The sequence below is a fragment of the Durio zibethinus genome, chromosome 10 (genome assembly GCF_047325235.1).
Source record: "Durio zibethinus cultivar Kanyao isolate XHJ-2024 chromosome 10, ASM4732523v1, whole genome shotgun sequence".
Lineage (NCBI taxonomy): Eukaryota > Viridiplantae > Streptophyta > Magnoliopsida > Malvales > Malvaceae > Durio > Durio zibethinus.
Genome location: NC_143171.1, coordinates 1,294,384 through 1,351,206, shown reverse-complemented (window position 1 = coordinate 1,351,206; position 56,823 = coordinate 1,294,384). Strand labels below are relative to the sequence as shown.

The following is a 56,823-nucleotide window of genomic DNA, read 5'->3' as shown; positions in this document are numbered from 1 at the left end:
TGAGCCTATACTGACGGTGTATAACATATTTATATTGACGGATAATTATATATCATAAAAAAAAATTATTTATATTGACGATTAAATAAAGTATTTGTATAAGTATTGTATATTCTGACGATATTAAAAATCCATCAGTAAAAATCTCTTTTACTAACGAAATTTGACCGTCAGTATAACTAAAAATCAATATATGAAATTTGTTTTTGTAGTGTATACAACAAAAATGCATGTGCGTGAAACTTTAGGAACAATAACCATAGAACAAATATATGTATTTTCTTTTTGGAGTAGTTAAGTAGAAAAGGATTCAAATTATTTAGGTTTTCTTCATTCTTAAAATGGAAATTAAAAAAAAAGAAAGAAATAACTGAACACCTAGAATTTAAGAATTTTAATTTAGATAATTTCATAGCTTGGTAATTACATTTATTATCTAATTTTGTTATCCAAAACAAAATATAACTACATTACCATACAAAAGAAAAAAACTATAGTCGTCATAGTAGTAGTATTAGTGGTTTCAAAGATTATAAAAATTTCGCTGCCATAGATAAACAATATATATACATGCAATTAATTACTTTCATATAAAAACAAAAATCATATTTTAATTTAAATATAAGAAAGGTAATATATAATTTAAATAGACAACCTCATGGTCAAGTCTGAATTATATTCAATCAAATTACAGACTTGCTCCATCCCAAATTGTTAGTCTTCATTGATTTTTAGGGAGTTTAAGAAAAAAAAATTATTTTGGTGTATATAATATTAAAATTTTGATATTTCATAATTTCAAATGCTAAAAAGTAAAAAAAAAAAAAAAAGAAAAGAAGTGAAACATAATTATGTAATATTAAAAATATAGGAGATTTTAATATTAAAAAAACATAATTTTGAAAAAAAAGAAGGACGAAAGGTGTAATAAAACATTAAAAAGTAACTATATATATATATATATATATATATGTCCATGTGATTGGTTTATAATTCTTTATTTCCGAGTGTTTAATTAGTTTAAACCAATAACGCCTTGTTAACAATATTAACAGCTTAATAAGATTAGGGTGTGGAATTAAGGAGTGGAGGCACTGCCATTGCCATTAGCATTAATTAGTTGGGTAATCGATCAATCCATTGCCAAATTAATTATGATATATAAAAGGGGTTGAGTAATTAAGATAACCTAATTAATTAATTTGTTTTCAATGCCTTTATTATTTCGTGGGCTTAAAAAAAGATATGGTGCAATGTCGCAATTATGACATGGTCTTAATTTGCATGAGTTAGTACTAAGATATATAGTTAGGCGCTCAAGTCGCCGCCGCCCCGCAATCATCAACAATTCTATGTGCTCCATTATTCTACTCAATGCTACTTTACATTTTTATATATATATATATGTATGTAGTAATCCCTTTGCTATGAACATTTATTTCTTTAAAATATATATTTTTTAATTTCTTTTTTTAATAATAATAAAAAATTGAACTCAACTCTTTGAATAAAAAGATACATGCATCGTCTTTGAGTGAAAAACTTGAATAGCATGATTATAATTTCACAATTCATTTTAGGTAAAAACTAAATTCAGATTTATTTTCTCTGTTTTATCAAGTGTGTATACGTAATAGAAATAATTAAAAGATACCAAATATATTTTTTCTTAGAAAATCTAAACTATTCTCAAGCTTTATATATTAAAAATTTTACTATAAATAGTTAAAGTAAGTATGTCAAAAATATTTGAGCAACTAAAAGAATTAATACGAGTAACTTACGAAAATATATGGTCTTATTCTAACCAATTTTCCTTATATATATATATATATATATATATATATTCTCAAAACCATTGCCAATGACATCCGACCTCTATCAAAGCTTTGACATATTGTATATAGGCTGCATAGTTTGGTTTGATCCAACCTATGCTATAATAGAACAATTCGGAAGAATTACATGTTTGGTCAATTATCTATTGTGCTACTTTAATTAAAAATGTTTACCAAGAAAAGCAAGGAAACAAACCATGCATGCTCCTTCCAGAAAAGCACTAGTGCATCTCCTTTGATCTGATCTGTTTTAGCTATTTACGGACAGCCTTTCACAATCTTCCCATCACAGTTCCATTCATCACTACCAGCCTAAAATATTTACATTACATGTTTAACAAACCAATTATGCAATGAAAGGTTGGTATAACCTCTAATAATTGTCAAAGAATTATATATTATTTGTAAATGGATTAATATCATTAACAATCCTTAAATTATAATAAAATATTTAATATGATATTTAAATTTAAAATTTTTTTAATATAATATTTAAACTATAAATTTATTAATTAATATGACAATTGAAAATTTATTTATTTGACACATTTCATCATTTGAAATTAAGTACATCAAAAGTAAAATCACATTAATTAATGTATTTATAATTTAAATATCACATTAAAAATTTAAAAATTAAATATTATATTAAATATTTTACAATAATTTAAAAATATTCAAGATATTACTCATTTTTAAATATTCATGACATGGATGAAGCAAATCATTGATTTAAATAAATCATCCTACCGGATCAAGGTGGAGGAAACTCGTTAGGTATGGATTGCTTTTCCTTTCCCAAGTACAGAAGACATTGCCAAAATCCAGTTAAGGCGAGGCCATGAAGATGTACACTAAAGACCTGTACTTAACTCTCACATGATTATTACTTTAAAATAAAAAAAAATGCAAGCAATAAACAAAATAAAAAATATTATCCATAAATACCAAATCCAAATCTAGGTTTAAAAATGACAAAATAATTCTATCATACTTATTCTGCTTCAAAATATATATATATATATATATATTTGAAAGATCAATTCGGATTGGCTTCTTTGTTAATGTTGAGTTTGGATGAAATTGAGTTTTAAGTTATGTTGCTCTAATATGATATGGATATATATAAAAATATTTTTTTTATTATTTAATTAATTATATAAATATGTATTATATTAATAAAATTATTATTTAACATTTTAATTTAAAATATTAACTTTATAAACATATTATATTTATATGTAATTAAGATATAATTTATACTAATAATATTTTATAAATATTAGATTAAATTAAAATTATTAAATTAATTTTAAATCAAATCAAAATTAGACCGAATGAAAATTCATCCGACTCTAATCCAATGCCATCATCTATAGGCTCTAAGGTACCAACCCACATGCTTAGTATATCTGGGAAGCCGCCCTCCAACGTTTTATCTTTGAAATTATTATTTAGGAAGGGTATTGTAAGTTTTGTGATTTTACTCAATTTTGTATAATTATTAATTATTATTGACAAAAGCAAACAAAGAAAAGCACAAGAAGCCATGTAGATTCTCTCCTTTTTCTACAACTGCACGTTCTCTTTCATCTCTTACCCTTTGTCAACAGTGTTTGGGAATATTGATTAAGGTATCATTCAGGACATGTCCGAGGATGGAGTCGGTATAATGGAACTCTTTTTTCAATTAATTCAAGTTTATATTCGGTTGATATAGTAATATTAGAGATAATACGATAATATAATATAAAATAATATAAAAAAGTTAAAATATTAAAAAAATTTTGAATTATTTTACTTTTTTTAAAAAACTTTGATAATTTTATTATATTTAAATAAATTTTTATACTTTAATTTATATTTAAATAAATTTTAATTTTAAATAAAAATGATTAATGTATAAATTAAATATTAATTATTTATTTGTACGTAATTAAAAATTAGAAAATTTATTTGAATATAATAAAAGTATAAAAATTTGTTTAAATAAAATTATGAAGTTTAAAAACTTTTTAATTATTTTAATCATATAAAAATATAAAAATGATAAAATTTTAATTTTACTAAAAATTATATATAAATTTAATAAAAATATAAAAATATATTTCATATGTGATACATCAATTTAATTTATAATATAATAATTTTTCTATTTTTTTTGTATTCAATACAAAATAAATATAAACCAAATATATGAACTATTAAATCTTAAATTTAGATATAAGTTTACCCATTTAACATTTATATATTTTTTTATTATATCAAAAAAATAAAACTTTAATATAAATAAAAAAATAATTTAAAATTAAATTTTTAATATCTCTTCAAATACTTTTAATCGTTTGACCAAAGGCTTGAGGATCATTTAGCATCATCTACAAGTCGCAGGTGAATATATATACATTAGATTTCAAGTTGCCACATCGTCAACTTTAGTTGAGCAAATATGTTATACACGTGCCCACAGCAAATATATTGGCGCGTGCCTTGCACGCTCCACGATCACTCTCTTAGTGCACGCGCACTAGGGCCTACTTTTTACTCGATTTTGGTTATTTGGATTTTTAGATCTGACCCATTTTGCCCAAAAACTCAATATTTAGGCGCCATTTCTGAGTAAAAAAAATTCATATCTCAAACTCCTACAAAGCTCCATAATAATAAAATTATAATTTGGAGCCAAAAAATACAAAAAAAAAAAATTAAAAAACCCAAAATTTTAACAGTTCAAAACGAGCTTAAAACGACAATACCCACATGATTGTAAGTGGTTAGTGACCTTTACAATGGATTTTATTTTGATATCAATTATCAGATTTATTTAAATGTTTGTCAAGTCATTAACAAATTTTATATCTGAAATAAAATTGACTTTGAATGTGAGTAAAAGCTCAATTCAACAAAATCTAAGCTCACAAAATTAAAGTTATTGTCACAAACTCTTTAATGTTATCTTCTGAGCTTCAAACGAGGATTTACATTAAAGAAAAAAAAAATTGTTTTTTTCATCAAATTATAAAATATAATAATTAATTATATATATATGTGTATGAATAAAAATCTCTCGTAATATATAAATCAAATAATTTATCTCTTCACGCGTCAAAATATAAAATTAAATTGATATTACATTTAATAATAATTATAATATGTATTTAAATGTATTATAATATAATATTACAATAATTACTCATTAATTAATATTAATAAATAAAACTTAATATATAATAATTTTATTAGTTCATCGATACGAGATAAATATAATAATATTTATTTTTTTATTTGTAAAAAATATTGGTTTGAAGTTATAAACGTGGTTTGGATATATTATATGTAAAATTAGGATTAATTGTGTGAAGCAAGAAAAGACGTTAGTACTTAGTACTATGTTTAACCCCTAATAATTAGTTGTGAGCTAAGCATATACGTTACAACTGAGAACGAGTAAGTGAACTGATGGTTACTTCGTTATTACTTCACTCGCTTAGATACTTACACGCACACACACTTGCCTTATAGTACTCCTTTTTTCCCCCCAAATTTAGTACTCTGTTATTATTTGTTTATTAAAATCATATCAATAAATAAAAAAATAAAACCACGTCACCCTTTTATCCAACAACCTCCAGCCGTCTCCCTCCCTCCTCCCCCTCGTCCTCCTCCTGCTCCTCCTCTGCCCTCTCCGTTAGCTGTTTCCCACTGCAGCCCTGGCCCACTCCATAAAATAAAATAAAAAACCCTTCTTTCTCTTTCTCTCCATTTCCTCTCGGTTTCCTCTTCTCCATATAAAATCTAAACTTCTTTTCCAAATCAAGACTTTTCTTTTCTTCATTTCCTTCCACCAGTCTTTCTTCTTCTTCTTCTTCTTCTTCTTCTCCTTCTTCTTCTTCTTCTTCATCTTATAGAGGAGAAACATAAATTATTTTTTAAAAAATGCCTGCTTGGTGGGGCAAAAAGTCCAGTAAGAACAAAGAAGAGAGTCCTCAAAATCAAAGCCCACGTGGCACCACCATCGGATTAATCAAGTCTTCAACTAATAAAACAGATGTTGTTACCGTTGCCGCCGGCGTGGTCGCTGCTTGCAAAAAGAAAGCAGCAGCCGCCGATGACAAGAACAACAACAACTACCCAAAGAGCTTTGATGACGGAGGAGAGCATGCTTTAACCACCCGTAATTCGCCACGTGCCACCAAGGACTTTGGCGTTGTTGTTGTTGGTGGTGGTGGTGGGTCATCAGGGTTTTCTGGTTTGGATTCGGATTCAGGGGAAAGAAGAGGGATTCCTTTGCCTAGACCATCTATCTCGTCGATGCAAAGTGATCATGTTGTTGGGTTGGGATCTGGGTCGCCTTCGGTTTCTAGTTTTGGCTCTTCTGCCTCTTCTGAAGATAATCAGATTGCAAATGATCCGGTTCTATTCCATGCCTACAGGTTTTTTTTTTTCTTTATATATTCATGTATTTGGTTTTGAATTTGATAGATTTAAAATTTTTATTAAAATTTCTAAATTAATGGTAGCAGTAGAAAGCAGATATTGGTTAATTATTAAAAAATACTTTTTTTCTCTCTCTTATATTGGGTGTCAGAGTTTGATTGCTTATGTTTTATAATAATATTTATCAGAATATCCAATTGCGTCTGCCATCTGCTGATATTTTTTCAGCTTTGTGGAACTGAAATTCTCTGTCTAATTTTTGGCTGTCAGAGTTTTTTTTTTTTTTTTTTGTTACTTTGGGTTTGGGAAGTTTTTCCTCTTTTCGCTGAAATTTAGGACAATTAAAAACATTTTTCAAAAGGCCAGGCTTTTTTTACACTTAAAACTAATTTCTGTAAATTAATCACTATTGCGTTTTAGATTGAAGGTAATTCTTCATTGATAGTGTTGGATTCTTACATCTACAAGTAACATATCATATGTTTGTAATGAGCCAAAAATTCAATAATGTCATATGGTTTGGTTATTCACACACAAATTAAGCATTTCTTTAATGATTTTCAGAGAGCTGACATTATCTGAAATCCAGGTCATATATTGATCCCAGAGGTCAAGGTGAAATTAGAATGAACATGAGGTCGAGAAGCCCCGGGCCAGGGTCGAGAGGGGCAACCAGCCCGACATCACCTCTTCATAATCGATTCTCTGTTGTGAGTCTCGAGTCTCCTACAGGGAAAAAGGAAGAAGGGAAGTCTGTGTGTCATAAGTTGCCTCTTCCTCCAGGTTCTCCTACTAGTCCTTCTGCCTTGCCTAGCACAAGAACTTGTGGAGTGAGTGAAAATACACCTTATACTCTGTCGAAATGGCGTAGAGGGAGACTCTTAGGAAGGGGAACTTTTGGACATGTTTACCTTGGATTTAATAGGTAGAACTTGCTATCTATATGGGTTAATTTTCACTCGCTGCAAGAGTCATAAATGCTTAAAGAGTTTAGATTTATCAGTTACCAAAAATAGCTGTTGTCATGCATTCACGTTACCGTTCCAAATAATTAGCAGAAGTTGTTTATGGTTTTTTCCTATTATGCTTCTCTTAATATTGTGTATCCTTTTTGGACAGTGAAAGTGGGCAGATGTGTGCGATAAAAGAAGTCAGGGTTGTTTCTGATGATCAGAAATCAAAAGAATGCCTCAAGCAACTTAGCCAGGTAATAGTTTTGTCTGATTCTCTCTGAATGCATCATTATACATATCTCTGGTAGATTTCACTTTCTGGTATCTTTTTACCAGTTGATATTGAAATCATTTACAAGTTGCCACATTTGGGTATCTGGTTTTCTAATCCTTTTTAATATCAACAGGAGATAAATTTGCTGAATCAGTTATCTCATCCAAACATTGTTCGATACTATGGAAGTGAACTGGTATGGTTTTATATACTGCTTTAGAAGACAATACATGCAAATGATTCACTTGCATTATGAAGTGAAAAGAAATGTGCATGGAGAATGATCATTGGAATCCTTCTCCTGATACCAGTTAATTGGAACTTGCTTCATAGTAATCTAATTGCCGTTTTTCCAGGGTGAAGAAACACTCTCGGTTTACTTGGAATATGTCTCTGGTGGTTCAATCCACAAATTGCTTCAAGAATATGGTGCCTTCAAGGAACCTGTTATTCAAAACTATAGTAGACAAATTCTTTCTGGTCTTGCTTACTTACATGGAAGAAATACAGTGCACAGGTACTTGGATGTACTTCTAGTTATTGGTGCTGTAGTGTGGAAATTCAGCATCAACTGTGTCTTATGTTTAAAAGCTGTGGTTTTAACATTGCAGAGACATAAAAGGGGCAAATATATTAGTAGATCCTACTGGTGAAATCAAGTTGGCAGATTTTGGCATGGCAAAACATGTATGATACCTTGTCTCATCTTGGGGATGATGGGCTTAATTCTAGAATACTGAAGCTTCAATATCTCTAAAAACTAGTTAGGGCTAAGAATAATAAGTGTCTACTAAACGACATTGATATGATGATAATTTTGGTTTTAAAGAAAACAGAGGTTAGAAAGTACATTGTCTTTTAGACAATCACTTGAACCCCAATTTATCTGCGAGGTTAGCATTTTCTTCTTTCTTCTCATCTGCCTTTTGCAGAACTGACTGTAGTCTTGAGACAGAAAATCTAAGACTTTGACTTAAATCTAACAAATTAGAAACCTGTAGTTAAAACTGAAAATGGCCAGTGACCTTTTTTCCCTACTTCCTCTCTTTCTTTATTTTCTGTCTTTTGGCAGAAAACGTAAAGATTGATGTAAATCTAACAAATTGGAAACCTGTAAATAAAAATGGCAAATGGCCTGTGATCTTGTCTCCCTATTCCCTATCTTTTTTTCCCAGTTAATGATCAAGATAGGCCACTTATTTATTTTCTTTCTGATCCAGATAACAGCTTGTGGTACAATGCTTTCGTTCAAGGGAAGTCCTTATTGGATGGCACCTGAGGTATAGCTTTTCCTCTCTCTCTCTCTCTACTATATGATCCCAGAATCACCCCCTTTTTCTTATGTTGGAAACTTTTTAACTGCTATTTTAGTGCTAATTATTTTTCCCATTCAGCATCTCTAGTTCTCCAGGGTATGGCCACTTATCTGTGTATTTTTCTGATATCAGGTTGTAATGAATACAAATGGCTACAACCTTGCAGTGGATATCTGGAGTTTGGGCTGTACTATACTTGAAATGGCAACATCAAAACCACCATGGAATCAGTATGAAGGGGTGTGGCATATTAATTCTAAACACCTCTCAGATAATGTCTTTTTCTGGCTGGCTCTAAACTGTTTTCTGGATTCAACAGGTGGCTGCAATATTTAAAATCGGAAACAGTAGAGATATTCCAGAGATTCCTGATCACCTTTCTAATGAAGCAAAAAGTTTCATAAGGCTTTGCTTGCAACGAGAACCATCAGCGCGTCCTACAGCCTTGAAACTGCTAGATCACCCTTTCATTCGTGACCAAGCAACAACAAGAGTTGTTAACATCAGCATAACCAAGGATGCATTTCCTTACACTTCTGATGGAAGCCACACTCCGGTATATATTCTCAAGATGCTTGTTTCCCTTTCTTCTTTTTCTAATATTTTTATTACTCTAATTGCATAGACTTTATCTTTTATACATATAGTGAAGACCCTATTATCCATCCTGAACTGGTTGATTAAGAAAACGCTTGGAACAGCTTCAGTTACTTGGTTTTAATATAAAATAATGGCCTTTGGTCATCATGTCATTATGTTTTGGAAACAGAAACCTACTATGTATCGTACAAGGCTTGATGCTACTGAACTGATAGTGCCTTCAAGAAAACCTTATGTACTAGAATCTATAATTGGGTGAAAGTTATTACTCTTGTCTCATAGAAATGTGCTGGTTTTACGGGTGACAATAATTTGATCCAGAATTCCAGATTGGTGTGTAAATAAATGTTTCTTTGTGATGGAATGATAAACATAGGTTGTCAACTATAAGTGCTGAACTGTAACAGCATATCTGGACATCATGCTATCTACCATGGTTTTTTAAGTAATGGTTCGGTAACATAAGTAATTTTTTTAGTGCAATTTCTTTGCAAATTATTATTTCTTCTATGTTTATGATGCTTTTCAAAATTTTTATTATACTCTTGAAATGATATTTTGGACCATATTTTGCAATCACAGTGAGCCATCATACCAGATTTAATGTGAAATTGATTTTACTTTGTTTTCATTCTTTCCAAACAGCAGCTATACCATTATCTTGTTTAGCACTATTTAAGCTTGTATACATGAATGAGGATATGTACTTGAAGCTTGCTTATCAGTAACTAGAGCTGGATTTAAGCTAATCTCTGTTGTTGTCTTAACTTTCTGAGCAGCCCATAGTAGAACTGCAGTCGAATAGAAATAATATCCTCTCATTAGATGGAGGAGATTATGGGACAAGGGGAGTGGCTACAACTTCAAGAGCTTTGAGGAGTCCAAGGTGCTAATGATATTGTCTTTCATTTCTGCACTCTAAATATATGTGCATGAAGTTCTAAAGTAATATCATGTATTCATGCACAGAGATAATGCAAGAGCAATCACATCTTTGCCTGTATCGCCCTGTTCAAGTCCATTAAGAAACGGTCCAGCACACAAGAGTTGTTTTCTTTCTCCTCCTCATCCAGCTTATCAGTTTGTAGGACAGAGTGGTCACAACTTGGGTGATTTCTCTGGGAGTGCATTGAGACCAAATCCAAGATGCACTCAGGATCCTTGGCTTGAAACTCCACAACTAAAGGTCCTAACACCGGGCACCTCTCCAAGAACGAGACCTATTTGAGATATTGTAAATAGCGATAGAATTAAATATCTTTTTCCACTCCACATCCCAAATGCCAAAGGAATCTCAAGTATATTTCTTGGATGAAAGGATCCTTTCTACTCTTGGTAAATTTGGCAATCTCATTTTCCTACCCAACTAGAAAAAGTGATTGCATTTTTTTTTCAACATAAGGCTACTCGAAGTGGGAAAATTTGGGGACAGCTAGACTTTTGTTGCACGAGAAAGGTAAAAATGCTCCCATACCTGAGATAGTGTAACAATCTCTTCTTGATATTTGTATATGGAAGTGGAAGGTGAGAACTTTGTCTGTAACATTCTCGTTGTTGTATACTAGTCATCAAGTAAGCAATACCTTCACTTGTTTGTCACCCAACAGATTGAATAGGTGGTGTCATACCATTGCATTTTAGCTGCAGATTGAGGCTTCATTTCAAATGAAGCCTGAGGTGGTTCGTGTTTTGAGCCTTTGTTCAAATTAAAAAGACGCTTCTTAAAATATGTTTTGCTATCAAAATCTTATTAAGTGTACATTGTAAAAACGGGATGTGATCATGTCTGCATATACCAAATTGCCTAACAAAAAAATCTAACCAAGTATACATCGGAAAAGAAGGGATCATGATGTCTGCAAATACCACATTGCGGACCGTACATGGTGCACCTGTTGGTCATCGGCGTTTGGCCAATGTCATTGAATCAGGATATGAATCCCCGGATCATCCATTCCATTCCAAGCTAAACTAACTAGAACGAGACAAAATTATTAGCAATGTACCCGATAAGAAAGGCGGCTCGATAATTAAAGAGCCGTGAAATGCTCATTAGGTGTAAGAATATTGAAGACTTGTTTTTAATGGTGTACTATTGGCTTCGGGCCTTTCCAGTTCTTTACGAGAGCTGGTGTTTGTGTTAGATCCCACAAGTAAATATTGTGTTGTGGACTGGATACGTCTCATATTCAGTGTTTGAATTATATAAAGGAAGATAATTTATTTATTGAGTTCGAGAAAATTTCAATTAGATATCAATCTTCTTAAACCTCTTTAAAATTGTTTAAATCAAGTTTATATATATATATATATATATATGTTTGGCAAGTAAATCACTGATTTCTTCTGTCACTCACCGATGTTTAAACTAGAATAAAATTGTAGTTGTCATCTTGACGAGAAAGGAAACTCATAACAAGTGTTCTTACTCCATAGGATCTTCAAAGAGCTATTGTGATGTACAGCTTTCGAAAGTTGAACAGGTCAATCAATGTGAATGTGCCTGTGCCAATGCCATTGCCATTGCCATTGCCTAGACCTCTTCCCTCTTTGGTTGTTAGGATTGTTATGTCAAAGTTGGTACAAAGATTGTGGCGGATGGGAAACCATGACTATGAATGCCAATGCCAATGTCATCAACAGCTGCAGTACCTGGTTTCTGAATATCTACTAATTGGCTAATATAAATTCTTGAAGCCTTTTGTGGTATACATTGAATTTGGATGATACATGCTCTAGTAGATTTCATTTTACACCAGTTCCTTTTACGTGGACATCAACCAAAGTAATGAATGAATGATGCAAGTCTATTACATTGATACACTACGACTTTCTTGCTGTCATACAATATATTTTTAACTCATGGTGAATTACAACCATGTTATATCATGGATATGGAAAATCAATGGTATATATATGCATCATTGAAAGTGTGGGATTCCACTTTTGAAGACTGGTTCACAATCTCTCATAGTCGAGCTTCTCAGACTGCAAACAAGAAACAAGCAACCGTGGTTAATATAAATGCTTCCAATTAAAAAGAAATGTTCAACAACCGTTTAATTTGACAAGTTTCGTTGAGTGACAGTCAAAAGAAATAACAGGGTCTGACTAACTTAGCCAAGCTCGTATTGTAACAAGCGTTTTTTGAGTCTAGGCAGGCATCAAGGTTAATTCGAATAATAATTGTCTATGGTTTTGAACCCAAGTTGTTAAACAGGTATTTTAAATGCACTGGGTTAGTTTATTTTTGCAGTGAATGATGCAGAATGAATACAAAACTTCCTTTTTAGAATTTGAAATAAAGCTCAACTCTTTTGCCAAACTAATAACCTGATTGACTTTGGTTCATTGTGTATGAAGGAGCTCAAGACCCAACCGTTGCCCGAGCAGGCTTAGAACTAGCAAATGGTATCGTTTTTCATATTGATATGCTGTATATTTGGAGTGATCAATGAAAAAATCTGTTAACATTACCTTGATAAGCATGTCTGTGGGAAGCCAAGCAGGTGCTGTTGGGATGCCAACCCATGCAACCTGTAAAATAGTCATGCTTAGTTAGATTTAGCTTTAACTGCCCTAACTGAGAATTAGTTCAGAATGTATAAGCATCCAGCAAAAGGGATTGAAAAGAGCCCAATTTTCAAAACTGACAAAAACTGTAAGATGTCAATTTCCTTCTTCATTATTATATTTTTAACTGGAAAATGTATAACAGATTAACATAAAAAGTTTGGAAAATTTTCGCAAGTATAACACTAAATAAAACAGTTCATAACTTCATGGACCAGTAGAAAACTTAATATTACATGATTTCTGGTAGAGAACTAGCCCTAGGTCTTCTATAATCATTATAGTCTAAACATAAATAAAAATGCACCAAAGTAAAAAGGCAAAGGTATGAGTGAAAAATTCTTACAAGTGCATATTCTCCAGTCTCAAAAATACGTAGATCCAGGACCTAAAGTCATCAAGCAGGTTGCAAAAGATTTAATGGCCTCTAAAATGTCCTATAGAAAACAAAAGGAGGGAAAATTTTGGTACTCAAGTTGAAAGTAGCACCTCACCACGGTCTTCATATATGTAGTCCAAGCCTTTGTAATAGGGGGGATGCCCTACAGATAGATACTTAAATGAAACCAAACGTGTCAGTATATATCCCTGTAATGTTATGCTGATGCTAAGCAAAATTCGATACTTGTTCTAGGCGCAAAAAGCTGTGGTGTACGTAGCTGATATAGATTCGTTTTCTGAGTATCGTTACTCTCTTGTAATCCCTCCTTTCTTTCTTCTCTGTTGAATGGAGCCTTATATAATATTGTCATAGTTCTTTTTTTTTTTTTTCTTTTTTGGCACCAGTTGCCATTTTGATTCACAGTGTCCTTACTAGCTTGGACATGAAGTTGTCAAGCGGCAGAAATTCATGTCTATAGGTACTGATAAATTGGTTATTGAATATGGTGTCTTATGGTTAAAACCGTTTCCTAGGAATGAATTTTTCTTCTAATTCAAAAAATTGTCTAATTTTTAAAGAGTTATGTCTTGAGTCACATATATGTAATCCCAAAGCAAAATTTCATCCCTCAAAAAGATCCTTCCCTATAAAGTTGGCTAGCAAACCTATTACGGATTCTTCATTATTTTCACCACACGTCTTGATAAACGGTGTCTGCTTTTTGTGATATATACAGTAACAGTGAAAAGAGGATTCCCTCAATTTGGATTCAGGTTTCCTGGAAATCTACAGGGTGGAAAAAGTTTGCTTGAGGGAACATGTAATATGATCTCAGATTGGACTTGAGGCACATGAAATTGAAATAAATAGTTTGGCCCAATTGATTGAAGAAGCCATCGGCCTATATAGATTGAATTGGAGAGAAATATCATTCAGGAAACTCAATTAATAGATGACAAACAAGGAATTATATTGTCTGCATCCAATTTCTTGTACTCTCAGCCAACTGTCCTCTACCCTTAGTATTAATTGTCAATGCAAAGTTGCAACATAACTTTGAGAAGATATTGCAACAACAAGAGGAAGAAGACACACACATATTTCACTTACATTAATACTATTGAGATACTTGTCTTTATCCACCCTCACAATCTGGCCTTTCTTCACTGCCCAAAAAACCACTAGCATCTTTTCAAATCCAAGCAACTTCTTAAATAACCTTAAATTGAAGGAAATTTCAGGGAAACTCACTAGAATAAACAGGCTTCTTGGGAAGTGGCTTGGCAACTGTGCTTTGAGGTTGATCATTGCTAGACCCTTTAGCATTTTTGGTCTGAGTAGTAGTAGTAGTAGTAGTAGTAGTAGCAGCCGCCTTTTCTTTTTCAGGTTCAGCAGCAGCTTTTATGAGTCTAATTGATGGACAACCAAGATGGTTTCCTCTTCTTAAGGATTGTGGGAATGAATTAGAGAGGGATGGGAAAGAACCGTGAGAGAGAGCTGCAGCAGATAATGCCATGGAAAAGAAACTATGCTTCAAACTAAAGCTGTGACTGCCCTCCTTTCAAGTGGTTTATAGACAGATAGATAGACAAGAGGCGATGATCCTTTCTCTTCATTTATTTCTAACGGCCAGATTTCCAACACAAAAATCTAATGGTTCATGGTAAAGGTGCAAGTAATGTTAAGGAGGTTTTTTTTGTTTTTTAAATAAACAATTGATATTTAATTTTTTAATTATTTTTTTATCGTTTTAATAAATTAAAAAAATTCGTCTAAACATTCTTTAAACAATTAAAATTTAATTATTCATGTAAATAAAAATAATTTAAAGTTTTACCACCAAAAATTGGGCTAAACCCAACGAATAGCCCAAAGAAAGCAAGTTAGTGTGCTCGTTAGTCCTGGCCCGAGTGCTCCCTCTCCCTCAGAGACCAGAGTCAGAGACAAGCGCCGCGCTACCAAAGATTTGGCTTGGCTGGCTGTTAAACTAACTTTTGAAATTATAATACTTAAGAACAGCATGAATCTGTATACTCTTGTCCGTACCTGTCCGCCTCATCTACCCCATCTTCACTCAACTTCTTCCACCAGGTTCAAAATCCTCACTTAACGACCATCAAGATAAAATTTCTTTCAGTTACGCATTTTCTCAAACAGATTATGCTTTCTCTCTTTCAGATTTTTTTCTTCTCGTAGGTGTTTCATTTTTTGTTGTTTGGTTGCAGGGATAATGCAACTGAAAATTTTGCTGTTGAGGGTCGTAATATTAACTTCTCGGTTAATACGAGGCAGGGCAAAATGGTCCCAATTCTCAAGGATTGTTCAATTCGGATTCCTTCGGGACAGTTGTGGATGCTTCTTGGTCCTAATGGTTGTGGGAAATCTACCCTTTTAAAGGTTCATTCAGTCTCAAATTTTCTTTTTCCCTATTACAAAATCAATATGGGTATTAATAATCTAAAAAACAAAATGCTACTTGCCCCACCTGATGCCAGAATGGTTCAACTTCAATTTCCCTAAGAATTTGTAGACTTCACCATTGTAATTTTCAGATAACCATGTGCCACGTTATGAGGTACAAATAGCTAGGAGAAAAGTGGCTTTTAAGTAGCATTGCTCATCTAAGAAATTGTATGCTGCCATTATGTGTTTGATAAACTATTGGTTTCCTTTTAGTTTTGAAAATATAGCCTGAATTATTATGAGTTTACTATATTGTGAATCATGCAGATCTTGGCAGGTCTTTTGACCCCATCAAATGGAACTTTATTCGTTAGCAGGCCAAAGAGTTATGTATTCCAAAATCCAGACCATCAGGTTGGTTATTTTCCTTGGGAAAAACTTTTTTATATTACTATATCTTTTGGATTTTGTTCTTGGATTAGTTTTGTTACCTCTAAACTTATGATGGTTTTAGTTTTTGGGGTGCTTATGACGGGGGTCTTATAATTATTGCAGCCTAGACTTGACCATGGCATTGCAAAAATCAGATTGGTGCTTTTAGATGGTTAAACATGAATCTTGTCATTCATATTTGGTGATTAAAACAAGAAGAAATATGTTTATTTACCTTTTTAAGACAACTGAACCTAAACTATATCAGAATTCTAGTTTAAGCTTGAAGTGGTTTTGGACTTCTAAGGATTAACTTAATTTCACTTGTAAGGAGCTTCTGTGCTGAGGCTGCATTTACTTACAACTATTATAGAAGGGGAATAGGTGTTTTGAGAAATTTAAGGACTAGGAAGATATATTTTCTATAATTTCTTCCACTATTCTAGAATCTACTTAATCTGAAGAATTTGGGCTCAGTATTTTATGGCATTTCTGTCTATTGTACTTCCTTGGATTTCAGCAGATACAAGAAGCATGGCATCCTATTCAGCTATTCTATACCACCTATTGAAGCTCTTGTACCAACTCTTGTCTGATTTATTACATTGATAGCGTCAATTGTTCATGGAATTTTTTTGAGTTTCCTTTCTAGTATTTCCAGACTTAATAATAATTTTACTTGGTTTGCCTTCTTTTCCAGTCCAGGCTTCTCTTTTTAAGTTTTTGGTCATATTGCTGCCGTAGTCTTGTAGGTGGGCTAATATTTCTGCGTAGTCTTTCTAATACTGATGCCTTCGTAATGGTCAATTTGGTTTAGCATTTCTTACCAATGTAGGAAGAGCATTTAACAAGTATTTTGCTGGTTGAAGGTGCCTCTTCTCTCTACTCCTAGACATAGGATAGCAGGTAACCCTGAATACATGGTACCTCTGCATCATTTGCTTCACTTCTTTTACGGAGTACAATATAACTTCAGTGGACTTTTCAAAACTTAAGAATTGATGAATGATGATCATTAGAAAATATAATTTGTTTTCCACAATCCTAGTTTTTTTGTGCATCTGACATGAGCTCTAAAGGTTGTTGAATGTCCATCTAAAATGAGAACTTGAGAAGTGGGGAAGAAAATATTAGATACCCCTATAGTGCTTTTACTTTCTTAAAGTTTATATGCGATTTTAAAAGAAATTTTCAATCCTTAGCTTGGTGATAAATTTGGTCTTTGAAATAGTCTATCACTGGTTTCTTCTTCATTTAGCTTCCATTTTTTCTCACTGTAATTGTTGCAGTGACCAACAATATACTCTTCTAACTGTAAGGAAGGTGTCTGGTTTCTTGTATATAATATTATAAGATATGATAGGTGTAAAAGGCTTCACTGTTTTCACTAGAATTATGATATTTTCATCCTTTTGTCATCACTAAATGAGCCATCCCCAGGCCTGCATTGCTTTTCTGTGCTGCCATCACCATCACCACTGTTACTTCCAGAGCCACAACTTGTGCTTTGTTGTATAGCGTGCCAATAGTTATGTCCTGGGTTTTTATCTTCAGAATCAAATGTAAAACAGTGACTGTGATTCATTTTCCCTTTAAAGAGAAATAACTTTTAATAAGTACTGCCTTTTCTTTAAAGTTATGCTTCCCTGCTGCAGCCTTTAATGAGTATGTGCGATCTTAATAGCTGCATTTTGTTCCATGTCTGGTTGTGGGCCTTTCGGCTTTTGAAACGTGTCAATGTGTGTGAAAAAAATTTATGCCTCCAATGAATTTGGTGAGCTACAATACTGATATGACCAGACTTTTATATGGCTAGTAGATTTCTAAAGAAACCTAAGTTTACACCAGTAGCATCTCTCATCATGCAGGTCGTGATGCCTACAGTTGAAGCTGATGTGGCATTTGGCCTTGGGAGGTTAAACTTAACAAATGCTGAAGTCAGATCCAGGGTGTCAAAAGCTTTGGATGCTGTTGCCATGTCTGAGTACCTACAGGTAAGATTTTGTATTCAACAGCTCTTGGACTATACAATATGTTAAATATTGTATGTTTACTCATGGTTTATCACCTTGCTCTTTTTCAGAGGCCAGTTCAAACTCTTAGTGGTGGTCAGAAACAAAGGGTTGCCATTGCTGGTGCTTTAGCGGAAGCATGTAAAGTTTTGCTGCTGGATGAGCTTACAACTTTTTTGGATGAAAGTGATCAGGTGAATAATAGTAGACACAAGATAGAGCATGTATCAATATTTTCTGATGCAAGTTTTGGGATATGTGTGCAACATGTTGAAATGCACAAGGAAGAAATAAAATGTATGATTAGAGGAGCCTCTTAACGATTATGATGGTTAGCATTACAAATTTCTTTTTTCTTAAAGTTTTTCTTTTTAGCATTACAGAGTTAAACAATTTTTTCCTACATGGGAGAAATAGCATTTTTGCATTATATATTTCTTTTCTTTTCAACTAACTTAGTGGCCTACCATTGTAATTATTTGAGGAAACAAAAAGGGAAATAACTAGAAATCTATAGTCTTCTTATGGTCCATACAGTTGTAGTTTTGCTTTGATACCTGTATGTACCATATGGTGATTACATATATTCTTCAATTAGATATTCCGACAAAACTAAATATGTCAATGAGCATGACTTTTGAAACAGTTTCTGCTTTTGCATAATTTGAGCTTTTTCTGAATCAAAACTCTTTGCTATGACCTGATTAGATTGGGGTGATAAAAGCTGTTCAGAATCTGTTGGATATATCTGGAGAAGTCACAGCATTGTGGGTCACCCATCGTTTGGAAGAACTTGAGTATGCAGATGGTGCAGTATACATGGAAGATGGGAGAGTGATTATGCATGGTGATGCAGCAAGCATAAGTAAATTCATCAAGGCCAAGCAATCGTCGTATATTAATAGTCTAAATTCTTGAATATATTAGACTTTTTTTATTCTCTTTTGTATAATAAGTTGACAATGTTCGCCATATGTTCTTCTGGTAAAACAAATCTTTTGACCTATTTCCCATATCTTCTAAGTTTGTGAAGGAATATGGTTTTGGACCTTGAACATACCCAGCCTTAGTTTTACAAAATGTAAGATTTCCTCATAGAGGACAAAAGTATAAGATATACATAGGCATTACTTCAGCAGTTAAGCGTGGAAAATGCCTAGACACGACGTCTAAACTCTAGATTTGATTTTAAGTGCTCAAATGCATACTCAGTTTCAGTTTGGCAAAGATTGATTAATATTTTGATTTTAACTTTGTCTCAAGCGTGCAGAATGTAGTCGTTTTCCTTTGTGCACTTTGTTTTGACAATGCATCCCATCACCCAAGTGTTGTAGTAAATGGGAGTGTATCTAAATGTAATGATTTTCCACTCACTCGCTCACTCACAATGGCATTCCCCAAACTTCCCAAATGCTTATATGCCTAGCTTTAGTCATCTGACTAAAAGACCTGAGTTCTGATATTTTAGCTGAAGGCTGTATATTAGGTTTGGTGAACAACAACATTTTTTATTTTTTGAGGAATTAGGACTGCCAATGTGATATCACTTTTCATGCCACTGACCATTTTGCTTTTTGATTTCGCCAATAAACAAACAAATACTATAATGTCATTAGCCATTATTTTAGTATAAGCATTTAATCAGCCAATGACGACAACATTAATGTTGATTCATTCATATAGGCAAGTGGCTCAGCAAAGCATTTAATTCCGGAGGGAGAAGCATAGCATAAGGGATGCATGATCCAACTTTTTTCTTTTTTTAAGCAATCCAACTAAATTTGTAGTATATAATATATCCCCAATTTCCATAAAGAAGTGCAGATTTCGGTTAATCATTGAACAGAAACGTAATAATAATAAGCATGGAATAAAAGGAGTAGCACATTTCCTGAAAGAGTGAGATTGACAAACACCAGTTCTTGGGGACTTCTTTCTAAACGCTAAACAGGAATGAAGCAGTGCAAATTTGATGATACTACCTTTTTTTTTTTGGACCAAAAATTTTACTCACCTCAGTTCCCGAGTTGAATGATTGCCCGTTTGCCCTGCAAAACAAGGAATAAAAAAGAGAAAGAAAATAAATTAAGTTACATGCAGGATTTATTTTGTGAAAAAAACAAAACAAAACTATACTAAGTGATATACTTTCTTTAATAAATCTTTTTACTAGCATATAAGGAAATTACAATAATTAGCATCAATGTAGTTGCTTATTTTATTGTGAAAAGGCAATAAATCAATTTTATCAAGCAAGGGTCTATATCGAAGCTTGCAACAAGGTGCTTGGAAGGAGCATTGGTGAAAACTTCTTGTTTAACACTGAGCAGTGTCAGCAGGGTTCCATTGAAGCAATAAAGCAAGTTAAGGCATTCAACCACCTAACGACAAAGCAAAGAAAATTTGAAACCCCTCAAAAAAAAAAAAAATCCCATCTTTTTCTAATCTAATAAAATAAAATGGAAGTTTGCGAGTTGAGAAGAAGGGTCGGTCGTTTGTATACGTTATCAAACTCTTTGAAATCTTAGCCCTTTCAACTTCCGTTTATATTCTTCCTTTTCGTTCTTTGCTTTTCTCGCTCAAATCTCAGAAGGGTCTCTCCTTTTTTCTCTCTGAGTTTCTCAAATATTCACTCTCTTTTTTTGGCTTCTCACTGCATTTAACTTTGGTGGGTTCTTTCTTGATTATTCTAAGTTTAAGTTTTTATATTATAATTTGAATGCTCTTTATGCATTCAAATTTCAAAGCTAACAACTTCTGAGCTTTGATGGGTTCAAGGTATTTTCTCTTTTCTCTTTCTGGTTTTCCTTTTTCTTTGTTTTTGTTTTTGCTGTTTCATATAAAGTTTGATTCTTTGCTTATGAACATCAAGTGGGTAATTATCTAGCTTTGGGTTTTACCCAGTTGCTGTTGAATTATAAATTTTGGATATGGATAATAGATTTATCTGTAGTTTTTCTTTTCATAGAAATAAGGTGCTGATCAATAGTTACGTTGTATGTTACATTTAATGCTAGTATTAATATGTAATTCTTAACTTGGTAAATTACCATTTGGGCTTGATAACGAACTGCACCAGCTGATCTAGTTGTTTATATCATATAAGGCTTTAGTTTTTTGATGAGTTATATCGACTCAGAACTGAAACAGAGAAGATCAAGTATTGGGAAACTTGGTATGGTAATTATTTCATTCTACACGTAAATAAAAATTACTTGTTTTAATCTGGTTGCTTAGGTCTGTTTGTAGGTCGTATAAAGTTAGTTGTACCATTTTTTAAAAAATTTTGTTGCTTATCTGATTATGCATATCTTATTTTTGATAATGTGGGCTATCATATTTTTCAAAATTGTGTAACAGAAGAACATGGATTGAGCTCAATTGGGTGTGGAGATGTTGTTTAGGTCTTGTTGGATGACAGATGTAAGGTTTAGAAAGCAATGGCCATTTTACCATGATTATGGATTAGGAAACAAGGACCTTTTTACTGGTCTATGTATATGCTTTTTAAGGAACCTCTAGTTCCATTGCATGCATAGCACCATAATCATGTACATCCATTTTATGCAAATTTCTCCAATGTGCCGATGCTGAAACTCGATTTAAGTATCAATTTGAGGCAGGAATAGTTCTCCTTGAAAGCATTAGAAGAACATGAAATTGTAGAATCATCTAAAAATAAGTCAAAATGATGAAAAGAAAGTATTGCAGATATTATTAATAATTTTGGAGTTATTGTAGTCAAACTCAAAAGTGAAAGTGAATGTAACTTAGAAGATAATTTTCAACTCCAAGAGCAACAAGGAGATTGGAACTGAAAGTTTAGTAATGATTCCCAAGTTCGACAAATACAGTTGTCCATATGCTACTTTATTTTCCATCAGAATTTTTATAGCAATCTGAAGTACTTTTTATCATTTAAAATTTCCCCCATTCCTGTTGTCTGGGTTTCTAGGTCTTTAGTTTCCCTGATTTATCTTTCCTTTGAGTTTTGAGTTGTTGAATTTATATCTGCTAGGAACAAACTCTTAGTATTGGAGTTTGTATAATATGAATCATTAAAATATGACTACTTAACCATTCTTTCTGCTACTGTTACTGTCTGTACTTGATTCTGTTATTTACCGCTTCTGTTTTGCGGCTCAAATCTGATGCTTGAATACTCTTTTTGTTTGGAAGAACTTTGTCAATTGGTGCATCTCTAGATTCTCCTGATGCTCTTTGTGAAAGGAATCACACTGAAAATGTAAGTATGGTTTCCCTTAAATTTCATGAGTCAAATGCAGTGCTAGATCAGGGCCATCAAGCCTCTAGTCCAGTAAGAAGAGATGTAGTTTACAGGTATTATTTAGTTATTTAAGGATTACATTGAATTGTGGTGCACTTCAGTGGTTTATTTTACTTCTGAATTTCTAATAAAGTTTCTCATAGTATTCATTTCTCCTTTACGGTTCTCCAAATTTAAGTTTGAATGTTAGATTATATGTGGTTTTGTCAGAAACTCTTTTCCCTTGTGAGCAGCTACTGTGATTCCACACCGTATACTGCTTCCCATAAAACACTTCTAGTGCATGAAAACAACCCAGAGATCTTTTCTTTTCTTGTTTTTATAAGCTTTACAGATTTGTTATTTGAATTTTTTTACCTTTTGGTGCTTGTTGTATCTTTGGATAGTTCTCTGATTAATATGTGACTGGAAAGTAAAGTGGGAGTATAGTTACTGTAATTCTGAAAGTGATATAGATCTTATCCTTCTCCAAAGGTTCCAATGGTCCCCCTCCCCCATTTCTTTTCTCTTATTTTAACTGGTATGCGAGCTTCAGAGGGTTCAACACATTTGTAGCTTGGATATCTTGCATTTCTTTTCAATGATTGTCTATTTACCTTAGCAAATAAAACGAAGTGAGATCTCTAATAGTGGTTATTGATCAATATTTTCCTGTTGATATAGGTCATTATCTGCAGTAAAGTTTCTTCAAAATGATGATATGGACTTGGAGGGTGGTAAGTTGGAAAAGGACAGAGATAAAACGATACATAGTAACAAGATAGTTAAAATACAAAATCAGGCCTTGTTATCTGGCCCGACATATTGCATTTCTTCCTGTGGTATGATACTGGTAAACAAGTTTGTGCTCTCTAGCTATGATTTCAATGCTGCGATATCCTTGATGCTGTACCAGGTATTTTACTATAACTGATATTCATAGTTATGCTAGGATTTTTTGTTTTTGTATCATAGTAGCTGAATTTTTATGTGCAATCTCTTTACAAGGTCTTGACTCTCTCTGCCTGCAGAATTTTATATCCGTTGTTATTGTGTCTATACTGAGTTCTCTGGGCCTAATATCGGCAGAACCACTAATGTGGAGGTTGATCAAAGTTTGGTTACCTGTGAATGTCATATTTGTGTGGATGCTAGTTACAAGCATGTTCAGGTATGAAGCTTATTGGGGTGTGTTTCTCTTGGTGAATACTTGTTTGATTCTTCTTTTATATATATCCATCTGCCGAAAGAATATTTAAAATTTCTATTTCATAATTTTAATGCTTGTGAATCAGTAACCTGCTACCATTTGAAGAAATTAGTCCCCTTTTTTGCTTAACTTCATCAAGGCCATTTTATACTTTCGTCTTTTGAGAGGTTTTCGGTTTTCAGGTTTTATTTTTGTTATATGTTTATTTCTAAAGACAGGGCTACCATGATAATTATCCATCTTTATAGTTGAATAGTAGCTTTTGTTTGTTATTTACCAAAGCACACTTAGATATTGCGACCTCTGCATTGAGGTTTCTGTTTGAAAGAACTTCTACCTCTAGTTAATTAACCAAAAGGAAAAATGAAAAGACTTTTGTATCCCACATTGATTTCTCATCTTTAATTAACTCTAACTAAAATCAACATAGGCATAACAATACTCAATACGGTATAAATTGGTTATTTAAGAAGCCTAAATTATGTATCAGTTGGACTTTGCATATAGTTTGATGAAGGCTGTGGGTTGGGGAAAGACAAAGAGAGAAAAGGAAGAAAGAAGGAGAGATTTTATCTACATGATGAATTTCAGTATTACTAGCCTTGTGGTCCAAAGGACGTACTGGATCTACTGATGTCAAAGACTCTTTCTCTCAATCTGATTCTTGCTGATGGCTCTGCATTATGGAACCTTTACATATGGAAAGGAACCATGTTTCTTGAGTTCATCTTTTTCTGTTTCTTCCCAAATCTTTTAAGACCTAGCAGCTTGAAAATGTCTCATATATTTTTGTCTCATATACGTGAAGGTTATCGTGTATTTATGGCTTTTTTCTGGTTCTTTTAATGTGTTTTTCACTTTTATTAAAAATATTGTTTCTAGTGATTACAAAATTTTGCTTTAGCCTATCATCTAATGGGACATAGATTTTTGAATTGTATGTTAGATTCAGTTAAAAGAAATTGGCACATGACAGAAGCATTTGGTGCCATTCACTTATGGTTCATTTTTCTGGACGTAAGTGGAATGCCACTTGATTGCTATGCCTGACTCTGCATTATATGACTTGAGTAAGTTGAATTTCGGCATCTAGACACATTTGTGCCCGATACTCTTGCGCAGAGTTGGGTAAAATATGGTTCATTCAAAAAGGGAAAGAAGTGTAAAGTTCTTCACTATTAATAGAAATTTTAGGTTGGAATTATTTACTATAATATTGAATCATTAAAATGTTATTTTCCATATTGAATCATTAAAATGTCATTTTCCTGGATTCATGATGCCTTAAACTATGAAGTTCTTAATTTATTTTTAACAATTACTGTTTTGGTTGGTGATTATCTGTGCTTTGGCTAGGATGCGATGCGTCCACCAAAGAAATCAATTTTGTGGTGGTGACTGGTGGTGTCAACCAAAGGTTTTACATGTTCAAGTTAGATATTCAATTTTGGAATTTCTTGGAGAACTCCAGAAATCATATGGTTTATAGCATTTGATTTTGATTATTATTTTTCCATAGATTATCTTAAGTGTGGAAGTAGTTGGAAAATTCAGTTGTTAGTGTTTAGCCACTATTAGTTTTGTTATTTTAAAAGGATATTTCTGTGAAACACATACTGTCATGAATAATTGGTGAAAGGTTCAAATTAGTAAATTCATCTTTTATTCTAGCTTAACTACAATTTTTGCTTTCTGCAGTTTGAAATATATTAATGTAGCCATGGTCACAGTCTTGAAGAATGTTGCTAATGTAATGACTGCAGTTGGTGAAATGTACTTGTTCAAGAAGCATCATGATAGCAGGGTGTGGGCTGCATTGCTCTTAATGGTATGTCTATTTAATCAGCTTATTTGAGCTATGTGAATGTGGGATTGAGAATAATTTAATCAACATGTTGCTCTGCTTATATTAGCCTAATGCAGCATCTCATACTTTATCTCCTTTTTCTTTAATAAATTTTATTTTCCATCAATATTCCTTTTCAATTCAAGACAGGTTTTTAAAATAAAGAAATAGTTTTAAATGATTCATATCATTTACACTGTTACGTTCTAGGTATACAATATCAAGGTGCTTTGGGGGTTTGTCCATTTATGGAAACTTAAAAAGGATTTTTCCACGAGACTGGAGTGTGTGTCTATTAAAATCCTGGTTTTTGATGAGGATGGTCTTATTTAACAGATAGAGATGTTTTAAAGCATAATCATTCTGGAAAGTAATCAAATTAGCATGATTTTACCATAGCACTTGGTCTATTATCACTTCTAGAGTACATATCAGGTTGTTTCCATAAGCAATAAGGTTATTTTTGAAGATGGTCCTATCGAACAGAAATATCTTATTAAATGCTCATTTAGAGGAGTGATCATCTTAACAGGATTTTGCTTTGGTATTGTGCAGATCATTTCAGCAGTTTCTGGAGGGATAACTGATCTGTCATTTCATGTCATTGGATATGCATGACAGATTATGAACTGCATCTTAACTGCATCATATTCTGTGAGTATATAAAATGATCTTGAGGCTTTCAATTTTTAATGTATCATTTTCTGTGAGTATACAATGGTGTTGTGGCTTTCAATTTTTACCTTTTAGGATTTTTTTTGTTTAATAAAAAGTCATTAGTCATGGTTTTGTGGGCTTGTCCTATCAGCTTGAGCTATTTTTTCATATGATTTTGGAAAATATAAGTCATTATAAATACTTTAATTAAGCAACTTGAATTTGGGGGTGCAAACAGTTTCTGTTTCAGAAATACAATTCAAGGAATGCCTTAATTAAACCTACGTGAGTTAATCTGGCAAAAAAACACCTAGGTGTGTTAAGTTTTTTGGATGCTAGAAGATGTTTTATGCTTTATTTAATGCATCTCTGTTGGCCAACATTTTCTTTCATAAATCTATTGCTGATGTTTCAAGCTTCATTTGGAGTCTGCAATAGTATTGTAAAAGCTGCCTCCTTGTACAATGAAAATAAATTAAAGCATCTAGTTGCAGCAATAGGATTAAATATCTATATGCAGAAATAAAGTATGTTAATAATGGATTAGCCTTTCTGCCTCAAATTATAGTTCTTATGATTTTTATTTTTTATATATCTTGGATTTCTTTGCTATCTATTCAAAATAATGATAATGTGAGGTTAAGTAAAAGACATGGATTGTTAATAAAGCAAATATCAATTTAACATATCATAACTGGTATTGTCTTGCCTTCTATGTCAAAATATCACGTGCATTAGAGATCTTCAATATGGTAAGCATTAAAAACCATAAGAGTGTAAGTAAGATCAGGAGCTTGTGTTAGAGTAAGTAAATAAATATTTCTTGGTGAAGCTTCTTTTGGCTGAAAGTGCACATAGAGTAATGCTGATGTCAAAGTTGACACTTGAGATGTTTCAGACATCCATGTGTCATATTCATTGGATCTGATGTCTGAGATTATTTTGATTCACATGGATTTTTTTTGCCGAAGTTTCAATTCATTATGCATCCTAAATGTTGTAATAAGTTGTGCCTTGAATTTCAAGTCTTAGTTGTGAACACTCAAAAGTGGACTTAGCATGCATTTGCAAGTTCAATTTGTTGGTACTTGCTATTAGCTTGTCTTGGTTCATGCTTTCTTTTTCCTGCTATTTTTACAATATGGTTGGCAGATTGTTTATTCATCTCTAGTTTGTTCATTTTCTTTTAAATTTAAAATCATAAATGATTGATTATTCATTTATTTATTTATTTTTATTGGTGCAGCTGACCTTGCATAGGGTCATGGATACGGCAAAGCAGGTCACAAAATCTGGAAACTTGAATGAATTTTCAATGTTCTTGCTGAATAACATGCTTTCATTACCTTTGGGGATTCTTCTTATTTTTGTTTTCAAGGAGGTTGATTATCTTTGCACAATGTGAGTGTGTTTCTATTTCCCCTATCATTATTCGTGTTAGAATTTCAAAACATATTTTCTTTATTTATTTACTTTATTGTAATTTTCATCATAGTATGTCCACTCTTTTTCATAATCTAATGCTTTAATTCACATGTTCTTTATTTTTTGAATCTTTGATTCACATGAACTTGTTCGGATTCTATTAGTTATCAAATCATTGATTCACAAAATAAATCAACTAAAAATTGATTATAGGATAAATTTAATTGAGTAATAGGTGTTTAATTTAATATCATACAACACAAAATTTTACTAGGGTTGGTATCTTTGTTCTTGCTTTAAATATTGCTTGAAATATCCAGATTTGACTAGTTAAGGGCATTAGGGTACTCTAGAGTGTTAATTCAGTTCAATAAGGGACAACTGTATGTTGCTAATGGGTTGTATCAAAGTGTAAACCCTAAATTTTAGTTGTCTTTCTCTGCTAGATATACAAAATACTATAATTCCATCAACTTTTCAACTCATGACCTGTTTTTTTTAATAATATTGTACCTTTTCTGTCCTTCTAGAGATTTGTCATTGGATTTAGTCATTCTCTCTATTTTTTCATCATAATTTTGAACCTACTGATCTTAAGTTTACAGTTACATTGTGTTAAAAATTTCTTCCAACCAAAGAAATTTTGCTTGGCTATTTGAAAACTTTTCTATTAGTTTTTCCAACCATCATGGTGGTATCTCATGTTATTTTCTTTTATTTATGTTCATTAGTTCCTTCTTTTCTTATTCTCTTCATTTTTTATTCTACCTTTGTTATTTATAAAACCTAAGATTGCAGCGGCCAGAGTTTTCCAATCCTTATGTATTAGTGTTATTCAAGTCTTTTTGTATTAATAACCTTTTGTTAAACTTACCATCTTCACATCCTATTATATATATAAAAAAATTTCATTTTGCGGATCCTCTTTACTGCTCAGAATTCCAAGTTCTTGAAAACCTGCCCCCCCATTTTGGTCTCTCCAAAACAAGTAAATACACCTAACTCTTCCTAGAACTTATTTGCATGTACTTGAGGTTGCTTCCATACTAATGCAGTCTCTTCATATCTCAAACCTACTTATTTGCATTTGCTATGCAAGATTGTTTTTGAAGGATCTAGCTTTCCATGCTAAGATTTTAAAAAGTGAATTCTTTTTATTTTCGACCTCTGTCAATAAAAGCAGCATAATTTCAGCCTTATTGTTATTGATTTCATTGGTTGAACTGAAACGAAAATCATGGTGGCTCACTTGCCATCTAGCAAATGACCTGCAACAACTAGTTTTTACTTTCACTTAACCATGATTTCTGATTTTTTCTTATTTCAGAGTTCTTATGGAATCTCACAATCTTGAATTTACTTGACGGACCACTTTTAAGGATGCCTGACTTCTGGTTGGTGATGACATTAAGTGGATTTTTGGGTCTGGCAATCAGTTTCACATCAATGTGGTTTCTTCATCAAACAAGGGCTACAACATACAGGTAAGATGGGCGTTATGAAGACTGTACATATGTTTGATTTAGCTTTGTGTGATTGGACTGAAAGACCAAACAAACATTTCTAGTTTATTTTTTGACAGAGAATTTCTAAGTTTTGAGATTGACAACTAATTTCTTGTTTAGCAAAGTTCAATTCCTATAGAAATTAGGTTATGTTAGAGTAGAGGCAATGTTCTCGAATTGGCCCATCACTGATAAATGCTATTCATGCTTGCTGTAGTTTGCAATTTGACCAGCCCTGCCGGATATGAGCTTGAATTCTTAAAATATGGATCTAGGAGAAAAATCGGAAGTCTTTGTTGGATTTTGTCCTTAATCCTTATAAATTATATATCTCAAATATGGGGATTTTCCATGGATATATTAGATTAAATTTTTAATTCTTTTGAGTCAAATAAAAAAAAAAAAAAGACGTAAATAGAGGTTCAATTGGTAAAATAAAAAAAAAAAAAGTGTGCTGACAAGCCAAAATTTGGTTAACATGGACTAACTCTCTTAACAATATAACAATAACATTAACAAATTAAACCTTATATGTCATAACTCTAGAGTTGACTGTATAAAAAATCAAAAAAGAAATCATGTTAGGTCATAGTTTTGAATCTAAGAGAGAAAAATGACATTGTAACGGTTTGTGTCTTTTCTTAAATATATTTTTTGGAACACAAGATGGGCATAACCCATGGGGAAGGGGATGAAGTCTTGGTTCAAACCCAAGACCTCTATGTCCTCTTAAAAGCTTCTTAGCTTGAAGACTGTCCTTTCTCATATTGTGTAAGGGTTTTATTTCGCCCTACAATTTACCCAATATTCAATTCCAATTCAATCTCAAACTGAATTGGTTTGTGGAATTAGTATGTTGGATCACTGAAATTAATTTAGACTCGTGATAATTAGCGGTTAAATGAGTTTTGTACTTGATGGGTCACATTACTTATTTGCTATCTGCAGCCTCGTGGGATCATTAAACAAAATTCCTCTCTCTGTTGCTGGGATTGTTCTTTTCAAAGTCCCTACTAGTTTGGAAAACTCTGACAGCATCTTCTTTGGTAAGCCCTATTGTATTAACAGGCTCAGAATGCAGATACGTTTCTGCAAAGATGTTATCAAACACTTTTACATTTTCTGACCTCTTTCCCAAGTTTCTTTTATTTTAGCTGTTCTATATAAGATGCATTGAATATTACAGGTCTTTTGGCGGGAGTATTTTTCGCGAGAGCCCAAATGCGAGAGAGATCTCAATCCTGAGTTTTGCTAGCATTTTTACACTAGTGACATCCCGCGTAAAGTTTTGCATATACCCTGACAACTTTTGAGCATTTTCAGCAGCAAGAATCCGTCGACCAGCTTTCATGGAAGACAGAAAAAAGGGTGGACAATTGGTTCCAATCAAGTGTAGTTTGATGCCAAAGCTTGGTCTGGGGGAGGATTGGGAGTTACTTTGAGTTCGGCATCTGTTTTTGTTGTAACAAAGGAAGGTGCTGCCGCTTGAAATCTTTTCCAATTTTTTTATGTTGTATTGGGGACCTTATTGTTTTTCAGCTTGTAATTTACAAATTCTTAATGCAATTGATGTATGCTTTTGCCAAACCTCAATCTAATGGGAAAGTCACTGACAATTTTTTAAATTCCAATAACAACGTGCCAACTGTCGATTATTGTCACATCATTTTTTTTTAAATAAAAAAAAGAAATCTGAGAGAGTGAGAGAGAGAGAGAGAGAGAGAGAACCATCTTGCTATCAATTAATTAGTTCAAGCAAAGGAGTTCTTTATATATTTTTTATATATAAAAGTGTGTGAATTTTAAAATTATTAATAATGAATGATTTAAATATTTTTAAATATTTTTAAATTAATAAATTTATTCGTATAATTTTTATTAATTTATTTAAGTTTAATTTAAATCTATTAAAATTAAAAGTAGAGTTTATGTAAAATTAAAAATTTTAAAATTTTAATTTTAAAAGTATTAAAAATAATTGTTTAAAATATCCTTACTAAATATTTTTATATGAATTTTTTTATTATTAGACTCTTTCTTTTTATAATTAGACTAAAAAATTACTAAAATTGATTGATTAAAACACTCTTAATAAAATTTTAATTTAAAACTATTAAAAGTGATTGATCAAAATGTCATTAATAATTTTTTTAAAAATTTTAATTTAAATGATTTTTTTATTATTAGATTCTTTTTATAAGTAAAATGATTTTTCGCATCAAATAACCCAGGTGATTGAATGATGTAATATGAATTATTTTAAGTTAAAAATTATCAAGTGAAATAAAATTAATTATTTTTGGTAAATTCTTTCAATGTAAGATTTTATTTTATTTTATTTTTTAAAATTATGTGTATTAATATTTTAAATAATAAAAATTTATGTATAATAAAATTTTTAAAATAAAAAAAATTTAAGTTTTTAGTTTATAGAATGTACAATTATATTCAATTAATAAAAGCACCAATGAAAAATTATTTTAAGTAGAAAAATGAAGCAAAAGATTGATTGGTTATGTATAATTCTATTATCTCTATGTGACAAAAAAATATTAGTGTTATATGATGTTTCAATAAAAAATATACAAATACATTGATTTAAAATTTTTTTTATGATTAATATGAAACTTTTTTATTTGATGAAACATTATATACTAATTATCTATTTTATATTAGTTGAAGAATATTAACTATTATATAAAAAATTTTGAGGTTATCATGTTAGATAATATTTGTTCAAAAGAATTGAAATTTACCAAATTAATTATCACTTTATATCTAAAATAAAAAATTATTAGAAATTATAATTTAACTAAATTTAAAAGTGATTTAAAGGCATTCATTATCAAAATTTATTTGATAAATTTTTATTTAATTTTGTATTTAGTATTTCAATTATTTTTAATTTTGGCTTCTTATAATTTTAAGTTAGATATTAAACTTAGGATCAGCGACCAATTGGGTTAAGTCAAGTTTTATCATTTACTTCTATTCATAGCATATTCAATTATTCACTTATATATCTGAGCTCATTTGACTTAATAATTGATATATACTTCTTTTTATTTAAAAAGATGGATTTAAATTGTCATAAATTTAAATAAAAAACAAGTATATTGAATTACTTATAATTTTAATTTCACTTTAAAAATTATTTTAAAATTAATTAACTAATTCAACCACAAAAGCAATAAAAATAAAAAATTAAAGATGAAGGGAATTGTTATAATGTATAAATTCGTGAACCTACCGTTAGACATTGATTAGAGAAGTCACCACAATTCTTTTTTGTTTAGGTGTGATTGGCCACCTGATTGAATCTGTCCTATTTAAAGAGGAATTCTAAGATTTACTTAGGTATCTTTAAATAGTAAATTTTGATCTACAAAATCAAAGTTTAGGTTCGAAAATATGATTATGTGTGAGGAAAGTTATAGCACCATCACAACGCCCATCAAAATATGATACCAATTTGATCTCAAATTATCCAAGCCTTGATCATATTTACAATTTACTAAATTATTTAATATTGAAAATTTGTCTTAAAATTGTCCCAATAGTTTGGTAGTAATCTAAGATAATTCTCTCACCTTAAAAGTATTCATAGAGACTAGTATCTCACTTTGAAGAAGCTTCGTCATCAGATTTATTATAATATTTTATTCAAAAAAAATTAGTAAAGTCTCCCACTAGTTTGGTAAGACTTACTTTGAAGCAAATCTTTCAATAGTTTGATGAGATTTTATTGTAATAAGATTTGTAAAAATTTCTAAGAATTTTATTAAATCTCTCAATAGTTTGGCAGGACTTAATTTGAAAAACAATCCTCTAATAGTTTAGAAGATAAAAAATTATTTTTTGCTAATTATGTTTTTTTTTTATTTTTTTTAAGTTTAACTTATGAAATTTTTCAATAGTTTGGTGGATTCCATAAAGATTTTTTTCTCTTTTTTTATATTAAATTACTAAATAAATAGAAACCAACAAAATAAAAAAAAAAACAGAGAATAAAATAAAAAATTTTAAATAATAAGGTAAATAAAATAAAATAAAATAAAATGAAATCAAAAAATAAAATGAAAAAAAAAGAAAACCTTACGATTCGGGTTGGATTGAAGCGAGTCGGCATGTGGATCCTACTCGGGTTCACGTAAGTTGCCCAAAACGATGCCATGTAAGGATAGTATAAAAGCCATGCTTTGCACTTTTTGCTCAGATGCACCCTACTTTCCCTCTTTTTAAACCCTATTTTCTTTGCCTTCTCTCTAGGATAGCCAAGAACACCGACCAAAAACTTCAATTGAAAATTGAAAAATCCTTCGATTTTTGGAAAAGTTACCAAAAAATTCAATTGAAAACTGGAAAACCCATCAATTTTTGGAAAAGCTATCGAAATCCCATTGAAAATTCACCCTCGCCAGAAAATTCAAATGAAAAATTGAAAAACTCATCAAAAAATTCATCCAAGCCTAGATTTTTCCAAAAAATTCTCAAATTTTCTTAGATTTACCGAGATTTCTTTAAAAACCCTCAAGAACTGTTATCCTACCTCTAGAAATCTAAATCCAAACTCAGAAACTTCAAATTGAACCAAAAAAAAAAAATCAAAATTCCATAAATTCTTTACTACCAAAAATTTTTAAAACCCCAACCTTTCTAAAAAATCAAATGTTTTCTCCCCAAAAATCCCCTCTATATTGTTCTATGATATCTTGTCCAATTTATAGGCCCCTTTAGGACAAATTTTAGGAAACGAACAGAATCAATTCAGGCTTGAATCCTTAGAGTTGATTATGCTTAAGCCTAAGTTTAGGTCTAGGTTCTTAGTTGATTTTTTGGGTTGAATAAGTAACCCCTGATTATGTAATAAAACTTTTGACCATACCGAATCCTTTTGATCAGACTTCAATTTCCCCAAATTCATGCCATATTCAAAACAAGAAAGGAAGGAAAAATAAAATAATAATAATAATAATAATAATACTATCATACTATCATACTATAGTAATATAATAATGTACAATAGATAGTAATAATAATAATAATATAATATATTATACTACTATAGTAATAACAAAAATACTAATAACAAAGAGAATTGATCTCGATAAGTCCCGGACACAAATGAGTATCTACAGTTTCCCTTCTTTGCACATCACCTTAGACAGAGATGAGGCAAAGATCTAGACACCCACTCAGTTTAAGTAAAATCATCAAGTGAAAATGATAGGGACTGAATCGCGAGTTTGAAAGCGACTAAGATCGAGTCGAGGTCATAATGAATAACCGAAATGATATCGCGAGTCTGAAGATGATCTGACCTAAGCCAAGATCGAATGACCAGAATGATGCCGTGAGTTTGAAAGTGACCAAGATTTAGTCAAGATCGTAGATGAATGATCGGGATGATGCTGTGAGTTTGAAAATGATTTGATCTCAGTTGAGATCGGATGACTGGGATGATGCTGTGAGTTTGAGAGTGACCAAGACCAAGTCAAGGTCACAAATGGATGATCGAGACAATGCTGCAAGTCTGAAAGTGACTAAAACTAAGTCAAGATCATAAATGAATAACCGAGACGAAGCCACGAGTTTGAAAAATGATCTGAACTAAGCTGAGATCAAAACCTATGATGAATGAACATGTAATGATATAAGTATATGCTCTATCTAGGATGCAAAGGGAACATCCATCGTGGTACTAAGGCTTTCACAACTTTCATCTGCATTTTCATTTTTGTACACCTTTGGCAAGGAAACTATATTTCATTATCCTAAATTAGTATTTATCTTCATCCGTAGGAGAGCTTTGAAATAAGTGATTTTCTCTTATCTGGGAAAGTTTATCCAGTTGTCATTGTCTTTTTCAATTTTCTCAAAGTAACACATAATTTTTTATGATTTTGTTTAATTATTAATCATATTTCAATTTCAAAATATGAGATGCAAGTTATGCACTTCTTCTATTCATGGCAAGGTATAAAAAAAAGGGCAAAAAATATTATTGAAAGTGGAAAATAGGATGAATATAATTTATTTGGATAAGCAATAAATTACAATGGTGGCTAAGAACAAGAAGAAAGTGTATAGGGGTGGCAATTTAGAACAATGATGCCCTAATATAAGTAATCAGATAATCATGATAACAAATCTTGGATTTCTTCAAACATTTAACCACAACTTAATGCCCTGACACCTTTGAGCTCCTTGAAATTCACTATCTCTAGTATACCTTTCAAGTGATGCCGTATTTTACTCATCCCAATTGCCATATTTCAATTGAAGCTGCATTTTTGGGTTTTCAACTTGAATTTTTTTTAGTTCAAGCTACCTTTTCGGGTTTTCAACTTAAGCTCTTTTTTTTTTTAGCTTAAAGAAAGTACTTTTTTACAGCGTCAGAATTAATAGGATTGGAAAGCTCATCTTTATCCATTTTTGACAAGATTAAGGCCCCTCCTAAAAAGTCTCTTTTTATCCATTTTCCCCTATCATCATGTTAACTTGAAAAAATTCTTTTCGATACCAACTCTTTTTCTCAAAATTCATAATGTCAGACCTTTTTGTCATGAGCTTTTATCATTCTTTTTTAGTACAATTAGTTGTAACAAAGTGCCTTTAATCTTTTTTCTTCAATGAAATTTAATTGTTCATAGTGCTCTCGAACCCATTCAGCCTCTTCTAATCCTACTTCTCTTAAGACTTTTAGAGACAAGATTTTTACTTTTATTGATAATACAACTTCCATTCCATGAACCAAGGAAAAAAGAGTTCCTCAATAGAGGTACATATAAAGGTTCGATAAGCATATAAAGCAAAAGGTAATTTTTCGTGTTAGTCTTTATATGTATCGATCATATTTTCTAGAATCCTTTTGATGGTTTTATTTATAGCTTCGACTATCCCTTTCATTTTTGAGTGATATGGAGCTGAATTGTGGTGTATGATCTTGAATTGAGTACACACTTTTTATATCATCTTACTAGTTAAGTTCTTTGTATTGTTTGAGATAATTCTTTCTGGGAGCCCATATTTGTAGATTATCTCTTTTTTTATGAACCTGCAAACCATTGATCTAGTTACAGTTGTGAAAGAAGCAACTTTAACCCATTTATTAAAGTAATTAATCATCACAGCAATGAATCTATTCCTATTTGAAGCCTTTAGGGTAATGGGACCAATGACATTTATCCCTCACATAGAAAATGGCTAAGGTGGTGCCATAACATGTAGAGTAACAGGTGGAACATGAATTTGTCAGCATAAATCTGGCATTTGTGACATTTTCAAGCATAATCAATGCAATCTTTTTCCATTGTCAACCAATAATATCCAACTTGCACGATCTATCTAGCTATTATGTGTCCATTAGCGTACACTCCATATGCACCATCATGCACCTCATGAACGATCTTTTTGGCCTCAGAAGCACCAACGCAGCGTAATAATATTTGGTCTTTGCCTCTTTTGTACAAAATTTCCTCATCTAAAAAGAATCTCATGGCCAATCTTCTTAGGATCCTTTTATTATTTTTTATTGCTTGATCTAGGTACTGCTAATCTCTTAGATATCACATAATGTCAATATACCAAGGATTGCCATCTTTTTCCTCTTCCAAATTGGCACAATGCAATGGCATATCTCTCACATCTAATTTGATAGGTTAAATTTTAGCTATATTGCCAAGTTGCACCATTGCGGCTAAAATTGCCAAAGCATTTACTATCTGATTATCTTCACAAGGCAAATGTTTAAATTGGACACTTTCGAATTGCTTACACAACTCTAAGATGTATTTGTGGTAAAGGATGAGTTTTGAATCCCTTATCTCCCATTCATCCTTTAGTTGATATATAACTAAGGTTAAATCTTTGGACACCTTTAATGTCTCAATTTTTCTAACCAAAGCAACATGCAGTCTCATAGCACAAGCTTCATATTCAGTCACATTATTAGTGCAATTAAAATTTAATCTTGCTATCACGGGGTAGTAATATTCTGTTAGAGATATTAATAATGCTTCAATCCCATGCCTCATGACGTTCGTAGCCCCATCGGAATACATTCTCCATGTCTCTTCCTCATCCTTGTCTTTTATTCCTGAAATGGCCATTAATTCTTCATCTAAAAAATCTAATTTTATAGATTCGTAATCTTCAATAGCTCTATCTGTGAAGAATTTGGCAATAATGATTCCTTGGATTGCCTTCTAGCTCACATATACTATGTCGTATTTCGAGAGCATCACTTGCCATCTTCTAATTTTTTTTTTATAGTGATGGCTTCTCAAAGATGTATTTGATAGGATCCAGTTTAGCTATAAGTCAAGTTGTATGATAAAGCATGTACTACCTAAGTCTTTTAGCTGTCTAAGCTAAAGCATAACACATCTTCTCGAGTGATGAATATTTAGACTCATATTTCATAAACTTCTTACTTAAATAATAAATAGCTTTTTCTTTCCTGCCAAATTCATCTTGCTACCCTAGCACATATTCCATTGACTTCTCATATACCACTATATATAGAATTAATGGCTTTTTTAAAATGGGTGGTGCTAATATTGAAAGATTTGCTAAATATTGCTTGACCTTGTTAAAAGCCCTTTGGCATTCTTCATTCCATTCACCGAGATCATTCTTTCAAAAGAGTTTAAAGATGGGATCACATTTAAGGGTCAATTAAAAAATGAATTGAGAAATATAGTTCAATCTACCTAAAAAGCCTTGAACTTTTTTTTATGTGCCTGGAGGAGATAAAATTTTGAATAGCCTGAATTTTGTCCGGATCAACTTTTATCTCTCTTTCCCTAACTATATATCTCAACAATTTCCCTAAGTTGGCTTTGAATGTACATTTAGCTGGATTCAGCTTGAGCTAAAACTTTTTTAACCTTTCAAATAATTTCTAAGGTTAGCTACATGATCTTTTTTTTTTTTAGGTTTTGTAATCATATCATCCACATATACCTCAATCTCTTTGCGTATTATATCATGGAAGGGTGTTATCGTAACCCTTTGATAGGCTACCCTGGTATTTTTTAATCTAAAAGGTATAACCTTGTAATAAAAAGTTCCTCACATAATGATAAAAGTAGTCTTTTTCATATCATCTAAAGCCATTTTTATCTAATTATAACTAAAGAATCCATCCATAGAAGAAAATACCGAGTGTCAGGCTGTAATGTCCACCAAGGTATCAATATGAGATAAAAGAAAATTATCTTTCGGGATAGCTCTGTTCAGATCTCGATAGTCCACACACATCCATACTTTTTCATCCTTTTTGGGGATAGGTACTATATTAGTTGCCCATTCAGGATACTTGGCCACTTGCAAAAAATCGACATCAAATTATTTCTTTACCTTCTCTTTAATTTTTAGCAATATCTTTAGTTTCATTTTTTCTCAATTTTTGCTGCACTGGCTTACATTTTGGCTTAAGTGGTAGCCTATGTTATACTATTTCGTTGCTAAGCCCGGTCATATCTTGGTAGGACCAAGCAAACATATCTACAAATTCTCACAACAGATACTCTAACCATTGTCTATCAATTGCTGGAAGTGAAGTACCAACTTTGACTTCTTTTTTGTTCTTGACATCCCCTAAATTGACCATTTCAATAACTTTTTGATGAGGCTCAATGGATTTGTCCTCTTGTTCAATTAATCTCATTAAATTTGAAGATAATGAATATTCTTCATAGTTTTTTTTAATATCGAGTTCATCGGTATTAATCAAAATTTTGAAATTAAACCTCAGATCATTGTCATGTCTACCTTCATATTTATTTGGGGACCTAAAAATTAGTGAAATAGAAAATATTAGCGAGATGCTTTGATAGGATAATGGGTGGAATAGAAGAAATGGACAAAATCCATGTTACTACTTTTATTGAAATAATGAAAAATAAAAAACCCTAACATAAGAGTTCATCCTAATGTTTTTAGGCATAGGTAATTAGGAGATGTGATTACATTGAAAAAAAATAAGAAATAACAGGCATTTGGATGACACTTAATTCTACAATTCATAGCCAGGTGGGCATGGGTAAGCCAAAGCTCTCTCATTTTGGCTTTTGTCACCTACCATATGGATGGACAATTTGATGAAAGTTTCTTCCAATCTTGGTTCCTTTCTTGCATTTCCCTCAGTTTTTTGGTACATATATCCTCTAGGAATAAAAGTTTTATTTAAATGAAAAACAACCGTTGACCTATTCTTTGCCCCCATCTTATCGTTGTTTTGTACTTTTTTTATCTTGTAATCTTAAACCAATCTATCATTATAGTCTTCAATTTTAGGAAGCTCTTTTGTCCCTTGTAGACTCTTGCCCAAACTAAATCCAATACTCCAACCCTTATTTATCATCTAGTTAATCATAATTTTACTGAATTTGAGCCTTTCCCTTACTGTAATGATAGGTTCAAAAGATCGATAAAGCATTCTAATGATTCTTCTATAGCTTTTACATATAGGGCATTTATAGGTTGGGTCATCAATGGATCTTTTTTCCCAACCACAATCACCAATTATCCTTTCACATTGAATTTAATTTTTTGATACAATGAGGAAGGGATGGCACCCATCTTGTGGATCCATGGTTTTATCGATAAACAGCTATACGATGGGGAGATATTCGTGACTTGGAACTTTATGTTAAAAACATATGGTCCAATCTATATGGGCAACTTAATATCTCGTAAGACTTTTCGTCTGGTCTCATCGAATGTGTGAACCATCATATGACTACTTTGGATATAAGACTTATCAAAGGGCAACCTTGTCAAAGTAAACATGGTTATGACATTGATAGTCGACCCATTGTCTATAAGGACCTTAGCTATTATATGGCTTTTGCAGTTAACAGTGATGTGCAAAGCCTTAGTGCTCTTTTTATCTTCAGGCAAAATTTTATCATCATTGAAAGAGATATGATACGGCACCACTAAGTTCCCTATCAAGTGATTTACATATTCTACAAACACGTTGTGAGCCACATAAGCTTGATTCAATACCTTTAGTAAGACATTATGATGTGGTTCTGAGTTCAAAAAAAATGATAACAAAGATATTCCGACTGACATCTTATTAAATTGCTCCACCACATTCCATTCACTATGCTTTATCAGTTTTAAGAACTTACAAGCCTCATTTTTTGACACAGACTTTGGGGCATATTTCTTTAAAATATTTTTTGGTTCAGTCTGCTTTTTTGTATTTCTTTTTATTTTCTCCAAGGTCTTTGGAGTATAATACCTTTCATTTTTGGTTATGTCACTTACACCTATTATGTTGGCAGATTCAGATTTTGGCATAACTTTTTCTTGCCCCTAGGTTGTTACCTCACAATTATATCTCCATGGTACCATATTTTCATCTTTGTAAGAGAATGGGCGTGGGACTTTGAAAGCTACTGGTTTGGGAATAAACTTATTCTCAACTGATTTTGACTTTTTGTTACAGTGGATGGTGATAGGCTTTGGCACCCATCTGTCTATCATGGCCACTTCGATATTTTTTAAGGTCTTTGACTCTTCATACAACTCTATCTAATAAGAGTCCATTAACTTCTATATTTCTTGATGAAATTATTAGCATCTCTCAATAAAATGTCTCAGAGCTCCACTATGATATTTGCATATTTGGTTTAGGACACATCTCCGACGGTAAGTGTATTGGGCTATTGGTTGTATCAAACCAACCTCATATAAGGCATCATATAGCTACCCAAATGGTAGGCTGATTTACTTCACTTTTTTTTTTTACATACCTTTCATCTTCATTCAAAGCATTGACCATGTGATTAGGTAGTGGATTCTCGTTAACATTGGGTGCTGAATTCTTACTAGTGTTAAAACTTATAAGCCTTTCATTAATCAGATGTTGCACTTTTTATTTCAAAGAAATGTAATTCTCAGTAGAATGACCTATTACCCCATAATGGTAATCACAATAGAGGTGGCATTATATCATTTGGGATAGAGAAGTTCAAGTTGTTTTGTAGGAATAGGGGCAATGAGGTGGTTTTTATAAAGCTCTTGATATAGCTCAGTGTAGCTTATATGTATAGGATCAAATGTGGTTCCTTCCCTTGTATGTGGTTATTGAGCACTACTTGTTATGCCAGTTAGGTGAGCAGGTGATCGTGATGAGGATGGATAAGAAGGTTATGTAGTTGTTTGGTAAAAAGAAGTGAAAGTATGGTTCACAGTGTGGTGATATATAGGATAGGTTGGTTAAGAGTAGCTTCTGAATTATTGTCTTTCAAGAATCACAGCTTGAGTCTCACTCTTTTTTTTCTTAGGTGCTTTTTTAAAAGACTCTCTTCCTTTCAGTTTGTCATTTTTATGGCATTTTCAATGATCTTTCATGAAATCACTATGTCAGCAAAGTTTTTAGTTGCATTTCCTATCATTCTTTCATAGTATGATGACTTTAGATTGCTATGAATAGCACTATAGTTTTTTTTCTTATTAAGAGAGGTTGTACCTAAACAGCTACATCCTGCCATCTTTAGGCATATTACTCGAAGGATTTAAATGTTTTTTTTTCCATTTTTTGTAAAAAAAGATGATCAGGGGCCATATCAATGATGTGGTGGTACTGATTGATAAATGATCGGGTCAAATTTTTCATGACTTTATGTGAGTCCTATCTAGCTGAACATATCACTTTGCTATAGACCCAGTTAAGTTATCTTGAAATGCATACATGAATAGCTTCTCGTTGCTAACATGCACTGCTATCTTATGACAGCACATTGTGATATGTGTGATAGGGCATTTAGTATTGTCATACTTCTCAAATTTTGGTACTTTAAATTTGGGTGGCACCACTACGTCTGGTACTAAACAAAGCCCTATTGCATCCATGGATCCATAAAAATCAATTTCTTTTATAACCTGTAATCTTTTTTTGATCCTGTTCATGGCTTGATTGGTCTTAGAGTTTTTCAAGGATATAGTTGCTTGTAGCTTTTTTTTCTCATCTAGAGTAGGAAGTTGAATGGGTTCAATTGCCTTGTCAATGAAAACAAGATTATTATAACTCTGGACTTTCTCATGACTGCATGCATAAGTCATTCTCGGATAGTTGTAATTTAGAATGGTTACCTGTTGTGGTCAAAAAATTAGGGCAATTTGAGTCTGATATGGACCAAAACCTGAAAGATATGTTAATTTAGTAGCTTCAAGTGAGGTATTTTTCTCTATTGCTTTTTCTTTGTTTGCCTTTTCCAAAGCTTCCAAAATCTTACTCAATTTTCCTTCAAGGACTTCCTGGGCCTTTTCTATCCTTTCAAAATGGTTTGCATTGTCTTACTCCATCATTTTAGTTTTAGCCCGAGTATTGTATGAATGTGTAGCTATTATTGCACCTTGGTGCCATAACTGGAAATTAGGGATGATGCTATAATAATGAATGAATGTGATGCAATGCATGGAAAAAGAAAAGAAAAGGAAATATTTACCCCTTTAAAAATTTCAATAAAAGAAAACTTTTATTTATTCCATAGGAGTTTGTTTTACATCAAATCTAATGCTATCCCTCTATAAAAATGCCTAACTTGCTCATATTGGTCTTTAGCCTCTTAATAAAGTTTAGCAATCTTTGCCAATATTTTTCTACTGGTGTGACTGAAGCTTTTAATGCCTCAGCCTCTTCTACCATTTCGCCTAGTTCATTACTACTTTGCCTATCTAAGCTATGAGATGCTTTATGTATCTTTATCTTCTCAACCCTTCTCTTTTGCCACACCATATCTGATAGGATAATTTTTTATACTTTTTTATGAGGTTTCTGACTTGGTCACTTTGTTCATCCAACTTCAGCTTTAGGGTCAAAATGTAATATGAAAGCATTTCATTTTCGTACTGAACTTCAACATAATCATCTTCTATTAGTGTGCATTTTCTTTTCAAATCTTTATTCTCACGAGCTAAATCTATCTTATTTATTTCTTTGGCCTGCACCTATATGTGTAGCTTCTTATGCTTTTGTTGCAGTTCTTTCAATTTCTTAAGGGCATCATCTCATTTTTTGACAACTTTTTAAACCTTAATGTGTTCTTTAGAAATCTTGTAGACTTGAACTTTTAATTTTTCTGCCCTGTTTTGCCATTATTCCTTTTCTTTTTGAAGCTTCAGAAGTTTTTGTTTTAGTTTATATTTCTCTACTTCATGTTCTTTCCTTGCAGATTTTGATTCTAGAGGCATATCATTTGACTCTTGGTTCACTGATTGACAATGGTCTTTAAACATAGGCACCACCTTTTGGCCCCTTTTGGTTCTCCAAATCAAATATTCGTGAGTGATTTTATCAATAAATGGTCTTGGGCTTACTCTTTTGGACTTTTTCCAAGCCTTGATCATGCTATCAATCTTCTGAAAGGTTTTGGGTTCCCTATATGAATAGTCAAACTGGTTGAGCTTATAAGTCATAGGAATAAACTGTTCAGTTTCATGTTGTCTTTTTACATCAATGGTACATAACTCGTTGACCCCCATAATCCTAGTGTGGAACCATTGTCTCATCTCTACATTGATATAACATAGGATCCTGGTTCATCCACGGAGCTAACCATGTTAGCTAACTGGCTGTGAGCTTTTGTGACAGACATTTTCACTCTTTTTGAGTCTTTACTTCTGGCTATATGCTCTGACATAACTCTTTAATTAGGATTCGATTGCAAAAATAAAGCTTGGAGAAAGCATTCTTCTTGCATTCAAAATGGTTTTTCATCCACAGATACGGTAATGGTATGCAACCCATGAATTGTGCTTTGTCATTTTGTTTACAAAAGTTCAAAGATCTGATGGTTTCTGCCAAGATAGTTGGTGAAAGATTACACCCCTTTTCAATTTGTTCAAATAGATCAACCATTTCTATCTCAAAGTGGCCTAAGACCTTGGGGAAGATGACCATCCCATATATGGTTAGAGCGAACTTATTCATTCTCTGATCATTAGCTGGATTTTTAATAATGAAATCTCAGAGAATTTTTCATGGAATACCCTTATAATCTCTTTTTTCTCGAATATATGACCTATGATCTCCTTTCCCATTCCTAGAATTTGAGCCAACTTCTTATGATTTCTTGATTTATGCTTCTTTATATATATTCTATCCGGATATAATAGATGCATACCCATTAAAATCGAATATTCTTCTATCATTGGCACCAAATCAACCTCATTGAAAATGAAGCAACGGTAGGTAAGATCCCAAAACTGTACCATTGCCTTGATAAATGAGTTATCTACTTCCACTGATAAGAGATATGCAATATGCCCAAATTTCTAACAAAAAGCTTATTGCCTTGAAAGAGTCATGCTATTCCATATATCTGATAAGCTTTTCAAATTATTCTGTTTAACGAGCAAGCAAACTTTCTTTGATAGTGTAGAGATATGACTTGATGGTAAATAATCTCCTTCTTTTTGTCTTCTATTTTCTGACTCTAGCTTCACATCAGTAGGCGAATCACATTTGAAAAGCATAAATGAAGCGTAAACTTGACGTTCTATGGGGTCCGTGAGAACTTTTGTTGAAATGAATTTTAAGGCAAAAACACTATACAATCTACTAATTTGTCTATGAATATGCATAAGAGGAAGAGAAATAAAAGAAGACAAATAAATTAGTTAGTCACTTCAATAAAAAAACATATAATAAGCCCCATATAGCTAGTAAGATAACATTATGATCTTATATTTGGATTGACTATAGAGGGTGGAAGGATAAGGCTCTATCTATGGTTAGGCTCTTAAAGCTAACTATATGCAGTTTAGGTTAATTCTACAAGGTTCCCAAATAGTTCGTTACATCATTGTCCATTACAGATTAGTAAGGCACCCCGATCCTTGCCCATCATAGGCTTCAAGCAAAAAGGGTTCAATTTGAGTGGGAGTGTTTCACAGGCCCATGTGGAGACATGAAATCTCATGAGGGCATGATACTTCACTCCCTCCTAAGGGTAGAGCTCGAGTGGAGAGCTTTATGTTATGCTTGTGCAAATGAATGATAGGTATATATACAATAAATAAATAATTAATTAAGCAAGTATAAGAAAAAAAGTAAAAATAAATAATTAATTAAGCAAGTATAAGAAATAAATAAATAATTAATTAATTAATTAAGCAAGTATAAGAAATAAATAAATAATTAATTAATTAAGCAAGTATAAGCAATGAAAAGAAAAAAAACCACAAATTTATTAAGCAAGGCTTGAATAATAAGAAATTGTTTACTGACCTGATTCTCGATATCCCTAATGGAGTCACCAAACTGTTATAATGTTTAGATTCATGGACCTACCGCTAGACATGGATTAAAAAAGTTACCACCAATCTTTTTTATTTAGGTGTGATTAGCCACCTGATTAAATTTATCATGTTTAATGAGGAGTCCCAAGATTGATAAAAGTATCTTTAAATAGTAGATTCTGATCTACGAAACCAAGCTTAGGTTCGAGAGTACGATTACATGTGAAAAATGTTATAGCACCCTCACAACGCCTATCAAAAGATGATGCTAGTTTGATATCAAATTATCCAAGCCTTGATCATATTTGCAATTTACCAAATTATTTAATATTGAATACCTTAAGAGTATTCATGGAGACTAGTGTCTTACTCTGAAAAGGCTCCATCGTCAGATTTATTATATATTTTGTTCGAAAAAATTAGTAAAGTCTCCTAATAGTTTGGTAGGACTTACTTTGAAGTAGATCTCTCAATAGTTTGGTGAGATTTTATTGTACTAAGATTTATAAGAATTTCTAAGAATTTTATTAAATCTCCCAATAGTTTCGTAGGACTTAATTTGAAAAGTAATCTTCTAATAGTTTAAAGGATAAAAAATTATTTTTTGCTAATTATATTTTATTATTTTTTTTTAAGTTTGACTTGTGAAATTTTTCAATAGTTTGGTAGATTCCATAAAGATTTTTTTTCTCTTTTTTTATATTAAATTACAAAATAAATAGAAACTAGTAAAATAAAAATTTTAAAATAATAAGGTAAATAAAATAAAATAAAATCGGGAAAAAAAATGAAAACAGAAAAAGGAAACCTTGCAATTCGGGTTAGATTGAAGCAGGTTGGTGTACGGATCCTACTCGAGTTCACGTGCATCCTAAGTTGCTCAAAATGACATTGTGTAGAGATAGTATAAAAGCCAGGCTTTGTACTTTTTGCTCAGATGCACCCTGCTCTACCTCTCTCTAAACCCAATTTTCTCTACTTTCTATCTAAGATAGCCAAGAACATCGACTGAAAACTTCAACCGAAAATTGAAAAACTCATCGGTTTTTGAAAAAGTTACTAAAAAATTAACCAAAAATTGGAAAACCTACTAGTTTCTGGAAAAGCTACCGAAATCCCATCAAAAAATTCAACGTCGTCAAAAAATTCAACCAAAAAAATTTAAAAACTCATCAAAAAATTCATCCAAACCTAGATTTTTTTTAGAAAAATCCCAAATTTTCTCAGATTTGCCCAGATTTCTTCAAAAACCTTTCAAAATTGTTATTCTACCTCCAAAAACCTAAATCCAAACCCAAAAACTTCAAATTGAGCAAAAAAAAAAAAATCAAAATCCTAGAAATTCTTTTCTACCAAAATTTTCCATAACCTCAACCGTCCTAAAAAATCAAACATTTTCTCTCCAAAAATCCCTTTTGTATTGTTCTATGATTTCTTATCCAATTTATAGGCCCTCTTAGGATAAATTTTAGGAAACAAACAGAATCAATACAAGCATGAATCTTGGGATTTGATTCTGCCCGAGCCTCAGTTTAAGTCTAGGTTCTTAGCTAATTTTTTAGGTTGAATCTATAACCTCTAATTATGCAATAAAGCTTTTGACCATATTAAATCTCTTTTGTAGACACCCATTTGTGTCCGAGGTCAATCGAACCATGTCCGGGGTTAATTGGACTGTGTTTCATTATTTTTGTTATATTATTATCATATTAGTATATTGTATAGTATTATTATTATTATTATTTCCTTCTTTTTTTTTGATTTCTAACGAGAATTGTGGAAATGGAAACTAAATCAGCTAGATCAAAATCTCATATTTTTAATAATGAATCAAGCCTGAATAACTGATCAAATTCAATTAAGACCAAAAGTCAGAATCCTAAACTAAGGCTCAGGTAGAATCGAGTTTCACGATTCAAGCTTGGATTGATTTTGTCCATTTCTTAAATTTGTTCTAAGGCTACCTATAAATTGAACTAAATATCAAAGAAACAAACAGTGAATGGATTTGGGGGAAAATTTTTTGTGAAAATCATACTGTTACACTGGAGATAGTTTTTGGGCAGCAAGAAATTTTTAGGGTTTTGATTTTTGGAATTCTAGGTTTGTTTCAAGGATTTTAGGTTAGGATTTAAGTTTTTGGATCACGTTTAAGTTTTTGGAAGGATTTTGGAAGAATCTGGAAAAAACTAGGAATTTTTGGAATTTTTTCTGGAAAATTAGGTTTTTGGGTATGAACATGAATTTTTCGATATGTTTTTCAACCAAGATTTGAATTTTTTGACTAGTTTTCAACTAGATTTCTAGAAACTGATAGGTATTTTCCAGTTTTTAGGTGATGTTCTTGGGCTGTTATTAAAATCCTAAAGAGAAGGTAGAGAAAATAGGGTCAGGGAAAGAAAGGATAGAGGTTTCTGAAGTAAAAAATGCTGAGAGGTGCCTTTTATAGTAGCCTAAAACGGTGTCGTTTTAGGCAAACTAGGACCCATGCATTGACCCGTACATCGACCTGTGCTCTAACCTGACCCAGTCGTAAGGTTTTCCTTTTTTGATTTGGTTTTTTTATTTATTTAAGTGTCTTAATTATTTTATTTAATTTTCTACTGTTCATTTAATTTCACTATTTTTTTCTCTAAAAAAAATAAATAAAATTAAAAAATCTTTTCATTTTGAAAAATAGAATAAACAAATAAAAATAATTTTTTTTCAAATAAAAATCCTTATAAAATAAATTCATGAATTCTACCAAACTATTGGAGAATTTTCATGGATTTAATTTTTAAGATGGAATCCACTAAACTATTGAAAAATTTCATAAATCATTTTCTTAAAAAACATATAAAAAATATAAAAAATATAAAAAATATAAAAAATAATTTTATCCTTTAAACTATTAGAGGATTGCTTCAAATTAAGTCTTACCAAACTATTGGGAGACTTAATGAAATTTTGAAAGGTTTTTACAAATCTTTTTACGATAAAATCCTGTTAAACTATTGGGAGTTTTGCTTCAAAGTAAGTCCTACTAAACTATTGCAAGATTTACTGATTTTCTTGAATAAAATACTTTAATAAATTTGACGATTGAGCCTCTTTAGAGTGAGACACTAGTCTCAATGAATACTTATGAGGTGAAAAATTATCTTAAACTGTTACCAAACTATTAGGATAACTTTAAGACTAATTTTCAATATTTAATATTTTGGTAAAAGAATAAACATTTTTAAGGCTTGGATAATTTGGAATCAAATTGATACCATCTTTGAGGTAGGCACTATGAGGGTGCTATAACTTTTCTCATGCGTAACCGTACTTTTGAACCTAAAATCTAGTTTCGTGGATTAGATTCGATTAGGTGACCAATCACACCTAAACAAAAAAGATTGGTGGTGACTCATTCTTATCCATGTCTAGCGGTTGGTCCACATATCTATACATTATGACAGTTTGGTAACTCTACTGGAGACACGAAGAGTCAAGCCAGTAAATGATTTCTTGTTATCCAAGCCTTGCTTAATAAATTTGAGATTTTTTCTTTTCATTACTTATACTTGCTTAATTATTTATTTATTTTTTACTTCTCTTCATTATTTATACTTGTTCAATTATTTATTTTATTGTATATATTTGCCATTTATTTGAATATACATAACATAAAGCTTTTCGCCTAAGATATACCTTTATAAGAGAGTGAAGTACCTATGCCTTCATAAGATTTCATATCTCTGTATGGGCCTACGAAACATTCTCATTTAGATTGAACTATTTTTGTTTATAGCCTATGATGGGTGAGAATCTGAATGCCTTACTAGTCTATGATGGATTATGATGTAAGGAATAATCTAGAGACCTTTTAAAAGTAATCCAAACCATATATAGTTAACTTTAAAAGCTTAACCATAGATAGAGCCATGTCTTTCCACTCTTTAAAGTTAACCCAAAATTTAAGGTCATGTTGTTATGGTGTTTATTCTGTTATTGAGGTGACTAATCAATTTTCTTATCTTTTTTTTAATTTTTTTTCTTTTATGCATATTCATAAACATACATTCAGATTACATATTATGTTTACTAATTTTTTTTTTATTATTTATGATTTACATTCATGTGTCACTGCATAATCTGATAGGTCTATAAACATTATTCTAAATTTATACCATAATTATGGAAAATCAAGGTTCAAAGATAGACCAACATCCGTACTACACTCGAGCTAAAGCCAGAAAAATAGAGCAAGATAATGCAAGTCATCTTGAAAGGATAGAAAAGGCCTACGAGATACTTGAGGGAAAGTTAAGCAAAATTTTAAATGCTCTTAAAAAGGTAAATAGAGGAAAAAAGATGGAAGAAGATGGTTGGCATGAAGTTACTGAATCACCATACCCATCAAGTTTTGGTCCACATCAGACCCAAACTACTCAAAGTCTTCAGCCACAGTATACCACTTTCTCAAGTTACAGAATGCCTTATACACCCAATCAAGGGAATGTTCAGAGCTATACTAATCTTATCTTTGCTAAAAAGACAAATGAGCCCATCCAAATTCCTAAAATGGATGAGACCAAAAAAGAAGTGAAGTTACAGATGAAGACTCTAAGACTGATCAAGTCATGAGCATGATTGAGAAAAGATTACGGACTATAGAAGGCATTGATTTCTATGGATCCATGGATGCTACCATCTCTTGTCTCATTTCAGATGTTATGATTCTTCCAAAATTCACGGTACTAGAATTTAAGAAGTATGATGGTACTAAGTGGCCTATTACACATATAACAATATATTATCGTAAGATGGTGGCACATGTCAGCAATGAGAAGTTGTTCATGCATGTGTTTTAAGACAGCTTGATCGGGTCTGCTACAAGATGGTATATCCAATTAGATAGGACTTGCATTAAGTCGTGGAATGATTTGACTCAATCTTTAATAAATCAATACTACCACATCATAGACATGGTTCCTGAAAGCCTTTTGTTGTAAGAAATGGAGAAAAAAGTATCTAAGTATTTTAAAGAATATACCCAAAAGTGATGAGATGTTACTGTTCAGGTACAACCTCCCCTAATAGAGAAAAAAATGACAGTGTTGTTTGTAAGCACTGTATATCACCATACTATGAGAAAATGGTAGGGAATGCAACTAAAAATTTTGTCGATATAATGATTTCATAAGAGATCATTAAAAATGCAATCGAAAATGGTATGTTAGAGGGAAGGAAATCATTTATAGCTAAAAAGATGCCCAATAAAAAGGAAAATGAGACTCAAGCTACGAGTTTCGATAGGCAGCAATCCAAAAACTATCCTTAACCAATCTATCCCATATATCATTCTCCCACAAGTCATGTTTGTACTGTGATGTACCATTCAACTCCACAACTTTCTTATTCATCCACACCTAGGCCTTCTGTTCATTCAATTACCCTAACAAGTGGTGCACGAAACCATGAAATTGAAAAAGCCTACATTTGACCCCATCTCGATAAGTTATATAGATTTGTACTAAGAACTTTACGAGAATCATTTGACTGCTCTCATTTTTACAAAGCAACTCGAACCTCTTTATCTCAAATGGTATGACTCTATTACCTACTGTGACTACTATTTTAGGGTGGCAAGCCATTCCACAAAAAATTGTATCCCTTTAAAATGTATGGTACAAGGTTTGATCAAAGAAGGGTTGATAAATTTCGATACTAGTGGAAACATGGCATCCAATGTCAGCAATGATCCATCATCTAATCATCTAGTAGCATAAATTTTAAGGAGGTTGATTGAAACTGCTCATCATCTTGGACTTCTTGAGAATATAAATCTTTTTATGTACTTAGACTTTATCTTAATTTTTATTATTTTAATAAAGTGACATGTTTAATGCATTTTTATGATATTTCCCTTTTGTATGAATACCCATTATTTATTTTTACCTTCTTTCATACCCATTTCTTTAATTTCAAATAGTGAAGGTTTAGACAATCAGAATGATAATTCAAGATTCGATACCATTCATGGTGGTTGGATTGATAAATTAATGATTGTTGATTCATTAAGACTACTAAAAAAGGAGATAACTCTAGTGAAAGTTTGGCTTATTAAAAGGTAAAAGTGATGAGACACATGATCTTTGTGATTATTCACTCACAAGCTTGCTTTTAGTCAATGAATGTTCTTCATTGAGAGTATTCATGCTCGAAATGATAAATAGCCATCTTTCTTATATCCTTTAAAAAAAATGTTGTCTTTTGCTACCTCATTTCAGCCTGTTAAAATTTTTTTTTGAAGAACCCTAACCAAGGATCACCCCCACACTAGAGGGGCAAAGTTTGATAGATTTATTCATTCTTAAGGGCAGAGTCCTTTTATGCTCAAGTTTCTTGAAAAAGAAAAAAAAAATTAATGAGGGCAAAATGCCAACATCCATAAAAAAAAAAAGAAAAATTTTAATGGGGCAAAATGCCGAGGTGTTCTATTAAAAAAAAAAAGAGAAAAAATTTTTTTGATAAGGCAAAATGTCAAAATGCTTTACGTGAAGAAATGATCCTTAGTTTGATTACCCTTCAAACACAATTTGGGCCTATTTTATCCATTTCTTTGGCAACCTTTACCCTACCCTACATTACGTTCCTTAAAAGTCCATTTCAATCAAACATGAATACTTGATCTAGAGGATCATGAATTAAACTGGGGTAGGCTTGTCTTTGGATTGTTTGAAGCTTTGATCAAAAGGAAAAATGAGAAAAAGTGTGCAAAAAAAGAGAAGAAAAAAGAAAAAGCAAATAAAAAAAGGGCAAAAAAAAGAAACAAAAAAGAAATTGCAAAAAAAAAAAAGAATGAATAAAGAGAAAAAACGGAGATTTAGACTGAAAACCCGAAAGGGTGGTTTAAGTAAAGATGAAAAATAAATAAACAACTTTATGTGAAGGTCCTCGGAATGAGGATGATGATTAGCTCAAAGATTGAAGATATTAATGGAATGTGTTTTGAAGGATGATCTTGAGTTTGAGATCAAAATTGTCTAAATGATCGTTATTCTTGATGTTAAACCATAGCATTATGCCTTTGCTCATCCTTGAGTTGTTCATAACCCTACTTTTTATTTTTTCAATAATAAAGACCTATTTTTCTCATTCTTCACTAAATAAACATTCATTGAATAAACCAAGAAAATGTATCATGTTTGTCACTAATGATGGCAAATAAATGAATGACATTTTTCATAAAAAGCTTTTCATTCTTTTGAAAGAAATCTAAGCTAAGATAAATAAAAGAAGCATGAGAAAATGATTTACAAGGGGACAAAAAAGGTGAACCAATGATGAGTTCAGTGATAGATTGGTTGGCATGACTTGTGAGTTGTGACCAGATGAGAAAAATGACATGGATCGATTGATAGAATTTATTTTGAGATGCTAAGAAGTCGAGAAGGATTGGTGGCATCTTAAGAACCTTGTTACCACAATTGAAATCTCATGGCATGATTTAGTAACATCTGTATTACACACACTACGTTTATATTTGCATCCTAGATAGGATATGCATTTGCATCATCGTAATATCACTTATCACTCACTTTTTATTTCAGCTCAGTCTAGATCAATTTTTGATTCGCGATTCCATCCTGATCAATCATCTTTGACCTTAACTCAGTCTTGGTCACTTTATTTTTTGACTCGCGGTGTCATTTTGGTTATTCGATCTCAGTTTCACCCAAATCATTTCTTGATTCACGGTTCTATCTCAATCAATCATCTTTGGCCTTGAATCAGTTTTGGTCGCTTTATTTTTTGACTCATGGTTTCGTTTCGATCATTCGATCTCAATTTTATCCAGATCATTTCTTGATTCATGGTTCTGTATCGGTCAGTTTTCTTTAACCTTGACTCGATCCTAGTCGTTTTATTTTTTGACTTGTGATTTCATCCTGGTCATTCAATCTTGGTTTCATCTAGATCATTTTTTGACTCATAATTTTATCTTGGTCAATCATCTTTGACCTCAACTCGGTCTTGATCACTTTATTTTTTGACTCATGATGTTATTTTGATTATTCGATCTCGGTTCCATCTAGATCATTTCTTGATTTCCTATTCTATTTCGGTCAGTCATCTTTAACCCCAACTTGGTCTTGGTTGCTTTATCTTTAGACAAATAGTTTCATTCTGAACATTCCATCTTAATTTCGTCTAGATCATTTCTTAACTTATGGTTCTGTCTCGGTCAATTGTATTTGACCTTGACTTGATCTTGATCATTTTATCTTTAGACTCGTAATTTCATTCCAGTCATTCGATCTTAGCTTAGTCCAGATAATTTCTTGACTTGCAATTCTATCTCGATCAGTCATTTTTTACTTCAACTCGATCTTGATCGCTTTATCTTTAGACTAGCAATTTCATCTTAATCATTCGATCTTGATTTCGTCAAGATCATTTTTTGACTCGTGGTTTCATGCCACTCAATCTCATTCGACCTCGACTCAATCCTGATCATTTTATCTTTAGACTTACGATTTTATTCTGATCATTCAATCTTAGTTCAATCTAGATCATTTTATGACTCATGGTTCCATTTCGATTAGTCATCTTCGACCTCGACTCGATCCTAGTTACTTTATTTTTAGACTCACAATTTTATCTAGGTCATTTGATCTCGACTAAGTTTAGATCATTTCTTGACTCGTAGTTTTATCTCAATTAGTCATCTTCGATCTCGACTCGATCTTGATCACTTTATCTTTAGACTTACGATTTCATCTTGGTCATTCGATCTCGGTTCTGTCCATATCATTTCCTGACTCACTATTCTATCCTGGTCCATTATTTTTGACCTCGAATCAGTCCTGGTCATTTTATTTTTAAACTCGTAATTTCATTCTGGTCATTCGATCTCGACTTAGTCCAGTTCATTTCCTAACTCATGATTTCATCTCGATTATTCATCTTCGATCTCGATTCAATCTCGATCATTTCTTGATTCGTGGTATCGTCCTAGTCATCTGATCTCAGCTTAGTTCAGATTATCTTTTTAACTTTTCGATCTCGGTTAAGTCTAGATCATCTTCTTGACCTTTTGACCTTGATCATTTTTTTGACTTGTGACTTAGTCTTAGTCATTTCCATTTATTGATTTGACTCTTGAAACATAATGGGTGTCTAGGTCTTTGCACCATCCCTATCTAAAAGAAACATGCAAAGAGGGGTAGCTATAGACACCTATTTGTGTTCAAGGTCAATCGGACCATGTTCGGAGTCAATTGGATCTTGTTTCATTATTTTTGTTATATTATTGTCATATTAGTATAATGTATAGTATTATATTATTATTATTATTATTATTATTATTATTATTATCATCATCATCATTATTTTTATTTTTTCTTCCTTTCTTTTTTAATTTTTGACAAGAATTGTGGAAATGGAAACTAAGTCAGCTAGATCAAAATCTCATATTTTTAATAATGAATCAAGCCTGAATAACTAACCAAATTCAATTGGGATCAAAAGTCAAAACCTAAACTAAGGCTCAGGCAAAATTGAATTTGAGGATCCAAGCTTGGATTGATTCTATCTGTTTCCTAAATTTTTTCTAAAGTTGTCTATAAATTAAACTAAAGATAAAAGGAACACACAGTGAATGGATTTAGGGGAAAGTTTTTGGTGAAAATCAAACTATTACGCTGGAGACAGTTTCTAGGCAGTAGGGAATTTCTAAGGTTTTGATTTTTGGAATTCTAGGTTTATTTCAAGGTTTCTGGGTAACGATTTAAGTTTCTAGATCAACTTTACGTTTTTGGAAGGATCCTAGAAGAATCTGGAAAAAATTAGAAATGTTTGGAATTTTTTCTGGAAAATTAGGTTTTTTGGTATGAATATGAATTTTTCGATTAAGATTTGAATTTTTTGGCCAGTTTTTGACTAGATTTCTAGAAATTGACGGGTATTTTCAAATTTTTGGGCAATGTTCTTGGGCTGTTCTTAAAATCTTAGAGAAAAGGCAGAGAAAATAGGGTTAGAGAGAGATAGACAGGAGAGAGGTTTTTGAAGTAAAAAATGCTGAGAGGTGCCTTTTATAGTAGCCCAAAACGGAGTTATTTTGGACAACCCAGAATCCGCACTCTGACTCGACCTTATCATAAGGTTTCTCTTTTCCATTTTCATTTTATTTTTTGATTTGATTTTTTGATTTATTTTATTGTCTTAATTTTTTTATTTTATTTTATACTTTTTATTTAATTTCACTGCTTTTCTCTAAAAATAATAAATAAAAAATTTTTTTTTTTCAAATAAAAATCCTTACAAAATAAATTCATGAATTCTACCAAACTACTGGAGAATTTTCATGGATTTAATTTTTAAAATAGAATCCACCAAATTATTGAGAAATTTCATAAATCATTTTATTAAAAAAATAAAAAATAATAAAAAATAATAATTTTATCCTCTAAACTATTGAAGGATTGTTTCAAATTGAGTCTTACCAAACTATTGGGAGACTAAATGAAATTCTAAAAAGATTTTACAAATATTTTTACAATAAAATCTCGCCAAACTATTAGGAGATTTGCTTCAATGTAAATCTTACCAAGCTATTGGGAGATTTAGTAATTTTTTTGAATAAGATACTTTAATAAATCTAACAAAAGCCCATTCAGAATGAAATACTAATCTCAATGAATACTCATAAGGTGAGAGAATTATCTTAAACAGTTACCAAATTATTAGGACAATTTTAAAACTAATTTTTAATATTTAATATTTCGGTAAAAGCATAAATATTTTTAAGGCTTAGATAATTTGGAATCAAACTGGTACCATCTTTGAGATAGGCATTGTAAGGGTGCTATAACCTTCTTCACACGTAACCATACTCTTGAACCTAAAATTTGGTTTTATGGATTAGATTTGATCAGATGACCAATCACACATAAACAAAAAAGATTGGTGGCAATTTCTTCTAATCCATGTCTAGCGGTAGGTCCATGGTTCTATATATTATGATACCTTTGATCAAACTTCAGTTTCCCCAAATTCATGCCAGATTCAAAACAAGAAAGGATAGAAAAATAAAATAATAATAATAATAATAATAATAATAATAATAATATTAATATTAATAATATTAATAATACTATCATATTATAGTAATATAATAATGTACAATATAATAGTAATAATAATAATATAATACATTATACTATAATAATAATAAAAAAATACTAATAACAAAGAGAATTGATCCCGATTAGTTTCGGACACAAATAGGTGTCTACAAGACTATAAGCTTAAATAAACGAACTTTTAAATTGTTACAGAAGGTGAATCACTAATATTGGATTTTAATTAGGTTATTATTTCAATTTGGATTTTAATTATATTCCATTATTTTAGATTTTAAATAATTACTAAATTGTTAACATTTTAAAATCAATT

At 31.7% G+C, this 56,823-nt stretch overlaps 4 protein-coding genes and 1 pseudogene across 7 annotated transcripts; 3 read left to right on the top strand and 2 right to left on the bottom strand.

The window, feature by feature from the left end:
- The first annotated feature begins 5,384 nt into the window (after positions 1 to 5,384).
- On the top strand, positions 5,385 to 11,017 carry LOC111292471 (mitogen-activated protein kinase kinase kinase 3-like). The gene is made up of 11 exons (XM_089766316.1): positions 5,385 to 6,271; positions 6,865 to 7,200; positions 7,395 to 7,482; positions 7,636 to 7,698; positions 7,859 to 8,019; positions 8,114 to 8,189; positions 8,723 to 8,782; positions 8,951 to 9,058; positions 9,138 to 9,374; positions 10,198 to 10,304; positions 10,388 to 11,017. Exons 1-11 carry the CDS (start codon positions 5,775 to 5,777, stop codon positions 10,644 to 10,646), a joined length of 1,992 nt encoding a protein of 663 aa, XP_089622442.1. The 5' UTR covers positions 5,385 to 5,774; the 3' UTR covers positions 10,647 to 11,017.
- Positions 11,018 to 12,098: 1,081 nt separating this feature from the next.
- On the bottom strand, positions 12,099 to 14,966 carry NDHO (NAD(P)H:plastoquinone dehydrogenase complex subunit O). 2 transcript variants are annotated; one of them, XM_089766315.1, is made up of 6 exons: positions 14,625 to 14,966; positions 14,484 to 14,554; positions 13,481 to 13,546; positions 13,338 to 13,379; positions 12,896 to 12,955; positions 12,099 to 12,406 (listed from the first exon to the last, which is right to left on the bottom strand). In XM_089766315.1, exons 1-6 carry the CDS (start codon positions 14,887 to 14,889, stop codon positions 12,377 to 12,379), a joined length of 534 nt encoding a protein of 177 aa, XP_089622441.1. In that variant the 5' UTR covers positions 14,890 to 14,966; the 3' UTR covers positions 12,099 to 12,376. The 2 variants fall into 2 exon arrangements, with proteins under 2 accessions (XP_089622441.1, XP_022740697.2); XM_022884962.2 differs by having other exon boundaries at positions 14,484 to 14,539; positions 14,625 to 14,964.
- Positions 14,967 to 15,220: 254 nt separating this feature from the next.
- On the top strand, positions 15,221 to 19,471 carry LOC111292165 (ABC transporter I family member 10-like). Of its 2 annotated transcripts, none has more exons than XM_022884406.2 (6): positions 15,221 to 15,464; positions 15,599 to 15,770; positions 16,104 to 16,190; positions 18,077 to 18,202; positions 18,292 to 18,414; positions 18,929 to 19,471. In XM_022884406.2, exons 1-6 carry the CDS (start codon positions 15,394 to 15,396, stop codon positions 19,136 to 19,138), a joined length of 789 nt encoding a protein of 262 aa, XP_022740141.1. In that variant the 5' UTR covers positions 15,221 to 15,393; the 3' UTR covers positions 19,139 to 19,471. The 2 variants fall into 2 exon arrangements, with proteins under 2 accessions (XP_022740141.1, XP_022740142.1); XM_022884407.2 differs by having other exon boundaries at positions 15,236 to 15,509.
- A 968-nt stretch (positions 19,472 to 20,439) lies between these two features.
- On the top strand, positions 20,440 to 30,767 carry LOC111292734 (GDP-mannose transporter GONST1-like; annotated as a pseudogene). Its single transcript, XR_016345490.1, has 10 exons — positions 20,440 to 20,998; positions 22,400 to 22,561; positions 23,172 to 23,403; positions 23,519 to 23,658; positions 25,396 to 25,525; positions 26,099 to 26,197; positions 27,447 to 27,601; positions 28,993 to 29,109; positions 30,079 to 30,176; positions 30,317 to 30,767. The product of XR_016345490.1 is annotated as a GDP-mannose transporter GONST1-like (transcript).
- A 6,024-nt stretch (positions 30,768 to 36,791) lies between these two features.
- Positions 36,792 to 38,398, bottom strand: LOC111292444 (uncharacterized). Its single transcript, XM_022884842.2, has 4 exons — positions 38,393 to 38,398; positions 38,296 to 38,306; positions 38,098 to 38,173; positions 36,792 to 37,337 (listed from the first exon to the last, which is right to left on the bottom strand). Exons 1-4 carry the CDS (start codon positions 38,396 to 38,398, stop codon positions 36,792 to 36,794), a joined length of 639 nt encoding a protein of 212 aa, XP_022740577.2.
- Positions 38,399 to 56,823: the final 18,425 nt, after the last annotated feature.

Excerpts from the sequence above, each read along its gene's own strand:
- LOC111292471 (XM_089766316.1), top strand. The coding sequence starts at position 5,775 with ATGCCTGCTTGGTGGGGCAAAAAGTCCAGTAAGAACAAAGAAGAGAGT. Across the intron at positions 9,375-10,197 it reads CTGATGGAAGCCACACTCCG|CCCATAGTAGAACTGCAGTC; the intron begins GTATATATTCTC and ends CTTTCTGAGCAG. Across the intron at positions 10,305-10,387 it reads AGAGCTTTGAGGAGTCCAAG|AGATAATGCAAGAGCAATCA; the intron begins GTGCTAATGATA and ends ATTCATGCACAG.
- NDHO (XM_089766315.1), bottom strand. The coding sequence starts at position 14,889 with ATGGCATTATCTGCTGCAGCTCTCTCTCACGGTTCTTTCCCATCCCTC. Across the intron at positions 13,547-14,483 it reads AGTATCTCAATAGTATTAAT|TATCTATCTGTAGGGCATCC; the intron begins GTAAGTGAAATA and ends GTTTCATTTAAG. Across the intron at positions 12,407-12,895 it reads CCACAGACATGCTTATCAAG|TCTGAGAAGCTCGACTATGA; the intron begins GTAATGTTAACA and ends TCTTGTTTGCAG.
- LOC111292444 (XM_022884842.2), bottom strand. Across the intron at positions 37,338-38,097 it reads TAATACGCAAAGAGATTGAG|AAGGCAATCCAAGGAATCAT; the intron begins GTATATGTGGAT and ends TATGTGAGCTAG.
- LOC111292165 (XM_022884406.2), top strand. The coding sequence starts at position 15,394 with ATGAATCTGTATACTCTTGTCCGTACCTGTCCGCCTCATCTACCCCAT. Across the intron at positions 15,771-16,103 it reads GGAAATCTACCCTTTTAAAG|ATCTTGGCAGGTCTTTTGAC; the intron begins GTTCATTCAGTC and ends TGAATCATGCAG. Across the intron at positions 16,191-18,076 it reads TCCAAAATCCAGACCATCAG|GTCGTGATGCCTACAGTTGA; the intron begins GTTGGTTATTTT and ends CTCATCATGCAG.